The following is a 72089-nucleotide window of genomic DNA, read 5'->3' as shown; positions in this document are numbered from 1 at the left end:
ACAATCCTAGTGTAATCTAAAAAAAAGGCACAAAAGGTGAATAAATAAGTTTTTAATATTGATAATTTTTGTATCACTTATCCATTTATAAGATTAGAGTTTTGAATGGATAAATCCATAATATTTGTCCCTCTTGAAATATATTTTTCTTTATCGACATCTACAATGTAATAAAAAAATGTTAACTAATAATATTGAAACACAAAATAATAAATAATTAAATTAAATTAGGTAGGTTGGTGAGCCAACTTGGCTCACCACGGGTTCAACCTAGGTGAGTCGGGTTTTAAGTGAGCTAGGTTGAAAACTAACTCGTATAAAAAATTACATTTTTTTCAAAATCAATCCGGCCCGAACTTGTGGTGGGTCGGGTTGGCCTGCGGGTTACAACTCTTTTTGAAAGCACTATATAGAATTGGAACTTTCAAAAATTTTATGAGGATATCAGAACTAGTAAGGAAATTTAAAAAGAGTAAACTTATAAACCCTGTATCTTATAAGAAAGAAAAGTGGAAAGAAACAAAAATAAGAGAAAAAAGGAGAATGAGAGAAGTGTCTATTTGGAAGAGTAAATGAGGATCTATTTATAGACCGTATGAAGACCTTAAATATTGGAAGAAGCTGCCCACGAAGGTTTCACTAACTCCGACCCATGTAGTGGAAGAAGAATTAACAAAGGAGAGAGCAACATTAAAAAAGAAACATGTTTTGCGATACTCACAGACACGGGTTTTATAACAATCCCCATATATTGCAAAAGACGAGAAATTAAAATTGAAAGAAAGAAAGAAGAAATTTTATTAGATTTTATGAGATGTAATGCCTCAGAGCTGGTATAACAAGCTATATGAATCAATCCTAGATCAAGAAACTTAACACACATTATAGTTGGTATAGCAAACTATATGAACCAAACATACTAGACGTGTGTTAGAGATTTATCAATAACAATACATCTCCACAATCCTTACTTTTATTGTTGTGTTGCACTTACTAGGCCATGCACATGTCCAATATTAATGAATGCTCTAGAGATCATTCCAAGATATCATGCAAGCGATCCCACTTGAGACTTATATAGGTGATTTCATCAAGTGCATGTTGTAAATCATGCACCACTTGTAAGGGATATGAAGATCATTAAAACCTTTCTTTAAATTAAAATTATTTCACCACTACATAGAATTTCAATTACAATGTTTAACCTCTTAATAATGCAGTCTCTAGTACTTTCACACACAATAGGAATGGACACATTTGATTTAAAATTAATTTAGTGCTATCAGAACTAACAAATGACTTGTTTTTACCCATATGAACCTTATTCATAGGATCTCCAATCACAAAGGTTGAGTTACCATCACTTGTTTGTTTGCGAGTGGCTTAAGTCTCATTCCCCTCGATGTTTCTAAGATCACATTTCTTAGTATCTGCTAGCTTTCATTCCGACTGCACAAAATCAATGGAAATAATTTCACTCTTTAGCAACTGTTTAACTAAATTCTGTCTCAATTGTATATGTTTGTTCTTTCTATAGTTATTCTTGTTTTTAGCTATAATTATTGCTGGTTGGCAATAACAGTGTATTGACACCAATGTGGTTGGTTTCATTCCTAATGGATGTTTGCTAATAAGTTTTTCAACCACTCAGTCCAATTACGAGCCATCTCAAGAGCAACAAACTCAAATTCCATTGTTGATCTTGCAATGATTGTTTGTCTGGTTGATCTCCATGTAATCACACTAGTCGTAAGTGTGAATATATAGCCACTAGTGGGTTTTGTCAAATTTGAATCTGAGATCTAGTTAGCATCATTTTACCCTTCTAATAAAGTGGGAAATCCACTATATTCAATGACATAATCCATTGAACCTTTTAAGTATCTCATAAGCCTTGCAAGTGTATCATAATGTTCCTAATTTGGACATTAAGTATATTTACTCAGTCTACCTACTACATAAGCAATATCGGGTCTAGAAAAGCTCATCAAATGCAATAAGATCTCAATTATCTAAGCATACTAAGGTTGAGATATAAATTCTCCTATATTTTTCATTAATTTAGAGTTAGCATCATATGGGGTACTCACTAATTTGAAGTCATAATACCCAAACTTCTTAAGAAGTTGCTCAATGTATTGTTCTTAGGATAATAATATGATATTTCGTTTCCTTATGACTCTAACACCTAAGATTACATTGGCTTAAACCACGTCTTTCATTTCAATGTTTGATCCTAAAAACAATTTTGTTCTAGCGACAAGCTCATTGCATGCACCAAAAACTAACATTTCATCTACATACAAGCATATAATGACACAATCACAATTTTCAGATTTAGAATACACACATTTATCGCATCATTAGGTGAAAAACCATCATATAGCAATACATTATCAAGTTTTTCATGTCATTGTTTTGTTGCTTGTTTAAACCCATACAAAGATTTTAAGAGTTTGCATACTTTATTCTCTTGACCAAGTACAACACACCCTTCAAGTTGAATCATATAAATTTTCTCCTCCAAATCACCATTCAAAAAGGTAGTTTTAATATCCTTTTGGGTTATTACTAGCTTATGGATAGCTACTAAGGCTAACAACACTCGAATGGATGAAATCCTAATCACAAGGGCAAAGGTATCAAAATAATCTATGTTATTTTGAGTGAAGCCTTTAGCTACTAACCTGGCCTTATACTTCTCTATAGATCCATCAAGGTGATTCATTTTCTTAAAGATCCACTTATAACCAATGGGTTTTGCTCCTTTAGGCAAAGCTAATGAGGTCCAAGTATTATTTTTCTGAATTGATTTAATTTTAGCCCTAATGGTTTTATCCCATTGTTTTGCATCAAAAGCACTAAAAACTTTTACATAGTTACTTAAATCATTATCAATTAAATAAGTACATAAATCATTACCAAAGAAATTTGCCTTCCTCTATGTTTTACTTTTTCTTAAATTCTCACACAAGAGATCACTATTATTATTATTATCAGTAAGGTCAGATGTCTCACTAACCTTTAAGAGAAACACATGTTAAAAAACGTAGCGTTTTTCGTCTCCACTATAAAATTACTCTCAAGTATATCACTTTTAAGACCTAGAAACCTATAGGTAGCACTATGTTCAATATAGCTTATGAACATGCAATCAGAGGTTTTAGAGCCTATTTTCCTTTTCTTAGGATAGGTAATATCATCTTAGCTAGGCACCCCCACACTTTTTGATATTTAACGTTAGGTTGATAACCTCTCCACAACTCATAAAGAGTTTTACCAGTTTTCTTATGAGGTATTCTATTTTGTAAAAAACATGCAGTAATTCTTTCTAAAGGTTATTAGGTGCAGTAGAACTAATAAGCATGACATTGATCATTTTCTTAAGAGTTCTACTCTTTTTCTTGGTTACTCCATTAGACAGAGGTGCATATGGTGGGGGTTATTTTATGGATAATACCTTCTCTAACACAAAATTCATTAAAAAATACATATTCACCACCTCTATCTCATCTAATCATCTTAATTTTCTTATTTAGTTCATTTTCTAATTTTGCTTTATAAGTTTAAAACACATCAAAAGCTTCATCTTTATGTTTGGTTAAGTATACTTTGTTGTATCTAAAATAATTATCTATAAAGGTTACCAAATAAGTTTTACCGCCTCTAGACATGGTTTGTTTTAGATCAGCTAGATTAGTATGAATTAACCTTAATAATTCAGTTTGACAATCTACAAGATAACATGTTTTCTTTGTTATTTTACATTCTACACATATATGACATTTACTACTTTGGTTATCATGCATATTAGTTAATCATATATAACGGTTGTAATTTCATAACATATGAGGAATTCAAATGTCCTAATCTAGCATGCCACATATCATACGAATCAATAATATAAGCAGAAGAATAAGATTTATTCATATTTTCATAAATGTTGAGTACAATATCCCTTGTAGTAGCACACTTTTTCTGCTGGTATCTTCAATAATCATGTGTGTGATGAGCTCTGGAAGTGACATCTTCATGTGTCTGTGTTTCAGTAGTTGTTTGTAGTCAATCCAGGATGGTGGCAATTTCTCGATCAGAAGTTCTGAAACACATTCATCTAGTAGAAGAATGTTCTCCGCTTTGATATCTTCGAGCAGCTTGTGTTACTCATTAATTTGAGACCTTATATTCTTATCTTCTTAGCTTCAATAATTTCCAATCGATAGTAGTTTCCAATGATGAACCTTTGTTTGACGACATTTTCAGCAGTGTATTTGAGAATCAATAAATCCCAAATGTCTTTTGCTTTTGTATAGGAACAATAAAAAAATCATTATAAAGTGTACTAAGTAAAGTATGTCGACATAACTGGTTTGTATGAATCAAATCTTTAACTTGTTTTGTAATTGAAGGAAGATTAGAGTTGGATTTTGAAGATGAAAGAGAAAAAACAACTTGATACATGTCTAAAAAGGTAGACACATGTTCTTGCCAACATCGAAAATTCTAACTAGAGAAAACTTCAATTTTTGACACATCCGTGAAAGGTTTTACAAAGACCATTTGAGTTCTGAAAACAATGTTTTGATTCTCCAGATTTGGTTCTTGTTGTCAGCCATAAGTCCTTAAGATTGTTGTAAAAAATGTTGACAACATATCACAAACAAAATTTCTTAAGGTGTATAAATCCACTATTCTTAAGGACTTATCTCCTGTATATTGTGCAAGGCCTCAAGAATACAACAAGAACTTCTTAGAAATTTCTAAAGATAACAAAACTAGCAAGGAACTCTAAAAAAGATAAAATAATAAATCTAGGATCTTATAAGAAAGAAAAGAGGAAAGGAAGAAAATAAGAAAATAAAGGAGAATTAGAGAAGTGTCTATTTGGAAAAGTAAATGAGAGTTTATTTATAGACCCTATGAAGGCCTTAAATTATGGAAGAAACTGTCCTTCACTAACTCCAGACCTATCTTACGAGAAAAGACTTGACTAAGAAGAAAACAATATTAAAAGTAATATCTTTTATGATACACGCAAACACAAGTTTTAAAACACCTATGTCACTAGAGCAAATTTAAAGTTATATTTTAAATTTAATTTAATCTCACAAAATTAATTTATAAAAAGAGTTTGAATTCATTTAAATATTAATGAGTTGTGTGATAATTCTAACAATGTTAAGATAGACTCAAGTTCATAACTTTAATAATAATAAATTTAAAAATAATCTTTAAATTTAATGTAATTTTACAAAACTAATGAAATTTACTTTTTAATTATATATTATAAACTTATCTTAGATTTAATTGATTTTATTTCTAGTACAAACTTTACCGTACAGCGTTTTGTCTTTTGGTGAAAGTGCTTCACATTGCTTGCATCAGCAAACACCCGTTTCGATCCGTTCACTCTCAGCCACATACTAGTCTTCTAGAATGGCTGAGACATATGGTTATGCCTTTAACCATTTACTTTTGTCATGATTGAAGTTGTACTCCAAGTAAAAACTAATTTTCATATCTTATGAAAAACTTAATTCACATCAGTTCAAAGTAAAAAACTTGTGGCAGTGGTTTATTCATTTTAGTTTCTAGACCATTTCTCATATAATTTCTTTATTTTTAGTTGAGATGATTTTTATTATTTTTCTTTTTGCTATTTTATTCACTGTAATATCACTCAGATGCTTCACAGCTAGTCATATATACTATTCACAGCTAGTCATATACACATTTCTCTTTCTAGTTTTGATTATACTAATTTCCAATATATGATATTTTACATCTTTTTTGAAAATTAGTTTAGGCCCAAATCAAATATATACCTATTGTTATTTTCATTGCTAACCCCTTCACGCTTAAATATTTTTTTTTTTTGTAGATAATGAAATCCCTTTTCAAGCTATTAATTAAGAATGAAACCAATTTGTGTCAATTACCTGTACGTTTTCTTTCTAATACTTAAAAAAAATGGCTTTTTAACATATGTAATTTATACATTATGGTTTCTTATAGCACATTTATATAAGATACACTTAAAAATAAAATTATTTAAATATGTACTAACTTTTATAATTAATTTTTATATATTTTAAATATTTATATCCCTTACCTTTAAAACATATATACTGTAATAAAGTCTACAGAATAACTTATGAATATATTAAAAAAAGACAACATGTAAAACTTTATTAAACATATAAACTTAATATGTAGATAGGACAAACTCTTATTTTATTATAATCTCATAGAGCTTATTTCCATAAACATTTTTGTAAACACTTTTAACACAAACAAAAATAAAAATAAATTTATATTTCAGTTACAATTTACTTATCACATGTTAATTAAATTTTATACAAGCTAATATGACAGAGCTTTTATAAATTAGATTATACATAAACTATTTTTAATTGATTTTTTTTCTAAAAGTATTTATGAAGAAATTAATATATAATCATATAGTTTTGTCAATAATCTTGAATTTTAAACAAGTAGTTGAGCTAAGTATTTAGAGGAAAGAAAAATTCAGTGTCTTTATTGTTAACTAGAAAGTTGTGTTCCTAGTCCAAAAGATACTAAAAAAAGTTAATAAATTGGTTTGAACATGGTTACCAAAGTAGTTATTATACATTGCTCCTACTGAATTTTCGCAATATTTTCTTTTCCTCTTTATCTTTTTTCTTTTTACCTTTTTTTTTTTGCTAAAATCCATATCTATCCTGATCAAAGAGAAAAGGCGTGGAGCACGATTAACGGCTAAAATTAGCGCCGCCTTAGGTTTAGGTCAAGTCTTCAAAGCAATATTTGTTTTCATATAAAATATTTTTATACAAATTATTTTACAAATGTAAAGTCTCAATATTTATATTAAATATTACTTTAATAAAAGAATATTCCGTTAGAGACTTATTTTCAAATCATTAATATAACTTTTTCGTTAGTCTATTTAAAGTGAAAGTTGATATAGACTTTAATATATTTTCAATCTCTCAAATATAAATAAGATTTCTTATTTACTTCCAACTTTAAAATTTTTTATGTAAAAAAAATGTTTCAATATTTTTTTTTATGTATAATGAATTATAAATTATTTATATCGCAAATATTTTGAATTTACATTTTACCGTCAAATATATCAGATCCTTTTTTTTTTTTAGTTTTTCTTTTGATGATTTTAGGCCGAAAGCTTTTGGAGGAAACAAAAGTAAAAGATACTTTTTTTTTTATCAAATTACATGAATTAAAAATATTATTTTTTTTTAAAAAAATAAGACTATACTAAATTAGAAAGAATAAAAATATCTTAAAAACATCTGTAAATTATATAAAAGATTTTTCTCATTTTCACATTTTTACATTCTCAACTGTTACTTTCATTTACAAATATGCATGTTCCTTCGCTTTTAAGAAAATGTCATTTTTTTCCCTAGTTTCTGCTTGTCTGGTATATATTTAGTTTCTCTTACTTTCCAATTTTAATTGTATCATGAACAATTCTTTATTAATTGTTTTATTTCCAGTGAACAGTAGTGTATATTTGTTCATTAAATGGGTGCCAATAATTTCAAAATTAAATATTAGAATTATTAACTGTAACGTTAAGCTTAAAATTTGACATGTCAAACAGTAATAATGTTAAGTTCAATTACAGATATTATATTCGTTACCTTTAAATACGTACTTAGTCATTAAATTGGTTCCTGAATAAGCTTTTGTTCTGACATAGAGACTGATTAATTTAATTATATATATAAAACAAAAGCAACTTAATTTATTCATGGTTTCTTTTATTGAGTGACTGGTTATACATGAAGTAGTTTGACTATTCACCAAGTGTTGTTGATTGTCTACATAGACATATATATAAATGCACTACTTGGGGAAGATTAGAACACTCATGTCTTCATATTTTTCTCTATTTTCTTCTTCAATCTGAAAGAAACTTGATTTCAGGTTGTGTAAAGATGAAGAACCTAGTGCAAGACTTAAAGCCTGTGGTGCTGATGGTATTGGTTCAAATTACATATTCTTCTGTTAATGTGCTGTATAAGCTGGCCATAAATGATGGAATGAGCATTAGGGTAGTCACTGCCTACCGTCTTATTTTTGCAGTAGTTTTCACTTTTTCTCTTGCTCTTATTTTCGAAAGGTTCGTTCTCAACCCTCATACTTCTTTTCTTCTTTTTAACCACTTCAATTACAAGAACAACATCATTCCATTTTCTTACTTTCTTTTCTCACATTTTTAAAACAGAAAGAGCAGACCAAAGTTGACATGGAGGGTGCTTTTCATGTCATTTTTCAGTGGCTTATTTGGGTATGTATGTATATATATATATGTATCTATATGTATGCATGTATGTATATGGCTCGTTTAAACTTTCTGTTCACACCCCTTTGCTTTACATTTTTTTAGACATGCATGTATATTGCTAAATTGCATAGTAATATAAAGAGAATATCCATATATTTATGTGTTTGTGATTGTGAAACAAATATACACAGTGCAAGTTTATTGCATAATCTATTCCTGGAGGCCTTGGATTTGGTGTCTGCAACATTCGCTACAGCAATTTATAATCTTGTTCCTGCAGTCACTTTTATTTTGGCAATCTCGTGCGGGTACGTAATCACCAGTTATAACCATTATATGTTTTTTTTTTCTATATTTATTTGAATGTGTTATCAGTAATAGAAGAATTTATAGACCATGTATTAAGGGAGAGAGACAGTGGATAGCATATATAGATTCTATGGCATCATTGCAAACATTGCAATCAGAATACATGATGAGTTTGGTGACTTAAATCTGGTTCACTAACTCCAAAAGTGTTTTTACGTGACTTCTAATAATTGATAAACCTTTATTTTTTAGTTCCAGTGGAGGACGCACATAACTTGTATATAAACTTCTTGAGTGTCAACTTCAAACACACCACGTGGTAGTAATTCAAAGTTTACTTATATCTTTATTTACACCTATACTAACAACCATATATATATATATATATATATGGAATAAAATCAGACCTGTGTCATACACACACCATGAACTGAATATAAAAAACTAAAAGGATCGTCAATTAACATAAACTACTTATTTCATTCTTATTGATGTCCTTTTCACTTTTAGTTCATAACTATTGGATAAAGTTAAATATAGTTTTACCCAATTTTTCCTTTACAAGAAAAAGTAAATTTATTCAGTCAAAGATAATCATAAAAAATATGTTAGTATAGGTGAAAATTACAGAAAATGTACCGATAGTAAAAGGTCCATTGATCAAATATTTGTTTATAAATTTTCCTGATGAATTTTAAAAAAAAATATTACTAACCGATTTACATATTTTATGATCAAAGCCTAAAACAAAAATTTTACCGTTCATTTTATCAGTGAAATTTATTAACAAAAATATATTTTTTCTAATTAATATTATAAATTATAAATAAATTTTAATAAAATATATATTGACAAATATATATATATATATATATATATATATATATATATATATATATAGATTTTATTAATGAATCCATTATCAATTAAATAATTTGTCAATAATTAAAATTTTAAAATCCATCTTATCAAAATATTTTAATTTATCAATGAATTTTCTTTAATTGTAAAGGTTTATGCACCGTTAAAAGGTGTATATGTTTAGAGTTCACCGTTGAGAAAATGCTCACTATGTTAATTACATTACTTATGTTTGATGGATGTGTGTGGGATTGAATTTTACAATTAATTTTTTTAGAGGAAATAAATTCAAAGTAAAGAAAATTATAAAGAGAAACTAAGTAACTTAATATAGTATGGATTTAACATTGTTGAGCTTGCTTTGTTGGATTATTTTGTTTTTTTTGAATTTTGGTAGCATGGAAAAGTTGAATATGAGAAGCACAGCAGGGAAGGCCAAGGTGGTGGGAACGATTATAGGAATTGGAGGGTCAATGTTTCTGACATTTTTCAAAGGGCAAGAAATTGATGTTAAGAGTTTCCACACTGATCTTCTGCATAAAAATAACCATGTTTTAACTCTGCATAATACTGACTCTAGCCATAGATTTCTGGGTGCTTTGTGTGGTTTTGGAAGCTGCTTCAGTTTTGCATTATGGCTCATCATTCAGGTACATATATAATCTTCCTATTTTTCCATATATATTTGAGAATTGTGCAGTTTAATTTCATATTTTGTTGGAACAGTCTAAGATAAACAAAGAATACCCCAGTCATCACTCAAGTACTGCGTTGATGTCCTTAATGGCTGCAATACAAGCCACAGCCTTTGCCCTTTATGTTGAAAAGGACTGGAACCAGTGGAAGTTGTCTTCTAGAATTAGGATTCTAACCGTGGTTTATACGGTAACATCTTATGCTATATGGCACTAGATTTTCGGACAACGAACTAGATAAGAACAATGATTACTATTTTTGAATGAAAATGTTTTGTAGGGAATCGTGGCCTCTGGATTAGTGGTAATCGCCATTGCATGGTGTGTAAAAATGAGAGGTCCGATGTTTGTATCTGTTTTCAACCCTCTGATGCTCGTGCTTGTGGCTGTGGCTGATTGCTTGATGTTAGGTCAAAACTTATATGTAGGAAGGTATAAGTCAAGCTCTTGTTCAATTAAATACTAAATATATCAAACTTTAATATTGAAACATGAATTAATTTTAATTTTATATTTAAATTTATAGATTAAAAACATATTTAATCTAAAAAATATAATTTAGTAATTGGTTAACAAATAATATAAATCAATTAATTAAAAGTAATAAACTTCTTTTTCTTAAAAACAATCTCTCCTTCTTATGAAAAGTGTTGTTTATCCCTTCATTCTTTTGACTGATTCACATTATCCTTTGTTTCTTTCATAGTTTATCCATGGTTGCATTAAAAAGTTTTTCCTTTAAAAGTTCATGTAAGACTAATGAATGACATGAACTTTTTTTGTGCATAATGTTAGTGTGATTGGAGGCGTGCTGATTGTATGTGGCTTGTACATGTTTCTATGGGGTAAAAGCAAAGAAGTGAAAAAGTTGAATAAGACAGTCTCGTCAGAAATCACCCAGAAACATGAAGCAACCGAAGTAGTTGTCATGTCCACCACAACAAATAATGAGAATAGTGACTGCATTACCAGTACCAAACCCAATTGCAAAAGTAACATAGTTGTCAATGTTTCTTGATTATTCATGGAAAATGGACACAATCACACGACATTGAAAATTACCAAACAGAGTTCCAACTTAAAGCTCTTCCTTTACTCGTCATGTATGCTGACAATAATATATGTGTGTATTTCTAAGTGATTGTTCACTTTGAATATTAATTATCACAACTCATACATAAAGTCAATTGCTAAAGTTTTCCACAAATTTAATGTTTAAAAGCACCTTGACATTAGAGTTTCAATTAACTCACTAATTAATTTTGTAGTTTATATCCGTCTCAATAAATCTTTCAAATTTTCTTATATGATCCTTCTTTTAAAATATATATATATATATATATATATATATATATATAGAGAGAGAGAGAGAGATAGATTACACGTATGTATATGTATGTATCTTTCTCATATTTTTCATCCATACTCATTTCTTTCATCTATGTCTTGACCAAACACATAAAAGACAAACACAATCACTTTCATAAAAAGAATGTACTTAGAATCAAAGACTTAAAGTTGTTAAAAAGAGCATTAGTAGGAAAATGGAAGTTATATATCGTGAAGAAAAAAACAAATTCATATAGTCATGGAAAATCTTAAAGAGAGAGAATGAGTTGATCAATGGTGCTGGAGGACACTAGGAAAACAACTAGAGAAAGACAAAGGAGAAGTTGGTTTAATGAAAGGATAAAGCTTAATTAATTATTTGATATCTATATTAAGTCTATCATTAATTTTTGTTTCTATATTATTTTATACAATTGAGTCTTTTTTACTTTTAAATAGAGTCAATTTTTTTATATAATATCGAATAATAGCATAGCAAAACCAGTCAAACAGGTGAATATTTGTTTGCTGAGGTGGAAATTTGTTTCTTTCCTAGAGGGTTTGGGTTGTGGATTCAGTGACCCAAATTCATACTCAGTGCTTGCACAGGAATTTTCCGAGGGTTATTTCCTCCACCACCAAGCGCCATGCTTCCTACATCTCCTCATTTCTTTTTTATCCTTTAATAATATTTAATTTTTGTTTTTATTGTTTTATCCAACACCCAATACTTTCATTAATGGTCCTACCACTATGCCAATGCACCTCCCCAATAGTCCACTACTTTAATTTTTGTTTGTTGAAAAGTGGTGTAATGTGAGGTTACTGTGGTGTGTTTGGTTGGAGATAACATTGGTTCGTTGTGGTGCAAGAAGGTGGTCCAGTGAGTGATTAGAGGAAGTGGTGATGGAAGAAGAAGAAGATGCAGTGGTAAGAGAGCTTCGTCTAGTGGTGGTGCACTAGTAAAAATTATGCTTTTTAACTCGTCCAATAGACTTCGGTTTAACGAAAACCGAAGTCTATGAGAGAGCGGTGGCAATTTTGTAGTTTTGATGAATTTATATGCCTCGGTTTAGTAAGGACCGAAGCATATAAACTGTGTTTTGGGATATTAACTCGGTTAAAGGTAGAACCAAGATTGTATTTTGGCGTATTGACTCGGTTGAAGGTAGAACCGAGGCCTATTACCTCGGTCAAATCAGTCACACCACACCTGACCTACTCTCATCTTCGCTTTTTCATTTTACACGAAACGGTTCTTTCCTCTGGCACTCTCATCTCCCCTCTCGTTCTTTCCTCTAACACTCTCATCTCCCCTCTCGTTCTTTCCTCTGGCACTCTCATCTCCCCTTTTTCATTTTCATCTGGCAGAAACAGAGAGGGCGCGATCTCTCTTCTCCTCTCCCACTTGACAACCACGGTGCGAGGACGAGACGCGATGGTGGCCGGCGTCGAAAGCGGAGGGGAGGCGCGATGGTGGACACGAGTACCGCAGCGGCGGTGATGGGAGGCTTGCCGATCTAAGGCGTTTGGCGAGGTCAGGCGAGGTCGCGGCGAGGGCGTCCTACAGCAGTGGCGTTGGCGAGCAACGAAGAGGTGGCGGCGAGGCGTCCTGCAGCGGTGGCGAGCAACCTCCGGCGAGCAACCTCCCTTCTTCCCCAAATCTTTTCTTCTTCCCTAAATGCTCATTGTATCAAAATCCATACTTTTTTTTCTCTGTTGTTTTGGAAGCAATTTTGTTAAGGTTGGTGTAGTTGATTTTTTTGTGTTATTCTGATATTTGGTTCTATGTTCTGAGATTTGGTTCTGTGAAAGGGAAAAAAATTCAATAACCCTTTGCTATTCTGATACTTGGTTCTGTATATTTTCTGAGATTTGGTTCTGTGAAAAGGGAAAAAAATTCAATAACCCTTTGCTTGTTTGGACTGTGCAACGAAGAGGTAGAAGTAGATTGTTTTGAAAAAAAAAACACGCAATTGCCTCGGTTATCTAAGAACCGAGCATCATCCTGTCTCTTTTTAACCCGGTTGGTTCAGAAACCGAGGCATAAAGCCACCCTCTTTTACATTGTCCGAATATGACTCGGTTGTAGAACCGAATCCTATAAACAAAACTAACCGATGCCATTTCCTTATCCTGTACTAGTGGTGGTTGAAGGTGGTCCGCCAACTTCACAGGTTTTTATTAAATGGATGTGGGTATGCGCTGGAGTATTAAACGGATGTCAAAACTAGCTCATATGAATCTTGATGGTCTGGCTAGTTTTTAGTGGTTAAGGAAGAATGATTATTTTTCAAATAAGTAAAAGACAAAAGCAAGAACAACATAATAATGATTAGAAAATGGGAGGGAAACTCACGGGTGGGCGTTTAGGAGGTGGCGGTGGGCGTGTTGGTCGTGGTCGTTGCGACGGTGGAACGCTGGATTCATCTGGGTCTTCGGGATAACCAGCCATTTTCTTGGATCCTAAGTGTTAAAAAAGTAATAGATAACACACTTTCTTGTTGCATAATTTATCCAAATTCATTCAGTTTACAAGAACACCCTTTCAGTGATCACACACACAAACAAAATTAAAAGAACAGTGAACTAATGAATAAAGGCAAAAAAGGTTGATGAATATCGAAAATAGATAACTATGAAAAGAAGCAAATGGTGCGCAACGAAATCAAAGATAGTAAGAAAGAAGAAGCTTAGACGTAGACGAGAGGAGTTGAATTGTATTTAAAGATGAACAAACAAATCAAGAATGAAAGTGCTTCGGTTAAGCTCTTGGACGCACCACCGCAGTAGGAACACAACCAAGACACGAAATGGAGAAGAAAAAAAATTAAAAAGTGAAACCGGATGTGAAGAATAGGTTGGGAAAAACGAATATGGAGAGAAAGAGAGAAAGTCAGAGTTTGGGGGGTGTGAGGCTGCGTAGCCATGAGATTGAAAATGAGAGGTAGAAATTAGGGTTTTCATTAGAAAAAGTAAAAAAGTAAAAGGTTAAAATAAAAGGGTAGTTTTGTAATTAAATTTTTTTGGAGAGGTGCAGGGAGCACTCGGGGTGGTGGAGGGAGTAACTTTCGAATTTTTCACTTGTAATTGGGCCTCCAGGTCCATGTTGCCACTCTCAAAACAACCCATTTCGATTCCAACTTACGCCAATGTGCTTAAACATTTTAACTAAACACGAGGCAGTGACGTTGCATCGTGGAAGTAACAAACGAGTCTGAAATTAAGCCACTTGTTCTTGATTTGTAAGGTTGTGTGGTATATGTATGACAAGTGGTTAGGGGTGTACACCGCACATCACAATGTACATATCAAAGAAGCATTTTCCAACAATTTAGGGTATCAGATTGGAACAACAAGAAGATAAATGAATATGCATGTTAACGGTAGTTGTATATGGTATATATGGAAACAAAGGAGTTATAACATACATAAAAGATGTGTTTACATTAGTTTAGGTAAAAGTATGAGTTTGGATAACAAAAAAATTCCCAAGAGTCATATTCCCATTTGTGCTTTGAATAATATTAGTATTCTGACCTAAGCACGAGTTTACACTAGTGTGACGTCTAGCATTCAACACCAGTACTGAAAAAAAGCCAATATTAAATTGACTAATGATATTGCTGTAAATAATTCTACAATTTAGACGTTAGAAATGATAAAGATTTTAACAGATCTTTTCTTTTGTTGTAACAATTTTATTTTTTTCCCTTTATATATATATATATATATATATATATATATATATATATATATATATATATATATATATATATATATATATATATATATATATATATTCCTTGCTTCCGTTGCAACTCAATATACTTTGCTTGAATTCATTCACAATAATACTTTTCTCTAGAGCCCTTTTTCTCTTTCTCAAACACTTACATGGTATCAACAGAAAGAAAGTAATTAGGGTTCTTCGTTTGCCCCTTTCTTCATCTCGTTATCTCTTCTTCTCTAATGGCCACCCCGATTTCAACCTCCGATTATCTTTCTAATCCAACCGATCCTCTGTTTCTTCATCCCGGTTAGAACCCAACCCTCATTCTTGTTAATCCTCCTCTCTCTAATACCAATTTTCAACAATGGAGGCATGATATGCTTGTCGCTCTTGAAACCAAGAACAAAGACAAATTTTTTCTCGGTACCCTTTCTTGCCCTCCCCCTGATGATGCTCTTCATGAAGCCTGAAAGAGATGCAACAAGATGGTGATCTCATGGCTAATGTGTTCCATGACTCTTCCTATCAAACAATCTATAATGTGGATGGATTTTGCGCATGATATTGGGGCCGATCTTCTCCAACGTTTTTCTCATGATGATAAGTTTCGCATTGTTGATCTCCAAGAAGAACTTCAATCTTGTAAACAAGGTGATTCTACTGTCTCTCAATATTATACTCGTCTTCAAATAATTTGGAAAGAACTTTCTTTGTATAAGACCATTCTTCTCTACACCTGCAATTCTCCTTGCAATTGTGGTTTATTGACCAAGATTCAACAAGAGCGTAACGATGATTCTGTCATAAAGTTTCTTCGCGAGTTAAACGATGAATTTTCCCAAGCTCGTTATCAGATTATGCTAATGGAACCTATGCTGCTCTCCCTAAAACTTTTTCTTTGGTCCTTCAACAAAAATGAGAATTTCATAATTCTTCCTCTCAAATTCCACAAGATTCCATGGCCAATCTCAATTTCCAGGACCCTTAGAACAAGACTTCTAATACTTCCTGTGGTGAGTCATTTGGTGGTCGTGGATGAGGACGCACCAGTAAATTTGGTGGTCGTGCCAAATATTGTGATCACTGTTAAAGAACAAATCACACCTCTGACAATTGTTGGATCAAATATGGCCTTCCCCAAGGTTATAAACCCACCATCTAACAAAATTATGCTCCCTCCAATCCCTCTACCAACCTAACTGATGTTGTTTCACACACCTCCAATGACTCCTCTAATGATAAAACCCAAGTTCAGTGCAGTTTTTCTCAGGAACATTATGAAGCTATTCTTGGCTTGTTGAAACAATCTCAACCCTTTACTCCTATCATGGCTAGCTTTAATCAATGCACTCCACAATCATCAGGTTCTTATTCTACACCCAATTTTTCTTCTTGCATTGTAGATAGTGAAGCTACTGATCATATATGTTCTTCCAAATTTCTTTTTAATTCTTTACAGCCTATCACTCCTATTTCCATACGTTTACCAAATCAAAGTTTTGTTACCGCTAAATTCTCAGGGACTGTCACTTTAGGAAATTTGGTTTTGCACAATACTCTATTTTGTTCCCAATTTTTCTGTTCATCTTATTTCTATTTCTAAACTGTTACATTCCAATAATTGTTTTATTATTTTTCATCAAAATAGTTGTCTCTTTGTGCAGATGGATACTTAAGAGATGATTGAAGTAGCTAAAATTCCTTTCCTTATGTTTATAATAATAGCTCAACTGATTCTTGTAATTTGTGGCACATGAAACTTGGTCATCCTTCAAATAAAATTTACGAGACATTAGCTTCTCAATATTCTGACATTTCTTTTCAATCTATATATGCTTGTGCTTTTGCTAAACAAAAACATCTTCAATTTTTTGGTAGCAAAACTAAATCTCCATGTTTCTTTCATCTCATTCATGTTGATATTTGGGGCCCTATTTCTACTATTTCCATTGATGAATATAAATATTTTTTGACCATGGTTGATGATTATAGTCGTTTCACATGAATTCTTCTTTTGAAACACAAATTTGACGTCAAATCTTTACTTCAAAACTTCATTCTTTTAACTGAAAATCATTTCTCTTGTAAACTTAAAATAATAAGATCTAAAAATGGAAAAGAATTTCTTCTTAATGATTTCTAGACTACCAAAGGAATCTTTCATGAAACTACTTGTGTTGCTACTCCCCAACAAAATGACATTGTTGAAAGGAAGCATCAACACATTCTTAATGTTTGTCGATCTCTTATTTTCCAATCCAAAGTTCCAAACATTTTTTGGTCTTATGCTATAAAGCTTGTTATTCATATTATTAATAGATTGCCAACACTTTTTCTTCAAGATAAATCTCCTTATGAAATAGTTTATTCCATCAAACTAGATTTTTCAAATCTGAAAGTTTTTGAATGCTTATCATACTCCAACTCTGTCACTACAGGTCACACAGCTTGATTCCAGAAGTAACAAATGCCTTTTCCTTAGATACAAATCTGGAACCAAAGGTTTTGTGTTGTATGACTTGCATTCACATTCTACTATTGTTTCACGAAATGTCATTTTTCATGAACATATTTTTCCCTATCAAACTTCTTTAACTCCACCTTCGTGTCCTACACATGATGACACTACAAGAAAAAAGTGAATTACATACAGCAAAAATCCGTATATAAGACCTAAAATCCGTATATAATACTTGGTTATATACGGATTACATACGGGCAAAAATCCGTATATAATACCATCGTAGCTAGGTTTATATACGGATAAATCCGTATATAAATTATATACGGAAATTATATACGGATTTATCCGTATATAATTTATATACGGATTTATCCGTATATAAGTTATATACGGATTTATCCATATATAAGTTATATACGGATTTATCCGTATATAAATTACATACGGAAATTATATACGGATTTATCCGTCTATAAGTTATATACGGATAAATCCGTATATAATTTTCGTATATAATTTTTGTATATAATTTCTGTATATAATTTCCGTCTATAATTTCCGTATATAACTTATATATCCGTATATAATGGTTTAAGCAGACACTACTACAGAATTGATCATAGATAGCGCTCAATAGATAGCGCTTTTTTAAATAAGCGCTATCTATTAATGCACGGAACAATAGATAGCGCTTATTTAAAAAAACGCTATCTAAACCTATGACCATAGATAGCGCTTTTAAAAAAAAAACACTCTCTATAAATAATTAATATTATCTTTTTTATTCATAATTTAAAATAAGCTAAAAGATAGCGTTTGTTTTAAAAAACGCGGTCTATTTCAACACAATAGATAGCGTTATTTGAAACAGCTGCGTGCTCTTTTACATTTCTCTTTGGGAGCTTCTTTCAAATTTTCCCTCGTTTTCTAAATTTTCAGTTTCGCTTCGTTTAGATTCATCAAACCCATTCCCTCAAATTTGACTTCGTATTTGCCCCCAAATTTCAGTTCGTATTTGCCCCCAAATTTTAAAAAACCTATCACAATATCTCCTAAATCACATTTTCGCGTTCCCTCTACAACCACATTTTCCCTCTTCACAATTCTAATTTCTCTTCCCTGCATCGCAATCTCGAATCTCTCCAGAAGCTTCTTCTCACCAAAGCCATCTTCATCGACGAAGACACGTTCTCCAAAGCCTTCCTTACCGCTGACCAAGCCCGCTCCATCAAACTGCTCTAGCAACGAGTTGAGACATTGGAGAGAGAGGTTGACTCTGCCATCACCGCTGCCGCTCGTCCTCGCTCTGAGAAACGACAAGCTGAGGCCGCTCAGAAAGTCGCCGACTTGCACGCATTGGAGAGCTGGAAAGCGTTAAAAAATGAAAGCGCAATGGTGAGACCCACTCACATGGCTTTGGCATTTTCATATTATAAAGCACTCGCTCACTCCATATACAGACATCATCACAGTGACCTTAAACGACACTGTTTCGATCCAAGATGTCAGTCACGTCACGCCAAGATCTTCTCTTGTTCCACCATGCCAAACCCTAGGCTCCACCAAGCAATGCGGGATTTATCGGGAGAGGGTTAGCGTAAAGGTGCCAAACGAAGAAAATGCTTATTTTCGTTTTCGTCGTTGTTGTCACCTTCATCTCCCTCTAGGAGTTTTGCTAGTGCCACGACCACGTTTACACGTTCACCACGACCACCTCTAGGAGTTTTTATTTAAATTGATTAATAATTTCTTTATAATAATTTAGTTATCAGTTTAATGAAGTGACAATGACTTAAGGTTTGAATTTTGAATGAGATTGGCCATGTTTAGAAAGAAGAAATTACTATTTAGATGTGAATAATGTTTGAGTTTGATCATTCTTTGTTAATGATTTCGGTGATGTTACGAATTTTTGTCAGTAATGTGTTTTGGAGATTGGTTTCTGGTTTTCTTTAACCTTTTCTTTTTCTTCTGGAGATTCATACGACAATTGAAATAGGACATCGGGAGTGAAGTTCATGGTGGCGCTTGATACCGGAAGTGACCTGTTCTGGGTACCCTGTGATTGCACAAGATGTGTTGCTACTGATAGCCCAACCTTTGCTTCGGTACGTTTTATTTTCCTTTTTTTTGTGACCGAAATGAAGTTGTTCCTATAGTATATTGTAGTTGATTATAGGGTTTTTCTCTAATTGTCTTTTTAAGGGCATGTTGCAACCAGGACACTTCTTTAAACATTGCATTGAATAAATGATTTTATTATTAGAAGAAATGTATCTAGTTAGATGTGTGTGTGGTGTAGTGGGGTTTTGGTTGATCTATTTTTCATATCGAGTGTTTTGTTGCTTTATTTGTTTTATTTGATAAAGATTTTATTTGAGTGCCTTGTGTTTACGGTGGGTTGAAATGTTGATTGAAAACTAGAATGTCATTACACATTGGGTGATTGTATGTTTTATTGAAATGTAGTGTAAATGTGAGTGGTTTGAGTCGCACTTGATGAATTATGTAATTTATGTTAAATTCCATCAAGTTTGGTGTTGATGAAATGGTAAGTAGTTTGTGTTTGGGTTCTAGAAATTTTCATTATATGCTCTGTTTGGCCTGTTCATAAACTGATTTGGGAAAAAGGTATAGTGACGTTGAATCTATCAAGTGAAAGAGAGAGAGTGGGGGAAGTGGTTCTGTGATCTTGTTGGAAGTTTAGACGTCTTAGAACTTACTAGAATTTAAGTGCAATGCTTATTAATGGGTTTGAGTCTTTTTTTTCTTATTTCCTAGATGTTTCACGTGACTATATCTTTGGTTGTTTAAGTGCAGCCAGCATATGATGCCTTTATGTTTTCCTTCGGAGGAGTTATCTGTTTGGACTAAAGTATGGTTGAAAACTAGTAATAGGTTGGCGGAAAGTGGTTACAAGTCTAATTCATAGTATGTTGATTTAAAATGAATAATCTTATTATCCGATACATGCTTAATTGAACTAGATTAGGTTGTCTTAATTTATTAAATCTAAGAATAACAGTAATCATCTTATCTTCAATCTGTTTAATAACCATAACCTCAATGTGTTTTGATATGTGTTAACTGATTTAGATTTCATAAGTTAAGTAATGGGTTAATGAATTAGGTGCATTATTTTAAAAAGTTCAGACTGTATCTCCTGGTGCATGGGGAATACAATATTTTAGTACAAAATTGGTCACAATATCTCTGCATCTTTACTATGACCGTGCATATAGGCCATGCTTCGTAGTACTGCAGATCCTTTATGTTTTTCCCTTGAATCTTTATACCAAATCATACAACTAGCCTCGAGGTGCATCATTGTTCCACTTCAACTTTTCGCTTTTTCTTTTCTTTAAAACAAAAATTCGATGGCAGAAGTGGGACAATCCTCTTCTCTTTGTTTACAATCATCTTCTCTTTGTTTATTCATTACAAGACTTTATTCTGACCAAGGCTTGGTCTTAGTCTAGTTACGGTAATAACTTTGTCCTAGTTCTAGCACCATTTCAATCAATTAAATATCTTCATTTAGTTACGGTAATAACTTTGTCCTTTAACATTTTTATATTTGTAACATACTGAATAATTACTACTGTTATACTAATAAAAGAACAATATAAAATTATTTGTTTTGATGGAGTTAAATACATTAATTAAATTTATTGAATAACTATACAAATTGGAAATTATATGAAAAATTCAATTATTTATAAATATCAATGTTAATTGTGCTTACTTGTATAATTATCCTCGAGTGAAACATTTTTAAGTGCTAGCTTTCTAATATGTGGAAGGTCAAAAACATTCTTACATTCTAGATATGCAAGTTTTGTGTCTTGTCCCCTGCTTTGTTTCTCAATTAAAAACGTTGTATTTGCAAGGATATATGTATAATTGTTACAGTTATTAGTTAATGGAGTTGGACTGAAAATTCACGTGCGGGTATGGTCTTTAATTTAAAAAAAAAATTGAATGTGTAATGATGTTAAATGCTTGATGGATGGATGTGGGGTGCTGTTGTTTAGTTAATTTTAAAGATTTTGGCATACTTTATATGTTATGTTCAAGTATTCCAGTTGTTCATATAGTTGTTGTGCATTCATTTCTAATATGTTCAAAAAACCATTGATTATGTTTAAGTGGTTTAAGGCTTTTTGAGTATTGGTTGTTGATACATACATATATCCATTACCATGGGTAATGTGCTTAACTTTATATTAAACGCTGTTGTATATTGGAATAGAGCTATTTGGATTTTCATGTGTGGGTTAAACTGATTTGGTGTATTGAGTCCAAATACTTATACATTTAATTTAGCAATTGAATGTCACGGTCTTGAATTTGATGCTGATATTTTTCAAAGGTTCTACTTTTGTTGACAGCATTTGTAATGTGATGCTTTCTGATGGGATGCCTTTACACATTGTTACATTTTTTGTCAGGATCAAAATCAATGACAATGATTGTGGATATTACGTGTGTCGATGTATAAAAGAAATTATCACATACTGTGAAGGAGGAACAATTCCAACTGATGTAAGTTATCTTCATTATCATAATTAATTTGTAGTAAAAATTTAATTGACTAATTTTATATTATCTTTTTTGTTGCAGTATTTTCATAATTGCATATATCAACCATATCGTGACAACATATTATTGAAGTTAGGGAAGAATGATGTTTACATGTAATTAGTACATGCTTATAGGTTGTTATGGTGATGTAAATGCTTATAGGTACAAGGATATATATGTTATGGTTGTATATATTGTCTTTTAAAGCAATGTCATGTCATGACACGTAGTTGACACTCAGATTATATTTTGAAATATTATTATATCAATAGTTTTTATTTATATATTGAAGTATTGTATATTCTTTTTGAAACCTTTGTTTTCATCATATTTGTTTTAATACTTTATAGTTTTTTTTGAATAATAGAACTAATAAATAACACAAGTTTGTATATAATAAAACAAATATTTTATATTTTCTTTTAAAAGATAATTTCATATTTTTTAAAATATTTTATTAAAAATTATTTTTTTTTTATAAAATTTAGACCAATAGATAGCGCTTATTTAAAACAGCGCTATCTATTGGTATCAGACAATAGATAGCGTTTATTTAAATAAGCGCTATCTATTGTCTGATACCAATAGATAACGCTTTTTTAAATAAGCGCTATCTATTGTCGGACACCAATAGATAGCGTTTTTTTTAGAAGCGCTATCTATTAATAGATAGCGCTCTCATAGATAGCGCTTTTTAAGCGTTATCTATGATAAAAAAAAGCGCTATCTATGCACTTTTTTGTAGTAGTGAGAGCTAAATATATACTCTGTATATGACAGTTTCCCATACACAATATACAAACAGACCTGGACATTATAGTGAACATTCACAATTGATATAAGCAATCCTAGACATTATACATTGCACATTGACATATAAATCCATAAAGCTTTTCAGATACACTTAATCCATAAAGGAAACATTGTATATGAATACATAAATAATGTTGACATCATTATAAGTGCAAGAATAAACATCAGGTAAGTTCATAAACGGATTGTGATTGTGGTTCTAAATAAGTTCAACAATAATGGAAATAAGTTCTATAAAATGCCTAATAATGCATATAATCATTTCCATCTTCTGGTTGTTCATCTATTGGTTGTTGGTGTGGTGGTTGCTGTTCTGGAGGTTGCTGTTCTGGTTGGACATCATTGGGTACTTCATTTTGAACTTGAGGATTTTGAAGGTTTAAAAAGTCTTGTGCAGCTGCGGCTGCTGAAGGCGGAAGGAATGGCAGGAGGACGCCAATAAAGCCTTCAAACTTTTGAAGCTGCTGACCATATTGTTGTAACTGCGATTTCAGATTAACAATTTCTTCTAAATTTTGTTGTTGAGCAGAAGAAGATGCATGTGTCTGATGGATGTAACTATCGACACAGTCATCTTGGGAAGTGACATTTCCAATGCCATATACGCGTCCCTTGTATTTTCCACCAGCAGCCTCTAACCAACGTCGGTTTCTCAATCTTTCCTCCTCCGCAAGGTCTAGAGGAGAAGATGTTGAGACACCAACAGATGCAGTCTCAGATCTTATTTGAGAAAATTTTGCAACAAATTGTTCCTGTTAAATGAATAAATATTAATATTAAACATGAGGTTTAAAAACCGAAATTTTATAATGTGATACAGTTAGTACAAACTTACATGGGTCCGCCTAGACCTTTCGTCCACAAATTCCCCTGTTGATTGACGAATATGTGTCTACTGAAATATTTCATCAACATGCACAGACCGACCAAGCTCCTGTGAATACAAAAGACTCTTTCAAAGCACCTCTTCCTCTATGACACCTATCGTACAACCATGCACGATTTGGTGGAGAACGATTCATGTTCTGTACATAAATCGATTACAAAACAATTAGCCAATGCTTAATATACGTCTCTATATTATGACACGTACCCTAACAAATGGCTTCCTAAAGAATAACCTAAATTAGCCAATGTTTGATGTGTTTAATTGTTTAGCTAAATAATTTTAATTAAAAAATCAACATTTAGAGAAGTAAATAACCCTCCTAATATGTTACATACAATTGCATAAGCATACATTTGCAAAAGGACAATTATTTGAAGGTTTAGGTCTTACTAGGAGCTTTGGTTGATTGTCAAAATAAGCTTGTTCTATACTGGATTGCAGGTACCGAGTGCAACTACAAAAGAAAGAACATCACATATCAATTTATAATAAAGTAATAGAGGAGCAGTCAACTACAAAATTCTTAAGTCTAGGTAGGCTAAAATGTGCTTAATGAGTCAAAACATGTAAAATGCATGGAATTGGGTAATTCGGGGTTCATACATCATTAAAGAAAGATAATAAAATGGTCAAAACAGTACTGGAATAAGAGAAATGTAAAATCAGTGGTGATACCAAATTTGAGAGCAAACTAGTCAAAACTAGTGTTAACATCAAATGGGTTTTCTCCTAAGTTTAATTCTGATATATTGAAGGTTATATTTGGATGATTTTATGATTATTACATGCTTAATATGATGCTAATTACATGCTAAAATGCAGAATTGGATAGAATGTGTAATGAATAAGAAAGGCCTAATTATATAGACGTATGTGAACCTAGAAAACAACTTAATCGGTCAAATTCTGTAAAATGACTTAAAATTGTTTAAACATGATACCAACATGAATCTAACATTAAACAAAAATGTTTGAATAATAAAATCCCTACTGGAATTAACAAAACAGAAAAAGTCATTGGAAAGTGGATGAACAAGTTTTAAAGTAAGAACACCAAGGTAGTTATGCATATGTTTGCAATTTGGGTCTGAATGTTTAGTAATGCCTAAATGCATGATCTTAATAGCTAACATGTTTAGTATGATCTTTCTAAAATAAAGAATATATCACAAAAATAAAGCAGAATAAAATTTCTAAATTGGCACGTCAAATTAATTAAAATGTAAAAGGTTTTACAGACATCCCTTCCCCTTTCCTGCTTTTTATTTTCTATTATATTTTATAATTCTAATGTGTCCAAAATGAGAGTTAAATTGCTCCAATAAACCAATGAAGTTGCTTCCTAGCTACTTTGCTGCACCATCACTACGGGAGAGAATTATGCATTGTCCAATCAATGCATTAAAAAAATCATCTATACTGTCTTTTCAATGCCAAAAGTATATATATATATATATATATATATATATATATATATATATATATATATACTAACTAATCATTCATCTGATTAACATCATCACAACCAATTCAAGAATCACTCTCTGATATCTTTTTTCTCATACCAATTCTTCCTATGTTACTTTTCCTACATTCTCAACAAGGGATCCACACCTTTCATTCCACTAAAATACTAAGCATATGCTAAAAGCTCCTCGACGTATTTCTCTTTCTTCTTTTCTTTTACTTAACACCTAAAATAATATTATAAAAACACGTAACACTTAATATAATATAATAAATATAATATACTTATATATATACGTATGTTTGATAGCTTTTGTTACGTAATTCTAAGCAACCCTCCCTTTTATTTTAAATTTTCTTTTCTTTCATTTTACAAAAGCCAAAACCCACCTCCCTTATATTTTCTTCTTTCGCTGATGCATACCAAAACCTAATATAACATATTATATTAATATTAAGTTACGTAACTCCCTTTCTCTTATACATATATATCCATACTATAACATATTATAACTCTTAGACATTATTGTTGAGTTGTTATATTATATAGAGGTTGCAGACACAACAATTTTCTTAGTCCTCACATTTTGCAAGAATTCTCATTGTATTCAAATTGAGAAAAAGGTATCTTTTATATAAAACTTTGTATAACTGAATAGCTGTTACAAAACCAACAGAAAAAAAAACAAAAAAAATAAACTATAACTGCTTACGTCAACTATTAGAAAAACAGAAACTAAAAGGGAAATATCTAGTAATAATCCCCGTCAAGTTGGGCAGTGAAGTTCACAAATTCCCAACTTGGTAACAAAAATGTCAAAAGAGGTGTGATGAATAGGTTTAGTGAAAGCGTCAGCAAGCTAGGCTTAGGTAAAAATAAGAAGTAGGTAAATTAAGCCTTGTTGAATTTTGTCGAGAATAACATGGCCAAAGCTCTATATTCAATTGCAGAGGAAGAACAGGAAACAGTAGTCTGCTTCTTTGATTTCCAAGAGATCAATGAAGAGTCAACAAAAACTGAAAAGCCAATGATAGACCTTCTGGTATCCAAATAGCAAGCTCATCTGAATTGGCAAAGGCCGAGAGTCTAAGGTCTGATGAAGCAAAGAAGAATAAGCCATGAGCAGGGGATCCATTGAGGTAATGAAAGATTCTTTGAGCAGCATTGTAATAAGTATCAAGAGGTTTGCATAGAAATTGGCTGAGTTTGTTGTACACATAATCAATATCTTGCTTGATGATGGTGAGATGCAAAAGTTTGCCAACTAACTGCCAGTAACCAGCAGCATTAGATAAAAGTTGTCCATGATTTGCTTGAAGTTTAATAGAAGAATCAGAAGGAGTGTTAGTAGGTTTAGAACCAACCAAACCACTGTCATTGAGAAGTTCAAGACTATATTTTCTCTGATTCATGTGAATTCCAGATTTGGACCTTGCAATTTCAAGACCGAGAAAGTACCTTAAAGATCCTAGGTCTTTGATTTTAAATTTGGTATCTAAGATGTGCTTAAGATGATTAATTTCTGCCATATCATTGCTAATTAAAACAATATCATCCACCTAAACAAATAATGCAGTAAAAGAAGTAGAAGCAGATTTGACAAACAAAGCTTGATCTACAGAACATTATTCGTAAATAAGAGAAAGAAGAGTAGCAGATAAGGTACTATGCCATTGTCAACAAAGGGGAAGTAAACTAGGAGGAGGGACAATGTAAACCTCCTCATGAAGCTCTCCATGAAGGAAAACATTGTTGACATCCAGTTTCTCCCAAAACCATCCTTTAATAGCTGCCATAGCAAGGGAAAATATGTAGTAATAAGTTTATTGATACTGTCTAAGAAGCAATGATTCTTACTCTTTATCTTTTCTAGTATGCCAACTTTCAACAAAGTAGATTTTGGAATGAGTAAACTCTTGAATAGAGAAAAGAGGCTATGTAGTCTCAACACAAACCTTTTAACATTACTCCATATAACCACGGGAAGAAAAATTAAGGGCAGGGAATATATTCTTGATATCGTAAAGTAAACAAAAAAATTCAAGATTACAGAATAGATTAAATAAAAACACAAAAGGATTGAAACTATGTTCTCTGTAATTTGGTGTAGCTTTTTATGATTGCAGTGCCACAAGAGGAAGACTATATCTGCCACAAGATGAATTGGCAACAGCTAGGCTTTTAGATGATGACATTTTCCTGGGTAAAGTTATAGATAAACCTAGTAAATTCATGAAGGGACAGATAAAGAGGACAAGGATGTTTTTTGATGAGGCAGAGAAAGGAGTTGCAGAGCTAAACCCTGCTAGCAGGTGGCTAGTGTGGGCATCCACAAATTCCTAAACAAAAACAAATTCAATAATTTGCCATTTTAGAGTTTAACGGAATATTATCTTTCCGTCTTGTCAATGAAGTAATTCCTTGATAGTACAAATTAACAAAGATGAGGAAGAGCTTGAGCTTCCTTTCTTTGATCAAGCTACAATTACCCAAAGCAACTTATGGCTTCTCAATTAACAATGTATATGGTAATCACATCAAAACCATTAAACTATATACAATAGCTATTTACTCATTAAACAAAACATAATAACTACTTACCCTTTTGTGGTGCTTTCCTTTTTCAATCCCAAAAGCTTCCTCCACTTATCTTACCCTTCAAATACTTTGCAGTCCTATATCACACAAATCCAACCAGAGAAAACCATATCAAACATATATATAATTAATAATATAAATTATATGTTATAGTCCTTAAAGATTGCGTAAACATACCTTAACACGCCTCTGAATGTTCACTCAATGTCCTAAAAATGCACCAAAGTATGGATTCAGGTTTCATACCTCACCGAGAATAAAGAAAGAGATTGGTTTCAAGTTTTCATTTCAAGATTGGTGCTATATTTTTACAAAATGGGTACGTAATAAGTGAATGATGCTGTGGGAACATTAGCTGAAACATGGGTTTGTTAAATTTAGTTAGTTGAAAACCTCCATTACAAAGAAAAATGAAAAATATTCATCAACGACCACAAGACATTTCCCAGGTATAGGTGAAAATCCATTCATCATGTACTTAATCTAATGGCATTAAGAAATTATCTCAATATAAGAATCCAATAATAACTGAATGGTTCACCTGAGCAAAAGATGGAATAAATGATTATGGGCATGGTCAAAGATGATCTCTATGACCACGGTAGTGTTTGAGATATTGGGTTTGGACCTACTTGGGACATCCTTTTACGAGGGAAAGGAACTCACTCACCTTTGGTTCCTTCACTAAGGGCCTTCGCAACTTCAAATGGTATGTCTCAGTCCTGCATACCACTGACAATCTTCTTAAACCGCCAAACACTAGCCTCAATTGATGTTTCCTAACACTCCAACCACAGCTTGCGAGACCAACCACAAATGTGTCAAATAAAACAAAAAAAAATACAATATTAGGGCTTGCGATTTTCACCAGTTAACGATTTCATCGAATACTAAGCATTAGGATTAGGGTTTACTTACCAGATGGAGATACTCCTTCAACGTTCAACTACGGCACCCGACCGAACAACGAAATTGCTTGGTGAACGCCACAACACGACGGACAGCTCAATACAGAGAGAGGAGACAGAAGCAGAGCACGACAGACAGCAACAATGAAGAGGGTTGGAGAGAGGGACAGGGAGAGCGAAGACGGCTCGAGAGAGGGATGGCGAGAGCGAAGACGGCTCGAGAGAGAAAGGACTCGAGGGTTTGAGAGAGAGACAAAGATGGCTCGAGGGTTCGACACAGACAGCAAAGCTCCACGGTTCGAGAGAATGATATTTTTCAGCTTCTAATTAATCCAAAATATTTTTTTTAAAAAAAATATTGTTGAAATCCGTATATAACATAATGCATTCTACTTACATACGGTTCATGGAAATTACATAGGGATATATCCTTAGGTATTTTTCCCACCACCACGCGCCAACTTTATGTACAGAAATTATATACAGATTTTTCCGTATATAAAAATCCGTATATAATATCCGTATATAATACTTTTCTGATATCCGTATATAATTTTCGTATATAATACCTGATTTATATACGAATTAAAATCCGTATATAATGTTCCGTATGTAATTCCATTATTTCTTGTAGTGTGATATTTCTCATGTTACTCTTTTTGACTTTCCAAATATGGCACTTTTTTCCACTACCACAAATTACCCAACTAGTAATACTTTTAACCATACTTCTGATAGCATCATTCTTCCTACTATTGGACAAAGAGTTTCTCTTAAGAACAAAAGTAGACCTAAGTATTTAGATCATTACTACTATGGTACTACTTCTAGCATTCCCTCATCCCATACTACCTTGTATCCTATGCATTTGTTCCTTATGATAATTTCTCTTCTAACCATGCTTCTTTTTGTCATAATATTTCTGCACAAGTTGAACCATCCTCCTTTAAAGAGGCCAGCAAGTTTGAATGTTGGCAGCAAGCTATGAATTCTGAACTTTGTGCACTTGAAAGAAACCAAACCTGGACTTTGGTGAATCTCCCTGCTGGTAAGAAACCCATCAGTTGTCGTTGGGTCTATCGTATCAAGCATAAAGCAGATGACCCTATTGACAGATATAAAGCTCATTTAGTGGCAAGATGTTTCACTCAAACTGAAGGCTTGGATTACTATGAAACTTTCTCCCCTGTTGTTAAAATCACCACTGTTCATCTTGTGTTTGCTCTTGCTGAACCAATGGTTTCTTCATCAGTTAGATGTTGACAATGCCTTTCTCCATGGTGATTTAACTGAAGATATATACATGAAGCCTCCCCCTAGTCTTTGTCCTTCTACTCCCAATCTTGTTTGCAAGCTTCAAAAGTCTCTTTATGGTATCAAGCAGGCAAACCGAAATTGGAATCACAAACTAACATCATAATTACTCTCTATCGGGTATACACAAAGTTCTGCTGACCATTCTTTATTTATCAAACATTCTCCTTCTACTATCACCATTATTCTGGTATATGTTGATGATATTCTTTTATCTGGAAATAACTTGTCTGAAATCACTACTATTAAAGATCACCTCCACAAAAAGTTTCACATTAAAAATCTTGGAGATCTCAAATATTTTATGGGATTTGAAATTGCTAGATCTCGAGCTGGGTTGTGTATAAATCAGAGAAAAAATTGTCTTGAATTGATTTCTGAAGCTGGTATGTTAGGATGTAAACTTGCTCCTACACCGGCTGATCCTTTTGTTAAACTTCATGCTGATGAAGGTATCCTTCTCACAGATCCTTCTTCTTATTGTCGTCTTATTGGAATGTTAATCTATCTCACCAATATGCGGCCCGACATTGCTTATGTCGTCCAACAACTTAGCTAGTTTGTTTCTACTCCTCCCCAACCTCATATGCAACAAGCCATGATGATTATTAAATATTTAAAGAAAGCTCCTAGTTCTGGTCTGTTATATGCTGCTGATAATTCCTTCTGCATTCATGCATACTCTGATTTTGATTGGGCCACTTTTGCTACCACTAGAAGATCCATCTTTGGTTTTTGTGTCTTTCTTGGAACTACTCTTATTTCTTGGAAGTTAAAGAAACAAACTACCGTTTCCAAATACTCTACTGAAGTCGAATACAGGTCCTTAGCTTCTCTAACTTGTGAACTGCAATGGGTGCAATATCTTTTAAAAGATCTACATATATCATGCCAGACTCCTTACTCAGCCTATTGTGACAACAATTCTACTATCCACATTGCCAAGAATCCCACCTTTCATGAAAGAACCAAACATATAGACATAGATTGCCACATTACTAGACAAAAGCTTCAAGATGGTCTTATCAAGCTTCTTCATGTGTCTTTTGCCAATCAAGTTGCTAATGTTTTCACCAAGTCTCTTTATCCTTCTCCTTTTAACACTATTATTTCCAAGCTAAACATGCATAATATCCATGTTCATCTTGAGGGAGGGTGATAGAGATCTTAATAGATTTATTCTTCTGTTGTAACAATTTTCTTTTTTCCCCTTTGTATATATTCTTTGCTTCCGTTGTAACTTAATATACTTTGCTTGAATTCATTCACAATAATACTTTTCTCTGGATCCCTTTTTCTCTTTCTCAAACACTTATAAGAAATTTAAAATTTTTGACATCATATGCTTAATTGACATCAGAAATGTTAGATTCTGATGTCCATTAATGTTGGAGTTTTACTCTCTGGGAGTTGTATGGTTGCATGAATCATGACAATCTGCATAGAAATGTCCTTTGGGATGTTCAGTAAGCAATCGAATGTCGGAAGATGTGAATTTCAATGTCCATTAATGTTGAAATTCACTTTCTGGATGTTATATGTCTTTTGAATTTTATGAAAACATCAAAACGTTTGGCAGACAGGTGGAAAAATTACTACCATAAAATGTTAGGAGCATTAGATTCCAACGTCAAAGACCAAAAAGACATCGGAATTACTTCGTTTCCAATGTCATATGACTTGTAAAAATTTGTAAGAACATAACTAACTCATAATTGTTTAGTTTAAAAGCAAGGAATGGATGAACCGATAAAAGTTTCACATAATTGTTAGAGTTTTTGAAGGAAATGCTTTAAGAAAATAACACGTTACCTATTTGTAATTATGAGACGAAGAAAATTCTATGTCCAATGCGTTTGGAATACCTAAAGATACATGCATGCCCTAATTATTCTGTATTGTATACAAATGAGTATGTTGTGTTGAAGGTGTGCCTAACATGTGGTTTATCACGGTTAAAGAAGAAAACTGATGTAAATAATGGTGATAAATAAAATGATGATCCACCTACTAAGGTGATGTAGTACTTATCTATAATACCTAAGTTGAAACGATTGTTTTCCATTAAAGAAGATGCAAATAACCTTAAATGGCACGTTGATGGAAGAAAATGTGATAATCTTCTTCGATACCCATCTGATTCCCCACAATGGCAGACGATTGATGAAACTTAAGACTTGCACTTATTACCGATAGTATGAATCCTTATAGGAACTTAAGTAGAAAACATAGTTCATGGCCAATGTTGTTGATGATTTACAATCTATCTTCTTTGTTGTGCATGATGAGAAAATATATGATGTTGTCTATGATGATATTGGATCCTAGACAACTTGGAAATGACATTGATTTTTATCTGAAACCATTAATTGATTATTTGAAAATGTTGTGAGAAAAGGGCATTGAGGTTTTCTATTCATATTCTGAAGAAAACTTTCATTTGTATGCAATGTTGTTTTGCACCATAAATGATTTCCCAACATACGGAAATTTGAGTGGTTACAATGTTAAAGGTCGTTTTGCATGTCCTATCTGTGAAGAAAACAATAGTTATTCTCAATTAAAGCATGACCAAAAAACTATATATACAAGACATCGTAGAACCCTTCCTCAAATTCATCCTTACCGTAGATTGAAAAAAAATGTTTAAATGAAGTCCTGAAGATGATGTTGTGTCGAGACTTCACAATGAGGAAAATGTATACAGCCAAGTGAAGAACATTGATGTTGCATTCGAAAAACATCAAAAGAAGACCATTGAGAAAAACATTTTGAAGAAATGATCAATATTATTTAATCTTCCATATTAGTGTAAACTTGATGTACGACATTGCATAAACATGATTCATGTTGAAAAAAATGTATGTGATAGTGTCGTCAAAACTTTTACTAAACGTAGAAGGAAAGACAAGAGATGGAGTAAAAGCACAACAAGATTTGGTTGACATGGGCATCCATTCTAAGTTAAATCCACAATCAATTGGAAGACGCACCTACCTTCTCTAGTCACACTGTTTCTAAAAAAGAAAAACAAATTTTTTGTTGGTGTTTAAGGAGTTTGAAGGTTCCACATGGTTACTCATCAAATATTAGTAGCCTTGTTTCTATGCTAGATTTAAAGTTAATTGGTTTAAAGTCTCACGATTTTCATGTCTTAATGCAAAGACTTTTACTAGTAGCTATTCGAGTCATATTACATGGTTCTATTAGAGGTGTTCTTACACGTTTGAGTTTGTTTTTAACATTATTTGTAAGAAAGTTATTGATCCTCGACTGTTAAATAATTTTCAAAATGAGGCCATTAGACTATTGTGTCAATTAGAAATGTATTTCCCACACTCATTTTTTGATATCATGGTTCATTGATAATTAATCTAATGAGAGATACATGAATGTATTTCCCACACTCATTTATGATGTTTAGATTCAATATTGATTGGAATCTTCAATTATGGAGTGCGACATTGTAGAAGAAGCCATTGAGTTCGACTCAAGTTATATGCTAAGTTGTGAACCAGTAGGGCTTCCAAAGAATAGACATGAAGGTAAATGTGATGTTAAGGGTGTTTGAGGAGTGAAGATTGAAAGTGTTAGTAGAAAAGAAGTTAATCAAGCTCATTTGTACATCTTTAACAACACAAATGATTTTATTCCTTACATTTCGTAACACATTGATGAAATAAAGTCTGCACACCCATAGATGAGTGAAAAATGGTCACTTCATAAACATAATAAAACTTTCTTAACTTGGTTTAAGAAAATGATTTACATGAATCCAAATGTTTGAGAGTCTATATAGGTTAGCTCGTGGACCTAACACCAATGTGGTCACATACGACGAATACTAAATAAACAATTATTGTTTTTATTCAAAGCTGGAAGATGACAAAAATAGGATGTACACTTTGCTAGTTCTAAGGATAAAAATCCAATTACAACATTCATGAGTTATTTCGAATTAATAAAAGAAATATGAGAAGTTAACTATGTCAGTTTTAGAGTTAGAGTTTTCGAGTGTAAATGGGTTGACAAGAATTCTAGTGTGGTGACAGATGACCTCAAGGTCACTTTGGTGGACCTTAACAAGATGAGTTACATCGATAAACCATTTATTACGTCTATTCAAGTAAGATAAATATTTTGTCACTGATCCAGCGAATTATAAATGGTTAGTGGTATTGGAAGGTAGAATCATGCACGTAAATGATGATGAAGACTCTTGAGATATACTTGAGACAATGTCTTTCTCATTAAGAACCATTGAAAATAAGGTTGATGACGTAGCCGATAAAATCCATGCAATTTGAAGTGATTATAACGAAGTCATATGAGGAAAAACAATTCCCTAATAGGTGTTTTTTTATTATTTTTGCCACATTTACAATTTCTTTATTTTGTTTGTTCTAAATGTATAGAAATAATTTGTTTTTTTCATCATGTATAATTTACTAACATTGTGTTTTTAGGTATGACAAGCTCCAAATCAAGAAAGAGTGGATATGGTAGATCCGTGACTTGGTTACCTGATTTCACATCCTATCGGATTGCCATGAAGATGTTGGTTGATGAAGATTGCTTTAAGGAGGCTCCTTCAACATAAGATGATCTCGATGATGAGTTGATGAAGCTTCTTCAAAGAGGTGGACTCCATGATGATCAATGAAAGTATTGGAAGAAAATAAAGATGAAGAGATGAAGATCTTGGTGTTGTATGGTCTTGGTAGATGTTCCTCTACGAGGTTAGGCCAACCATGAAGGAGGAGGAATGAAGAAGTCTAGAAGAAATATCCATGAAACCTATAAATAGAAGATCTCTCAAGAAGAAAATCAAGAGGATAGCTTAAAAGAATAGAAAAGAAAAGCTTACAACGATATATTCATCCTAAAAAGAAGAGAAAGAGCTCAAGAAAAAAAATACATTTGAGCTGTAGAAAAGAAAAGAGAAGAGAAAAAGAAAGAGATACTCTCAAGCTTCATTTTCATATTGCTTACCATTGTAAGAGAGAAGAGAGAAACTACTGTGGGTGTGTAGACTGTTTTGTATTGTACTCAAATCCTCTGTGTGAGAGAAATAGTCTGAAGTACTTGTAAGCAATTGTTGATTCGAATTCTGTAGAGAATTAAAACAGTTATAACTAAACTCTATTTGAGTTGAAGAATCTTGGCAAGGTTGCTAAGTACTTCCAAGCTTTATATTTATGAACTTACAAGCTAAATGATTATAACTAAACTCTATTTGAGTTGAAGAATTTATGTAAACCTTCAATCCCTAGGTGTGTCTTTTCATCTGCTCGGCAAAATGCAGTTATGGACGTCCATACCTCCTCATTCAACTTAAGATTAACTCCTTTAACTCTAGAACATAAGATGTCATCAACAATCTTAAGATTTGCATATAATACATTGACTAAATATGGATACCAAACACCATCGAATTCTAATAAAGTCTTGAAACCTTGGTGCTTCAGCCAATCTTGAAAGCTAAAGCCTCCTCAAAATTATTATTCCAAAGTCATATATTAGAGTAATTTGACTTGTATCATAGCAGAATTTGATTAATATAGTAATGATAATGTCATGGTACTAAATGCTAAGTATGTCAAGTGATCTTTGCAATGTTTAAACCAAGTATGATTTACAAATCTAAACATTGAAAATACCATGTATTATGTAGCAGAAAACATGATAGATGTACTAACAACGTTGCAGCAGAGTAATAAGTGCATAAATATAGTCAAAATGATGCATATTACACTTTATACCATGGTATTCAATGTGAATTTGTGCTATATGCAACAAATAACATGAATTTTACTCAAAACATGAATTTAATACAATCTTAGACTTGTGCAGCAGACCAGAAATGCAGTTAGATGCACATTAAAACAGAGTTTGTCACATAACCGATTACATTATTGATTTAACATATTAAATTCTACAATAATGGTCATTTAATATATTTTAATTTGTTAAAAAGTGCAGTAATGGTCTGAACAAAACATAATGATGTCTGAGTTTATTTCACTCAAGTTTTGATATGAAAAAACATCTTTCACTATACTGAATCATGTTAGTAGCTTAAGAACAAGTATGTAAAGTAGTTTTTGCTACTATGCATGAATATTGCATAACAATGAGTATTGAGTCATATTACCAAGTGCTAAAGAACAAACTTACCATACTATAAGAGGACAAACTTGATAGTCCAATATATTTAAGCAAGAATAAATCAGTTCACTCAATCATACATGATAGTTAGTATCAATTTGAGTTGGCACAACTTTCAAACACAATTCTTTCTGTTTTAATCGATTATCAAACTTATGTAATCAATATATTGACACTTAATCATATTAGTCATCCATTTGCCATCCTTAACAGATTATGTTACTTATATAACATATTATGATTTTCTCTCTGTTTTAATAAGTTATGTAACTTATATAATCGATTATAACAGAGTGATTTGCTCCTGTTTAGCTTTCTAAGTGTTCAGGCTAAATCTAACCGATTATTATACTTATGTAATCGATTATTTATACTAGATTTTTGATTTGTTTTAGTCTTGATTCACTTATCATTAATGAATTCAAACATCTAGCACTAACATAGTAAAAATATAAGCAATTGTTATGCCATTTTGTTGTGCAAGAAACTATTTAAGCAATTTAGCTATTCATCATCATTTACAAAAAAAAAAAAAAAATGTCAAATAAATATAAATATAAAGACTTATGTGTCTAAATATATATATTTTAACAACAATTCTACATAACACAATTCCCAACACCTTTGTCCTCTTTAAGGCAGTTCGCAAGCTTAACTTTTCCGAGCTATATAATAGACAAATGAAATAGTTCATGCATACAATAGATTTGCAGGAAAAAAAATTACTCACTGCTTCTGGATAAAAAGAACTTCAAAATAGTTGTTTTTTTTATAAAATTAAATATCTTTTAGGATATTTGATAAAGAAATCCATGCATTAAAAATAAATAAAACTGGAGTGATAAAAGTAACCAGGAACGACATTAAAAAGGGAAGTAGCAAATGTTGCTGATACCCACGCCAGGAAGAGGTGAGAAGTAGAAAATAGAAGTCAAATTTTCTTTCTTGAAAAATGTCAAATACAACTTAAGAATCTCCAAGTGATGAAATTTTTCAAACTTAAAATCAGTCTTTTAGGACGAGTATGTGTAAATATTAATGTTTTAGGACATTTTTAATATATATTAGATAATTGGACTTAAAGTTGTATTTTTCTTTTAATTATTAGTTGTTAGGTTAGTTGAGTGAATTTATAGAAACAGAAATAGGATGTATTAGATTTTCATAGTCTAGCTTATTTTAGTATAGACTTAACCTAATTTTCGTCTTACCAAGGGTAATCTAGTTAGCTCGTTAATAAGAGGATAGTATATTAGTTTCTTTTTGTTGATTTTAGTTTAGGACTTTATCAAGTTTTTACTTTTTTTTATTCGTTCAAAAAGACCATATCCTTTCTAATAGCAAGTTACTTACACTAGTGCAGAAAGCGGAAACAGCACCGGTTCTTTTGGGCCATAGACAGCAGTTTCTGAACCGAGACATATCTAGGCGAGGTAAAAAGTGATAGCCTATTTGCCTTGGTTCTTGGACTGAGGCATAAAAAGACAGAATTTTGACTCGGTTGAAAGTTAACCGAGGCCGTAGGTTCTTTTTTTTTTTATTCCAACGGTCTCATTCACGTGCACCAGCATCCACTCTACTCTTCTCATACTCTAGTGCTGCACATTTCCTTTTTGTCATTTTCCATGTGCCCTTGCTGCTGTTGTCCATCACGTACACACATTTCTGCTGGACATTCTACTCATTTCTTTTTGGACACCATTCTTTGCTGGCCAGAGCTGGAGCTGGAGCGTGAAGTGTAGTGTGCTTGACTTCCACCATGCCGCCACACTCCTTCTTCTTCTCCACGGGACACTCTTCTTCTCCAAAGTTGGCGGCTGCTCTCCCTTCTTCAATCACCATTCAAAAACATCATCAACCAGCCACTCCATCTTCTTCCAGCCGCTCCATCTTCTTTTGTAATTGATCAGGAGCAATCCAGAACAGAGAACAGATAACTGATTTCAAAATTAACATACCCAATTGAACATCAGAAAGATCAATTTTAACATACCCAATTCAATTCAAGATCATAAGGAGCAATGCAGAACAGATAACTGATTTGAACATACCCAATTCAAAATTAACATACCCAATTAAAAAGATAACTGATTTTAACATACCCAATTCAAGAGCATCCACTCTCCGAGCTCTCTTCGCACTCGTGTAAGCCGCACACCTTCTCTGCATCTTCTCTGCATACCCAATTCAAGCATCTTCTCTGCACTCTCTCATTCCGATCATCGCCACTACACGAACCTTCAAAGTGTCCGGAACCTTCACATGTGCCACCTCCATAAACCCCTCTCTGCTTCCACACCTGGACAAATTGCTCTTCCACATGCAACCACCCGACCCGTCTTGAAGAAACCACTCCCTCTCGGACCTCGGTTCGAACCCCGGCAAACAGTCGCACCGCCTGAAGGTTGATGCCTCCCCTTCTCGCAGAAACGCCACCGCTGTAGGACGTCCTCGCCGCGACCTCGCCGCCACCTCGTCACGACCTCGTCGCGCTTGCCGCCAACATTGAGTCTGTCGTGGTGAAGAAAGAGAGAAGAAAGAAGATGGAATTTAAACCCTTTTAGCAACCCCACCGCTGCAGAAACGCCATCGGTCCAGGATCCCCTCGCCGCGACCTCGCCGCCACCACGTCGCCACCTCGCCGCCACCACGTCGCCACCTCGCCGCGGCCTCACTACGGTCTCGCTATGACCACGCCGCGATCTCGCCGCCACCTTGCTGCGACCTCGCCGCCACCTCGCCGCCACCTCGCCATGCCTCGCCGCACTCGCCGTACTCGCCACAGTCGCCGTACTTGCCACACTCGCCGCACTCGTCTGTCGCGGTGAAGAAGCTTTATGCTGCTTCTGGGTTTCGTAGAGGATGCTGCTTCTGGGTTTCGTAAAGTTGAGAAAAGAATGGACCCAAGTCGAAATTAGGGTAAATTACCCTTTTGATTTTGGAATATGCCTCGGTTGGTGAGAGGACCGAGGTAGTTGGACAATTTCAAAAAATTATAGGAATAAATTACAAGAATATGCCTCGGTTTTGCTTTTAACCGAGTTAATTTTGTATTTATGCTTCGGTTCTTTTGTAACCGAGGCGTATAAATTCGTCAAAATTTCAAAAATGCCACCGCCTCTACATATGCCTCGGTTTTCTTAAAACCGAGATGTATAACCCGTTTTCATATCTCTGATTGCACTAGTGTTAGTTCTTTAGAAATTCATTTTAAACATTTCTCTAATAATCTTCTCTCATGAAAATTCTTCCAACTTTTAATAAGCTTCGATGCAACAAAAGCTATAAATGAGCAACCAGTTTTGGAAGTGGCCAGTGCAACTAAAGCTATAAATGGTTCAACCATTAAAAGGTTGAACCAAGCTGTGGTGACCTAATGTTTCAAGTTAAGGACTCCAATGAACAATTTGAAGAGCTGGAGCAACCTATCACAACCAGTAAATGAAGACAGATTCACTTGCTAGACTTGCTACTTGCTGGACCAGATAAACCAAATGCACTGGACAGAGGAATTTACATTGAAGTCTACCTACTGTAGGAAGTCCTTTTAACCTGTACTTGTAGGTTAAACCATGTTTATAGGTAACTAGCTATAAGTAGTGAAATCTGTAACAGTGTGGAGTTCGGGAGATTTGTCTACGAAGCTTGGGCAAAGAAGGAAAGATTCAAAGTTGCTGAACAAGGAGAGCTAGAGACATACCTTTTAACAGCATTTAGTAGGATCATTTATTTATTTTGTCATAATTTAAGAAAAAAAAAAACGCTGTATAATTGTATATAGCTTACTAAGTATTTAATATAATGCATGCAAAGATTGTTCCATATATTTCAATAAGCTATACCTATTCACAAAATGGTTTTGTGCAAGGTAGAGAAACATGAGAGGCTGCATCAAACTACATCTCACCTATTCCCAAAGATTCATTTAAGAGCCTTTGTTTACAGTGTTGCTATTACTATTCACCTGGTTATTGCTAACATGATCACTCTTATCGTTGGCAGAGACTACAACAACCTCAGTCGTACTTAATTCTGTCTCTGATAACACCAAATCAGTTTGTGGTTTAATTTCTTTGCTTTTACTCCACAGCACCATGTACAAGCCACACACAATTAGCGATGCGCCAAGTACACTGAACATATTAAAAAATAAATAAAAATCAGTCATACACACACTAGAGAAATTAACACGATATAATCTTGTATGCGACTTTTTTTTTTCCTTCTCAGCAATAACACACAATATAGAAGAAGAGTAAAATAGCATAAAGTGCATAATTATGATGCTACCTTTTAATTAACTACCAATTCATAAATATATATCGTTTTTTATCTTCTCTATTTAAGGTTTACCACAAGTTACCAACAATTTTACCAAATAAGGTCTAAATGTTTATTAAGTCAAAATATGGTGCAAAAGAAATAGTGTATACCTTCCAAGGTATAGTTTCTCTTGTAATAAGAGGGGAGCAGTGGCAGCCACGAGCACAAGCTCAAGGGGATTGAATACAGATACATATAATGGACCTTTCTTCCGTACACACCATGCAGTGATAATATTCACAAATGCAGTGACTGCAATTCCCTGCCACAGAATTTTAGTTTCCAAATATGAAATATAAGTAAATGGCAAATTTCCATTTCATTTTGGAGTTAGCTAAAGTATGAGAAAAACAAGCGGAAAGAGAGCGCAATTGGTAAAATGTGATGAAAATTGAAAATATGAAGAAAATAAAATAAAAATGATATAGAAATTGAATAATTGTTATTAGCGTACCGAATAGAGTGTCGCCAAAATCCTAATAGCTGAAGGCAACTTCCATTGATTCCAATCTTTTTCAACACAAAGGGCAAAGAGTGTGGCTTGTACTGCCGCCATTGAATTCATTAACGATGTACTTGAGTGGTGGCTTGGATATTCCTTACTCAGCTTATCCTATATTATTGTACATTCACAGCTTCAACAAATATGTATCCAAAACCACACCAAACACATGCCTACTTGTATTAATTAAAGAAAAAAGGGCACATCATATATATAACATGTCTAAGTACTCATCTTACTAGAATGAGAAAAAAACGAGTCAAGAAAAGTAAACTTATGGGTATAAAAGTTTTCTAATTTTTTATGCTCAAACAATGCTACCTTCTTGAAGGAATACCAAACAAAATTACAGAGTGTGTTAGAGGTTATATATATATATAGTAGTGTCTTCATGTTTTTTGGTTTAAATTTAACACGGGTGAAAGGAAGTGTTGGTTTTTAAAGTATAAGAGACAAAAGAATGAAAGGAAAACTGATATATTTTAGAGTGTGTTAGAGGTTATATTGTAATTTCTTCATGTTTCTTGGATTAAATTTAACACGAGTGAAAGGAAGTGTTGGGTTTCAAAGTATAAGAGGCAAAAAAATTAAAGGGAAACTGATATATTTTATTGAGCTTAAGTAATAAATATTTATATTACAGAATTTGTAACTGATTTGAGAAATATCTACTAAACCTAATTAATTAAGTAATCCATAAAATCCTCCTAAGAAATAGGATAGGAATATATTTTTATTTAACTTATTTGACTTCTTCAACCAAATATTGTTTGAGTCACAAAATTCCAACAATCTCTTCCTTGACTCAAAGTCAGCATACACTAAGTTTTTTCATCCTTGACCGTATCATCTAAAGTTCCTTCACTTTTGGAAGTCCCGATTACAATTTCTTGCTTAGTCTTCATGTCCTTACAATCTTCCGCAAATATCTCATTTACTTGTAGTTGTTCTTTTGCCTTTTTTGCATTTTCAGCTTCTGCTTTAGGAAGAGTTGTCGTATGATGTTTTTCTTCCTCTAAATTTTCTAGTTTAATTTGACTTTCACCAACTATAATACCCACTAACACTACTTTCTTGTCATTCAGAGGTGGGGTTCTTTTACGTCTTCTGACATCCATATGTATTAACTGCAACTTGTTTGTTGCTCTCCAAGATTTGTCTTTTGGAAAAGGCAACCTTGTTTGTTTTCCATATTGCAAAGTTGCGCATACGGGTGATTTCTCTTCTAGTTTGGGAAGCCCTTGTACCTGCATATTGTCTTCAACCTTGTGCACAACAAATTGCTCTTCATCAATCAAATTCAAAGCAAAGTTCTTGCCTTTCATTTGAACTCTAAATAATTCTTTATTATCTGAATCTTTAATCATGCAGGTTTTATCTTCAAATAGAAGTTTATAGCCTTTCTCTAGAAGTTTGCCAACACTCAACAAGTTTTGGTCAATTTCAGGAACGTATAGAACATCGGTAATTAATTTCAAACATGTGCAACCTTTGATCGCAATGGTTCCTTTGCCTTTCACTGCTATTTTTGCTCCGTTTCCAATTCTGACATTTGTATTGTAGGTTGCATCAAAATCTTTGAATAATTCTTTATCGTAAGTCATGTGGTTTATGCAACCACTATCAATTAGCCAACTTTCTTTTGATCTTGCAGTAGCAAAGCAAGAAACAACAAAAAGTTCTTCTTCTTTACCCTCTTCAACAACAACTTGTACATTCTCTTGTGTTTTTTATGACTTGCAGATTTTCTCCACATGCCCTAATTGTCCACATTTATGGCATTTCACATCTGGCCTCCACCAACACTTTGTATGTGGATGATTGTTTTTCTTACAAAAAGGGCATGATGGAAAAACATGAGAGGATTTACTATCATTTTTGTGGTTGAAAGACTTACCCTCTTTTTTCAGAAATTTAGTTGCCAAAGTCCCTTCAATATGACATTCTCCTCTCATGAGTCTTCTTTACTCTGGAGCCTCAAGTGCGGTCAAAAGTTCTACCAATGTCATTATCAACAGATCATAACTCTCGGTAATTACTGACGGCTTATAGTTGTCGGTAATTATCGACGGCTAGTCTATTAGTAAATGTTTTTCAACAAGTATTTATTGACGAAATTTTGTACGTTGATAATTCGTCTAAAAGTTGACATCAATGATGAATTTTGATAGTTACCGACGAATATATTATGTTAGTAAATCAAGTTTTTTTTGTAGTGTTTCGCATACCAATCTGAGTACAAAAACAATCTTTTAAGTCTTTGAATTTAAGTTTGTTTAAAGGAAACAAGCTTAAAAAATACATTGTGGCCATTTTACAAATAAAAGACAATTATTTAAGTCCGTTAGTCTCGTAAGAAACTTAAATAATCAGTTTTTAAGTTTGTCGTTGAGTAACAGACTTAAATAGTCCCTTTCTAAGTTTGATCAAAGACCAAAAAACTTAAATAAGCGCATTTTGACATTCGTTGATCGCCCAATAGACTTTAATTGATGTTTTCAAGTCTATTGATTCTACAATGAACTGAGGTTGATGTTTTGACTATCTCAAAATTTTATTTGCAACCTTCCACACACAGATTTACACAACACATAATCAACTCCCTCCTATTCACAACACATTTTCAATTATGCAAAATAGATTTGTTAGCTCCATCTCCTACAACAACAACAACATCCACTTCCAACAACAATGACACAGTGAAAAGCGGACCAAGGGTGACTAGTTTGGTGTTGACCTAAATCGTGGAACTGAAAGGAGAAGAAGAAATACAATGACAAACCATCATATCTCGCTGATAACTAGCTCCGTTTTAGCTGGTGTTGGTGTTTCAGATGTGTAATGCAGCAATGTCGATGCAGGATGAGGTTAAGCAAAGGAGCCACAATGATTGTGAAGAGAAGCCTTACATAAAGAAGAGGCGCCACTCATGCTTCTAGTAACTCCGGTGATGGTAGAAATTTGATTCCAACAAGTCAACAATGATAATGAATCTAGGAGGGTATAACTCGGTAGTTGAATCTCGTGGAATGGCAAAGAAGAATCTCATTTATTTTGAGGAAGAAAGAGAAGACTTAGGCATGAAAAGAAAATAACCCATATATAGCATCTGTTTTATTTTGAAGACTTGGTCAACAACTGACTTAAAATTTAAGTTTGTTAGTCAATAATAGACTTAAAATCTAAGTTTGTCGAATCTAAGTCTATTTTAAAAAATAGACTTGAAAAACACAAAATAACAAACTAGGAAAGTTTGTTTTGGGGTAGCTATACCCAGTTAATGCGAGGATTCCTCATCAAAATAGAGAAAAAGTTTGAACAATATCCATGAAAACATGTTTATTTGTCATTCCTAGTGACATCTCTTGTGATAGATGTAATTCCCAAGCAATCCATTTATCCATCTTGTCTACAAGACGTGCTTAAAATTCTTTCATTTTACTTCTTCTCTTTATTCTTCAGGTTTAATGCAATAAATCCCACCTTATTATCGTGTGCCTTAGTTGTTTGAAGCATTTGAAGTTCTTTAGTTCTTGTTGAGTTCTAAACTTCCTCCAAGGTAGTAGTTTGTTCCTTTTTGAACAACAAATAATCCTTGAAATGCTCAAACTTCTTATACAAAAATATTGAGGAACAATAAAACCTTGTCTTCTTTTCCATTTCCTCATTCTTCTTCTTCTAGCTTCATTTGGATATTTTCAAGATCATCTAGAACCTTATTAAAATATGTTAGGTGTTGGACCGTCCTTTTTTATTTTTTCATCATGAGAGAGTATAATTATTGTTTTCAAGACAATCTATGCACTATGATTTCATCATATATAATTATTTGAGCTTCATCTATATTGTTTTAAAAAATCTTTCCTTCATGACTTTATTATGGTGTTGATTTCTTTTTATTGATCATACTAGTCATTTCTTTTTGGTACAGAGAAGATGAAATGTTCACCTTGTCCTTTAGTACAACCTTGTTTTATCAATTCTTAATCGTGACTTTTTCTTCTTTTTTATTTCCATAGATGATACCAGTTGTTGGATTATTTGGAGAGAAAAACATTAATATTTAGATGTAACATGTGTATATATATAAAAGCAAAAGGAAACATATACCTGAATGATGAGCCACACTGAAAAACTGAAGCAACATCCAATACCACTTAGAACACCTATCCATTCTTTTCCATCAGATGCTCTTATCTCATTATTGTCTTTTTTATGCATGAGATTAATGTGAATATTTTTCCAAATATTTATTTCTACCCCTTTGAAGAATGACAACATCATAGAACCGCTAACTCCAATTATCGTTCCCATCACCTTAGCTTTCCCTGCGGTGGTTTGCAAATTTAACTTTTCATAGCTACAAAAAAATCAGAAATCACTACAATACTTTTGAATTCTCTTCCCGCAAAAAGTAAAATAGCACATGAGTGTAAAAATTGGTGAGTGGTGACTACCTACCCGCACAGGAAGGAGAGGATAAAAGTGATCACAGGAACCATGTTGAAAATAGCGTTAGCATATGTTGCTGATACCAACGCTATGGCGGTGAAAAAAAGATTTTGGAATAAACTCCCTCTGTTCATTTATATCATCAACAAACATTATTTGAATTCAAGTTATTTTATAAATTAATTTAATAATAAGAACAAAGAGGTGAATGCTGAATAGTTTGCATCAATTATACCCAAATAATCCGCAAAGAAATGTCATCAAGAGCACCCTCCATGTCAACTTTGGCCTGTTCTTTCTACTTTGATTATAAAAAAGAAGTAAAAAACATTGATTATCCAAAGATGCATAAATTATGATGTCAATATTATGAAATAAAACAACTTATGGTGTGTTAATTCACCTCTCAAAAATAAGAGCAAGAATAATAGTGATAGCTGCTCCGAAAATTTGACGGTAAGCAGTGAATACTTTAATGCTCATTCCATCAGTTATGGCGAGGCTAGTACTTACAGTATTTCCAGTATATGCAACCTGCACCAGCATCATCAGTAAGAGAGGCTTCAACTCTTGCACCACTTTCAATATACGGTTCATTGTATTGCCTTTTGTATGTTGGTTTGTTGAATGAAAGAAACAAAGAAAATGGAAAAAATAGGGAAATGTGTGTGGAGGTTCTATATCAACAAACAAAGGTTATATTTGTTCACAGGGATTACTAGTTACTACTCAAACTATCATTCCTTCCATGCTCTTCAATGTATTAATTACACGGCTTATCCTAATCTGTATATGAACATAAAAATGTGTTAATTATGTATTATTAAACATTGACGGATTTGTGATATTACTGTTAGTATTAAAAGGGTTGTCTTTTTAATACAAATTATTGTTCTTATCAACGAATCCGTATATGTCAATCGCATCACACTCTTAAAGACCATGTTAACTAGAAGATGTAATTTTCTAAAATAATTTAAATAAGAAAGAATAAATATTTAAATAATAAATTATACTCTCTTTTTTAACTTTAACTAAAAGTTTAGATATTCAAACTATACGTCGACATACAAGACGCTCCATTATTCTTGTTATACTTAATAAATTAAATGATGAAAGATAAATAAAAATATATGAATTATGGTTTAGAAGATGTCACTCTTTCCTAATTCAGCTAATGAGACAAAATGAATAATGATTTTTGCCTAAAATCCCTTGAATAAGGAAGAAAGAATCATTTTTCTCTTTATCTCTTTAATGAATACCAAACTAGACATTAATATATATATATATATATATATATATATATATATATATATATATATATATATATATATATATATTTATACGATATAGGTTTTTTTAGTATGAATTTCATCCAACATAAATTTAATTAATTTTAAATTTATCAGTCTTTATTTTAATTTGGAGATATGAATATCATTGATAATATGTACCTATAGGGTCCACACAAGTTGTCTGAAAGCTTATCACAACAAAATATATACAATTTATTCAGAACAGATAATCCTATAAAAAGCAACGAATTGTAAATATCCTCTACAGATTTTATTTTAGTCAGATATTATCAAATTAATTATTTTGTAATGTTATAAATATTAAAAAATGATTATTTACAGTAAAGGAAAATTAAGTTTATGAACTGGCTGAATGTCAACGTATTCCTAATTAGGAGTTAATGTAATAAGAGAAGAATAAATATGAGAGAAAAATGAATGTTAAATATGAGTGGAAAGTGAGGTTAAATTAGGTACAACAGCAACTCTTAAGATAACGATTACCACAATAATTTACAAAAACAAAAATAAAAAGGCAGTATACTCCTGGAGTTTATTAAAATTTGTATAAACGAGAAGCCTATGGTAACTAACTAGTCAAAACACTAACGTGGAGGATTATTGTAGCTAGCCCCTTCCAAACCCAAAATAAACCATTTTGGAGTTAATTATGTTATTAAGGTGATGATGCACTACTCTTAAGGACACCAAACCTTTTAAACAAAGCTAAACAATGTTCTTCGCTAAATACAAAGTCTAAAATGAAACTATATTACATATTTACAAGGCTTAAAAGAAAAAAAAAAACAAGAATAAACTTGAAACCACCATCTTTCACAAGATTGAAAGTCCTTAAAGTCTTTATACTGCTTCCATTTTCCAAACACAAACCTAAGGTGTTGCTCCTTGGATAGATCTCCATTAAACTCTTAGGATGGTTTCCATCAATATCTCATCAAGAATTACGGTTTCAAGTATTTGGGTGCAAAGTGTTTGTCTTGTTTTTGAGCATGTAGGAAAAATAAGCACCTTCATCAGGAAGATCAATATACAGTAGAGAAATGCCCCTTCATATAGTAATGTACTTGCTACCTCTTTTGGATACAATGTTCCTCAACAAGTTCATATAACACTAACGTGACAATGTGGAAACGACCATGATCGTATCATGGGTGATCATGGAAGAACCAGTTTAGTACGTTACTAGAGCAAGGATTGTCCATCCTGAAGTTCACCTAGATGCATCATTAACATTTGATATCACTAGGCATCTGCTTGCAACCAAAGGAAGGACGAATATTGAAGTTGGAGTGTTGAAATTGTAATTTAGTCACTACAGTTCTTCTTCTTATAAAACACTGACAAAAGATAATATAAAAAAGAAAGAAAAAAGATTTCTTGAGGCGTGTAGATCCATTGTCCTTTAAGACTTATCATGCAAGCTCCTTAGGTTACTACAAGAACTTCCTAAGGGATAAGTCAGATGATTTTCTAAATTTCGTTCTGACTTCACATAATCAATGGAAGTAGTTCCCCTCTTTAGCAACTATTTAACCAAACTGTGTCTCAATTGTATATGTATATTATTTCCACTATAATTCTTATTTTTAGCTATAGCTATAACCGATTGACAATCATAGTGCATTGACATTGATGGGTTTGGTTTCATTTCAAGTGAAATGTTTGCAAAGAAGTTTTCCAACCACTAAGCCTCACTACCAGTCATTTCAAGAGCAACAAACTCAGATTCCATTGTTGATCTTGCAATATTTGTTTGTCTGACTGATCTTTAAGTAATTGCCAAGTTTGAATAAATAACCACTAGTGGATTTTGTCTCATCTGAATCAAAATATTTGTTAGCATCATGGTACCCTTCTAGTACAATAGGAAATTCACTATATTTAATGACATAATTTATTGAACCTCTTAAGTATCTTATAAGCCTTGTAAGTGCATTCCAATATTCCTGATTTGGACATTAGTGTACCTACTCGATCTACCTATTGTATATGCAATATTAGGTCTAAAAACGTTTATCAAATACAATAAGCTCTCCATTGTCTGGGTATACTAAGGTTAAGATATATATTCTTCTTCATTTTTCATTAATTTAGAATTAGCATCATAAGGGGTACTCACGGGTTTGAAGTCATAATACCTAAACTTTTTAACAAGTTTCCCAATGTATTGTTCTTGGGATAGTATTATACTATCTTCATTTCTTATGATTCTAACATCTAAAATTACATTGGCTTTATCCATGTCTTTCATTTCAAAGTTCGATCCTAGAAACAATTTAGTTCTAGAGACAATGTCATTGCATGTGCCAAAAATTAACATGCCATCCACATATAAGCATATAATGACACAATCACCATTTTAAGAATTTATCAACATAAATAGGTGAAAACCATCACATAACAATATATTATCAAGTTTTTCATGTCATTTTTTAGGTGTTTGTTTCAACCCATACAAATATTTTAAAAGTTTACATACATTATTCTCTTGACTAACTACAACACACCCTACAAGTTGAGTCATATAACTTTGCTCCTCCAAATCCCCATTCAAAAAGACTGCTAGGGCTAACAATGCTCAACTGGAGGAAATTCTAGTCATAGGGGCAAAGGTGTCAAAGTAATCTATGTTAGGTTTTTTAATAAAACATTTTTCTACTAATTCTGCCTTATACTTCTCTGTAGATCCATTAGGGTGATACTGTTCTTAAAGATTCACTTACAACCAATGATTTTTGCTCCTTTAGGCAAGACTACTAAGGTCCAAGTATTATTTTTTTTGAATTGATTCAATTTTAGTTCTAATAGCCCCATAGTTTTGTATCAGAAGCATTAGTAGCCTATACAAACCTAGTTGAATCATTATTATCAAGATAAGCATAAAAATAATTACTAACGGAAGTATCCTTCCTTTGTGTTTTACTTCTTCTTAAATCCTCACACAAGGCATTACTATTATTGTTATCAACGGGTTCATACGTCTCACTAACCTTTAAGAGAAACACATGTTTAAAAAACTCAACATTTTTCATCTCCACTATAGAATTACTCTCAAGCATATCACTTTTAAGAACTAGAAAACCTATAGGCAACATTATGTTCAACATAGCCTAAGAACATGAAATTAGAGGTTTTACAGCCTATTTTCCTTTTCTTAGGATTGAGTAACATCACATTAGCTAGGCACCACCCATACTCTTAGATATTTAAGGTAAGGTTGATAACCTTTCCATAGCTTATAAGGAGATTTACCAGTTTTCTTATCAGGTATTCTAGTTTGTAAAAAGCACATAGTAAGCAAGGCTTCTCCGCAAAGGTTATTAGGTGCACTAGAACAAATAAGCATGGCATTTATCATTTCCTTAAGAGTTTTATTCTTTCTCTTGGCTGCTCCATTAAACTCAAGTAATTATGGTGGGGTTACTTCATGGATAATACCTTTTCTAACACAACATTCATTAAATAGTACCTATTCACCACCTTTATCCGATCTAATCCTCTTAATTTTCTTATTCAATTGATTTTCTACTTTTTCTTTGTAGGTTAAAAGCACATCAAATGTTTCATCTTTATTTTTGATTAAGTACACTTTTGTGCATCTAGAATAATCATCTATAAAGGTTACAAAATAATTTTTACTACCTCTAGACATGGTTTGTTTTAAATCAACTGGATCTATGTGAATTAATCCTAACAATTTAGTTTGAAGATCTACAAAATAACATGTTTTCTTTGTTATTTTATAATCTACACATATGTCATATTTACTACTCTATTTATCATGCTATTAATTAATCCTAGTTGCTGTAATTTCATAACATATAAGGAATTCACATTGCTTAATCTAGCATGTCACATGTCATATGAATCAACAATATAAGAAAAAGAACAAGATTCATAGATATTTTTCAGATATGTTGAGTACAAAGAGACCTTGATCACAATATCTCTTCCCCACAAAAACATTATTTTTTCATTACAATATTGTCAAACTCGAGTGGCTCTTTAACACTCACTTTTTGCAATAGAGATTAAATTAACTCTGAATGCTGGAAAGTATAGCACATCACTCAAGTGCATAGTCTTTCTAGATGTGAGTTTAAGAAGAACTTTCCTTTTTCCTAGAACAGAAGTTATCCTGGAATCACGAAGGTAAACATGTTCTTCACCATCTCCTACACTAGTGTAAGAGGTAAAGACACTTCTATTTGCATAGATATGTTTGGTATCACCAAAGTCTATCACCCATTTGCTCACATTCGTCATCAAATTTACTTGTGAAATGAGCACAACAATAATATCATCTTCTTTCTATCCAACTATATTTGCCTTAGGAGGCTTGTCGTTTCAACTTCTTTGCATGAATCTAATCTTCAACTTGTTTTGAATTTGAAGGGAGATTGGAGACGAGTTTTGGAGATGAAAGAGCAAAAACAACTTCTTACATGTCTAGAAGGATATACACACGTTCTTGCTAGCGTACAAATTTTTGACCAGAAAAGAACTCGATTTTTGATACATCCTGAAAAGATTTCGCGAAGACCGTCTGAGTTTTTGAAATAATATTATGAAGGTTTGAGTTGTTTTTGTTTGTCATAAGTCCTTAAGCATATTGTTAAATGTTCAAAAAAGATAATAAAAAAACCACGAAACAAGATTTTCCGAAGAGTGTAGATCTTGTTCTAAAATCTTAATGTTGATTGCAAAAGAATAACCTTAGATTGCAACATTCAAAACTTTAATCAATGTTGAAATTTCAAGCAACGTTAAAATTCTTTAAGTGTTGCAACCTTAAATAATTTATTATTTTTTATTTTCTTTTAATAATTTTATTCTCTCCTACCTCTATAAATAGAGAGTTCTTCCTTCATTCCAAAATCAATCTCTCTCATTCTCCTTTGTTCTTAGTTTCATTCTTTAGCTCTTTTTCTCTTCTAAAAATATTCTGGGTTATTTTTATACTCTTTTTAGAGATCCTTGTTAGTTTTGATATCATTAGAAATATTTTCGGAAGTTCCTGGGTTATCCTAGGGGACTTACGCAATACATTACAGATAAGTCCTTAAAGCAGTGAAACTACACGCCTCAAGATACTGTTTTGTCAGCTTTACTTCAACAATCTTAACGACTTATGGCTTAATTCAACAACATGCCTTCGGAGAGCCAAACCATTTTTTCCAAAACTCAGACAGTCTTCGCGAAATCACTTCCCGACATGTCAAAAGTCGAGCTTTTCTTTGGACAAAACTTCTGGTGCTGGAAAGAACGTGTGTCCATTTTAACGACTTATGTCATTTGAATCTAACAAGATCATTATGACGAAAGATAGTGTTTTCGTGGGAAAGGGATATTGTGATCAAGGACTCTTCATACTGAATGTTTCTAAAAATATTTTGCTTATATTGTTGACTCATATGTGGTATATGAAATTCTAGATTAGGACATGTGAATTCCTTGTATGTTTTGAATTTACAGTGACTAGGATTAATTAATATGCATGATAAACATAGTAATAAGTGTGATATATGTTTATAGTCTAAAATAACAAAGAAACATGTTTTTTTATTGAATGTCGAACTGAATTGTTAGGGTTAATTCATACTGATCCAGTTGATTTGAAACAAACCATGTCTAGAAGAGGTAAAAATTATTTTGTGACCTTTATAGATGATTATTCTAGATACACCAAAGTTTACTTAATCAAACTTAAAGATGAAGCCTTTAATGTGTTTTTAACCTATAAAGTAGAAGTAGAAAATCAATTGAATAAGAAAAGTAAAAGGATTAGATGAGATAGAGGTGGTGAGTATATATGTACTGTTAATGAATTTTGTGTTAAAGAAGGTATTATTCATGAAGTGACCCTACCATATTCACCTAAGTATAATTGAGTAGTTGAGAGAAAAAAAAGAACCATTAAGGAAATGATGAATGCTATGCTTGTTAGATTTGGTACACTTGGTAACCTTTGGGGAGAAGCCTTGCTTACTCCATGTTTTTTACAAAATAGAATACCCCATAAGAAAACTGGCAACACTTCTTATGAGCTTTGGAAAGGTTACCAACCTAACCTTAAATATCTAAGAGTGTGGGGGTGTCTAGCTAAGGTAAACTTACTCGATCCTAAGAAAAGGAAAATAGGCTCCAAAACCTCTAATTATATGTTCTTAGGCTATGTTGACCATAATGCTACCTATAGGTTTCTAGTTGTTAAAAGTAACACACTTGAGAGAAATTCTATAATGGAGACAAAAAATATTGAGTTTTTTGAACATGTGTTTCCCTTAAAGGTTAGTAAGATGTCTCAACTTCTTGATGATAACAATAATAGTGATACCATGAATAAGGATTTGAGAAGAAGTAAAAGATAGAGAAAGGAAACTTTCTTTGGAGATGACTTTTATACTTATCTTGTTGATAGTGATCCAACGAGCTTTATAGAGGCTACTAGTGCTCCTGATGCAAAATAGTGGGATAAGGCCATTAATACTGAAATTGAATCAATTCAGAGAATAGTACTTGAACTTTAATAGATTAGCCTAAAGGAGAAATACCATTGGTTGTAAGTGGATCTCTAAGAAAAAGTATCACCCCGATGGATCTAAAGAGAAATATAAGGCAAGATTAATAACAAAAGGTTTTACTCAAAAACCCAACATAGATTACTTTGATACTTTTGCTCCCGTGAATAGGATTTCCTCCATTCGAGTATTGTTAGCTCTAGCAGTTATCCATAAACTTGTGATACATTAAATGGATGTTAAAATAACTTTTTTGAATGGTCATTTAGATGAGGAAACTTATATGATTCAACCTGAAGGGTATGTTGTACCTAGTCAAGAGAATAAAGTATGCAAACTTTTAAAATCCTTGTATGGGTTGAAACAAGCACCAAAACAATGGCATGAAAAACTTGTGTTTGATTTGTGATGGTTTTTCACCTAATGATGTTGATAAATGTGTGTACTCTAAATCTGAAAATGGTAATTGTGTAATTATATACTTGTATGTGGATGACATGTTAATCTTTGGTACATGCAATGAGATTTTCGCTAGAACTAAATTGTTTCTAGGATCAATTTTCGAAATGAGTTTAGGTACTAGAATGATAAGGAAGGCAGACAATATATTATTATCTCAAGAATAATACATTGAGAAACTTCTTAAGAAGTTTGGATTTTATGACCTAAAACTAGTGAGTACTCCCTATGATGCTAATTGTAAATTAATGAATAATAAAGGAGAATCTATATCTCAGCCTCAGTATGACCAGATAATTGGGAGCTTAGTGGACTTTATGAGCTTTTCTAGACCTGATATTTCTTATGCAGTAGGTAGACTGAGTAGGTACACTCAATGTCCAAATCGGGAACATTGGGATGCACTTACTAGGCTTATGAGATACTTAAGAGGTTCAATGGATTATACCATTGAATATAGTGGATTTCCCACTGTACTACAAGGGTACAATAATGTTAATTGAATCTTTGATTCATATGAGAAAATCCACTAGTGGTTATGTATTCACACTTGGAGGTGGTAATGAGGCTAAATGGTTGAAAAACTTCTTAGTGAACAATCTAGAAGGAATGAAACCAACCTCATCAGTGTTAATACATTGTGATTGCCAATCGACAATAGTTATAGCTAAAAACAAGAGTTATAATGGAAAGAATAGACATATACAATTGAGACACAATTTTGTAAAGTAGTTGCTAAAGAGTAACTTCATTAATCATGTGAAGTCATAACGGAATCTTGCTGATCCACTGACAAAATCCCTAGGAAGACATATGATATTAAAAACATCGAGGGGAATGAGACTTAATCCACTTGCAAACAAACAAGTGATGGTAACCCAACCTTTCTGATTGGAGATCCCATGAATAACGTTTATATGGGTAAAAACAAGTAACATTTTAGTTGTAATAGCACTAAATTGATTTTAATCAATTATGTCCCTTCCTATGGTGTGTGTGTTTGTGAAAGTGCTAAAGACTACATTATTAAGAGGTTAAACTTTGTCATTAAATTCTATATGGTGAAAGAATTTTAGCTTAAACAATGTTTTTAATGATTTTCATATCCCTAATGAGTGGTGTATGATTTGAAGCATACACTTGATGAAATCACTTATATGAGTGTCGAGTGGGACCGCTTGCATGAGATATTGGCATGATCTCTAGTGCACTCATGAATATCGGGCACACGCATGGCCTAGTAAGCACAACACAGCGATAACAACAAGGATTTTGGGGGTGTATTAAACCTCTAACACACGTCAAGTGTCTTTGATTCATATAGCTTTCTATACCAACTACACTGTGTTAAGTTTCTAAATCTAAGACTGGTTCATATAACTTGCTATACCAATTACATCCTATGAGACCCAAGATAAAAGTTTCGTATCTTTTCCTTCAACTCTCTTTTGCAATAAGTGGAGGATTGTTATAAAATATTAATGTTGATTGTAAAAGAATAACATTGGATTGCAACATTCAAAACTTTAATTGTCAATGTTGAAATTTTAAGCAAAGTTGAAATTCTTTAACCTTAAATAATTTATTGTTTTTAATTTTTTTATTGATTTTATTCTACCCTAGTTCTATAAATAGAGAATTCTTCCTTCATTCCAAAACACACCAAAATCAGTCTTTCTCGTTCTCCTTTCTTCTTATTAGTTTCATTCTTTAGCTCGTTTTCTCTTCTAAAAATATTCTGGATTATTTTTATACTCTTTTTAGATATCATTGCTAGTTTTGAGATTCTTATAGATATTTTGAGAAATTCTTCTTATATCCTGGAAAACTTGAGCAATAAGCACTTATAAGTCCTTAAGATTAATTAAACTACACCTGAGGAAATACTAAAAAATATTGTTGCCAATTTTTCTATAACAGATCTACGGTTCTTGAGAACTTATTCGTAATATATCGCACACTGTAATATAATAGAAAGTTTCCAAAAATTTTGAAAGATATTGTAAGTAACAAAAAGAACTCTAAAAAGAATAAAAAATAAATCCAAAATATTATTAAAAGAAAGAAGAGAAGGAAGAAAATCCACGAAGAAACCACACTTTACGATTTCAACAAAATCTATGTTTTAGAATCCCACTTGCAAGTCTTGCGGAAGGGGATTTGACCAACAGAAAAGTAGCCCTCACCAAGCAACGTGCCCGTTGCTTTGGGCTGAGAAGATTTGCAATACAGTTATAACACTTTTTCATGCTGAAATATTATAGCTTTTTAATTTTTGAAGTTATTTGACTGTTTCAATAAATTTAGGAGTACTTCCATATTTTTAGGAAGGTATAAAACATGGAATGTCTGTAGTTCCTATTTTCTGGCTTTCCGATTGAGTTAAGATCTATTTAAAGTCTTTTTCAATTCAATAAAAAAATAGACTTAATATAACAATTTCTTTGTTTTACTTTCTACTAACCCATTCCTTCAATTCTTTTAAAACTCCAACAAATAATGGAATAGTAGCAAATGTTGCTGATAGCCAAGCCAGGAGGTGAGAAGTGGAAAATAGAACTCAAATTTTATTTCTTGAAAAATGCCAAATACAATTGACGAATATCCAAGTGGTGAAATTTTGCAAACTTAAAATCACTCAAGAATGTGTAAATATCTTTCTGTTGATTTTAGTTTTAGGACTTTATCAAGTTTTAACTTTTTTTATTTTTATTCGTTCATATAGACCATAATCCTTTCTAATAAACTTCGATGCAACAAAAGCTAAAGATGAGCAACTTGTTTTGGAAGTGGCCAGTGCAACTAAAGGTGGAATTAAAAGGTTGAACCAAGCTGTAGTGACCTATTGTTTCAAGTTAAGGACTCCAATGAACAATTTGAAGACCTGGAGCAACCTATCACAACCATTAAATGCACTTGCTAGATTTGTTACCTGCTGAACCAGATCAACCAAATGCACTGGACAGAGGAATTTACATTGAAGTGTACTACTGTAGGAAATCTTTTTAACCTGTAATTGTAGGTTAAACCAGTTTATAGGTAGCTAGCTATAAGCAGTGAAATCTGTAATAGTGTTGACTTCGGGAGATTTGTCAATGAATCTTGGGCAAAGAAGGAAAGACTCAAAGTTGCCGAACATGGAAAGCTAAAGACATACCTTTTAACAGCATTTCTTGAATTTCTTCCATTGTAGTACATTTTCTCTTGAAGATACATAGAATCCTGGACTACATAGTTAGCTAGGAGTATTTGAACTTCAGGTTTTGAGTTTTTTTTTTAGAAATAGTTTGCTGTTTTTATAATTTAAGAACTACAAAGTTTGGCTTAGATCATGAATTCAGTTCATTTTATGTGAAATTCGTGATTTCTTCAATCTCTACATTATTATTATTCTTGGTTTCCACCAATTGTTTACTCAAATCGTATTGTTCAACATATTGTAAGGTGACGTTTGCAATTATATACATTTTGATACGAGACTTTCAGTACATTTAGTGTAGTATATATATTTCGAGCATGAGACTAAATATTAATATATGATCTAATAACGATAACATGTAAAATAATATGTACAACAAACAACAAATCTCTCTAGAATATAATCTAGCAATGACTCATAACTCTAATATAATGTTAATAAAAGAAAAAGTACATATAAAATTAATTTTTCATATGTTGAATATACAAATAAAATGTTATATTTATAATAAAAGAAATATAGACTAAATTCAAAATAAAAACAAAAATCAATAACAAACTAACTAAAATAAAAAATTAAAATAAAATATCTAATATTTTAATATATGTAGCAGATAAAAAATTTTGTATAATGCGGCGTTACGGCTAATGCATAGTCATTGTTGTAACAAAGTGATCACATAGATGTCTCTCTCCCCCCTCTCTCTCTATCTCTCTCCTCTCTTTCCCTCCCTCTCTCGTGTGCGAGCGTGTTTGTGTGTTTGCGCGCATGTGTGCATTCGTGCGTGTGTGCGTGCCTGTGTGTGTCTGTGTGTGCGTGTGTTCGCGTGCGTTTGTGTGTGCGTGGGGACAGGGACAACTAAGTAGTGTGTGATATGATTTGTTATGATAAATTTTTTTCTTAAACATGGTTTCCCATTTGTGCAGTGCTGTTATTGAATTTAATTTGAATCTGTCCAATGATATTCTTAGTTGCTTTCTTTGTTGTGCACATGACTGCCAAATCATAAGTTGGAATATGAGGGAAGAAGATGGAAAAGGGAATATGACTGAAGTTAACAAGGCCATCTGGTTCAATATATAGTACAACATAATATGCAGTGGAAACTCTTAAAATACTTTATAAGAACACACGCGCACACAGATTCCCAAATATTCATTTAAGAGCCTTTGTTTACAGTTTGCTCTTACTATTCACCTGTTTTTGCTAACTCATTCTTATTGGTGGTGGACACTACAACAACCTCAGTCGTACTACTTAATTCTGTCTCTGATGACACCAAATCAGTTTGTTGTTTCATTTCTTTGCTTTTACTCCACAGCACCATGTACAAGCCACACACAATTAGCGCTGCGCCAAGTACACTGAACATATTAAAAAAATAAATAAATATCAGTCACACGAGAGAAATTAGCATGACAATTTTTTATTCAAGGTTTTTTCTTCTTCTTAGCAACAAGACACAATATAGAAGAAGAGTAAAAGAGTACATAGTACATAATTATGATGTCACCTTTTAAGTAACTCCCAATTCATAAATATATATTGTTTTATCTTCTGTATTTAAGGTTTACCACAAGTTACCAATAATTTTACCGAACAAGGTCTAAATGTTTATTAAGTGAAAAAATGGTGCAAAAGAAATAGTTTATACCTTCCAAGGTATAGTTTCTCTTGTAATAAGAGTGGAGCGGTGATAGCCACGAGCACAAGGGTAAGGGGATTGAATACAGATGCATATAATGGACCTTTCTTCCGTACACACCACGAAGTGACAATATTAACGAATGTAGTGACTGCAATTCCCTGCCACAGAATTTTAGTTTCAAAATATGAATTATAAGTAAATGGCAAACTTCCATTTCATTTTGGAGTTAAAGTATGAGAAAAAGGGTCGGAAAGATAGCGCAAAAGGTAAAATGTGATGAAAATTTGAAATATGAAGAAAATAAAATAAAAATGATATAGAAATTGAATAATTGTTCTTAGCGTACCGAATAGAGTGTCGCCAAAATCCTAATAGCTGAAGGCAACTTCCATTGATTCCAATCTTTTTCAACACAAAGGGCAAAGAGTGTGGCTTGTACTGCCGCCATTGAATTCATTAACGATGTACTTGAGTGGTGGCTTGGATATTCCTTACTCAGCTTAGCCTATATTATTGTACATTCACAGCTTCAACAAATATGTATCCAAAACCACACCAAACACGTGCCTACTCGTATTAATTAAAGCAAAAAAACATACATCATATATGTAACATGTCTATGTACTTATCTTACTAGAATGAGAAGAAAATGAGCCAAGAAAAGAAAACTGATGGGTATAAAAGTTTTCTAATTTTTCTTCTTAAAAAATGCTACCTTCTTGAGGATTACCAAACGAAATTACAGTGGTAGGGGTTATATGGTAGTTTCCTCACGTATTTTGAGTTAAATTTAACACGGATGGAACGAAGTGCAGATTTATTAGTTTGTGAAGGTATTTTAAAGAGAAGTAGAAGAAATATATTAGGATTTTATTAGGAGTTTCTCTACATTTGTGGGAATTCAAAATGCTTTTTTTTTTTTTCGAGTTAAGTGTTGGATTTAGAAGTTTCTAGCTACAATGTGATTTAACTTTGGCTTGTCAAGCTTTATCTGATGAAAAGATACTTCCATGGTCTGTTAGAGGTTATTGCATAAAATGTGTAAAGTTTTGTAATGATATTGATTTTAAAGTGTAACATTTTTCGAGGAGGAAATTGTTGTATGGTGAGTTTAGGCCTTTTATAGGGAATGTTTCGGTGGTATACAATTATACCAAGACTTTTATCATATAATTGGTTATGGTTTTGGTTCTGAGTTTTGTTTGATTCTTGTTTATTTTAATAATATTTTATATGATGATATATTATAGATGTAATTTAAGATATTGTTAATGTTAAGGAGTATATTGATGTTTATCATGGATTTTACAAGTTAAAAAAATATAGTGAAATTACAAAGTGACAAATATTACCTCACGCAACAAAAAGGATTGCATAATAGAACATAATTCTTCACAGTATTGTTAAGTGTATAATAAGTTATGTGCTCATTCTCCTTCCAAAGATGCAAAGTAAGTTGAGAATTTCTAGCTTGAAAACTAAGAGTTTAAAATCTTCACATTCAATCCATAATTATTCAAATCTAAAGTAGTTTAAATTTATTTTGATGTTTTTAAGCTCAAATTCAAATTTATATTCATAAACTCTAGATTTGGTCCATTCAATTGTATATGAATTAAATATAGATTGAAAAACCTTTCTTATAAGTTTGAATAAGTTTATTTAATGAAACATTAGGGTGGGTCTCTATGTATGACAAGACCAAGTGAGCTTACCTCATGTAAGGTCGATTTGGTGACAAATCCCTAATTAAAAGTCCAATTGTAAGAAGTATGATTAAGCAAATATAAGAAGAGTTATCAGTAGAAGGTGAAGTAAAGCTCTCTTTCTCTTTTAGACCATCATGGGTGGAATAATTTTGGACTTTGTATTATGAATCTAGTAATTGTAGGACTTATTTTTTGATCTTGTATTTGGACCAAGTAAAATAAAGTTTTTGGCCACTTAAGTCAACAAAGGGACAAGGTCCAAAGTTGATCCAAGTGGATGTCAAAGAGCTAGTTTAATCAAGGGGTCAAAGTTTTCAACCTAATTTGGTGAGCAAGTGTATGAGGCATCCCACCTATGTGTGTGTAGTCATGTGTGATGCTCACATTAGAGATGATTTCCCATAGATGGTGGTCACATCCTCCTCTTAATGGAGAGGAATTTTTACACATTTCCTCCTCCTAATGGAGAGGATTTTTCATCTTGTTCTCCAAGCTAGCCAAGCTTGGGTTTTTAGGTCTAGCTTCTACAATTTGGAGACACCCTTAGCCTATAAATAAAGATGTCTCTCACTCCTGTAATCAACTTTGAATTTAAATTATGCTGTCATTGTTGAGCCATAATACTCATCTTATGTCACCCAAGGTCAGCATCCCAAGTGGTCTTCTCTAGTCACCTTCCTCAAGAGTTGGCCTAACCTCTCTTTGAGCATCATCAAACATCTCTCCCTTCCATCTTAAATCACATAGGTCGAGATTCTTAGCCCTTTCCCCACCAAATTCCGCTCCATATATCCCTTTTATCTTGTTGAGTTTCATATTCTACTTTTTTTATTCTATATGCTTCCTTCTTGAGCTTTCAATTTCAAAATATCAACTCTGTTTTTGTGTGTGGTGGTCTTGTTTTTCACTTAAAAAGAGTGGAAAAAGAAGTGATAAAAGATTCAAAGAAAAGGTTACAAATAGTTCCCAAAGAACCTAGAAAAGGTACTTCAAATTGTGTGCATTTGATCACTACCACTATCTTGTTTGATAAATATACTTTACTGCACTTGTGCTCTCTATTTTGTGAGTTTTGGGCTCTATCCAGCAGATCAAACTCTTGGAAATTGATTTTAAAGGAGTGGTCTTAGTGTCCTATTTCCTCAAAGCTTGCCAAAGACAAGAAGCACTAATTTCTATTTTAGTAATTTTTGTTTTTGTGCTTTTATTCTAGTGCCTTTCTTTAGGTAACCTTTTTTGTGTGCTTAACCTTCTTTTCCTACCCTTTAATTTATTGCTTGTCTCCTTTGGTTTTCTTCTTTTGTCATACATAAACTCCTTTTGGTAACCTTGATTCTTTTTTAGACATTTTCTTGCTTTTGGTTGGCCTACTTCTCGATTTTGGTGATTTCCTCGTGGTGTAGGTTATCTATGAGGTGATCCAACATTTGGAGGTAGCATCCTAGGTGATGGAGACCTAGTGGGAGCTTCAAAGTCTTGTGTGGTAGCCAAGAAGGAAGTGAAAGAAACACTTAAGAAGAAGATTAAAGTTTGTGTGTATTTCTTTGAGTTATAATCTTGCTTTGTTTTCCTTGTAAGTTTCAGCCTTGTTAGGTTGCTTAGGAGAGTCTTTGGTGCTCAATCTCATTTCCTAAGAAGAACCTCTAAAAGATATTAAATTTCTTACTTTTAGTTGGTAAGTTGGTGGTCCAAATTTCTTTCTCACTTTACCATTAAATAAGATAGTTTAGGTCAATTGCTTTCCTTAATTGTTTGTAGCTTAGTACGTATCTACATTTATTTTAAGTCTAGTTCCCTTTGATATATTTGGTGCAAGAAAACTTGAGATAAACTTTGGCTAAGAAAGACTTGGTTCTTAAGCAATCTATTGTGATTCACCTCCCTTTCCTAGAAGTGAACTTAAGTAGCTTTTGCCTCCTTAAGTCTCTTAAACTCCTTTTGAAATACTAAGCAGTTTGTTTGTGCATAGCATATTTTTGAAAACATTAAGAATGTCTAAGGCACCTTCTTACCAAATTTGTAATGATTCTAGTGAAGAAATCCAACCAAGTTTAACACATGTGGCCAAGGAACTAAAATCACTAAATTTTTTGCTAAAAGTAGAAACCCTCTTTTAAAAAAAACGAAAAAGTTGAAAAGAAAAAATATCTTGCTTCCTTAGAACAAAAGCTTAGGATTCTTAATGAAAAACAAAAGAGAGTCCAAGAGGAAACAATAAGAGTTCAAAAAGGAGTTGAAAAAAAAGTAAAAGTAGGAGTCTCTCTTAAAAAGGATTAAAAAACTCCAACATAAATCACACACACTTTGAAGAGGAAATGTTTACCTTGTCCTTTAGTACAACCTTGTTTTATCAATTCTTAATCATAACTTTTTCTTCTTTTTCATTTCCATAGATGATAGTAGTTGTTAGATTATTTGGAGAGAAAAACATTAATATTTAGATCTAACATGTGTACATATAAAAGCAACAGGAAACATATACCTGAATGATGAGCCATATTGAAAAACTGAAGCAACATCCAATACCACTTAGAACACCTATCCATTGTTTTCCATCTGATGCTCCTTTCTGACCGATATCCTTTTTAGGCATAAGATTAATGTGAATATTCTTCCAAATATTTATTTCTACTCCTTTAAAGAATGACAACATCATTGTCCCATTAACTCCAATTATCGTTCCCATCACCTTAGTTTTTCCTGTTACAGTTCGCAAGTTTAACTTTTCGTAGCTACAAAAAAGATAAAAAAAATCAGTGCATTTTTTTCTTAATTCTCTTTCCCACAAAAAGGAAATAGCACATGACTGTGAAAACTGGTGAGTCATGACTACATACCCATACAAAAAGGAGAAGATGAAAGTGACCACAGGAACCATGTTGAAAACAGCGTTAGCATATGTTGCTGATACCAACGCTATGGCGTTGAAAAAAAGATTTTGGAATAAACTCCCCCTATTCATTCATATCATCAATAAACATTATTTGAATTCAAGTTATTGTACAAATTAATTTAATAATAAGGACAAAAAGGTGAAGGTTGAATAGTTTGCATCAACCATACCCAAATAATCCACAAAGAAATGTCATCACGAGCACTCTCCATGTCAACTTTGGTCTGTTTTTTCTGTTTTGATTGTCAAAAAGAAAAGTAAAAAATTATCCAATGATGCATAAACTATGATGTGAAGATTACAAAATACAATAAGCTATGATGTGTGAATTCACCTTTCGAAAATAAAAGCAAGAATAAAAGTGATAGCAGCTCCAAAAATGTGCCGGTAGGCACTGAATACTCTAATGCTCATTCCATCAGTTATGGCGAGGCTAGCAATCACAGTATTTCCCGTGTATGCAACCTGCACTAGCATCATCAGTAAGGGAGGCTTCAACTCTTGCATCACTTTCACTGTATGGTTCATTGTATTGGCTTTTGTATATGTTCGTTTGCTTGATGAAGGAAACAAAGAAAACAGAAAAAATAGAGAAATATGTGTGAAGGTTCTATATCAACAAAGACTTATATTTGTTCATAGGGATTATTAGTTACTACTCAAACTTTCGTTCCTTCCATGCATTGCACGTGTTAGTTACATATCCTAATCTGTATATGAACATAAAAATTTATTAATTATGTATTATTAAACATTGACGGATTTGAGATGTTACTGTTACTATTATTATTATTATAGTTTCTTTAATCTAAATTATTGTTCTTATCAAAGAATCCGTATATGTCCATCGCATCACACTCTTAAAGACTATGTAAACTAGATGTATTCTTTATAAAAAATTTGTAAAAAAAGCAGGAATAAATATTTAAATAATAAATTATACTTTTTGTTTTTTTTTTAACTTTTACTAAATGTTTAGATATTCAAACTAATACGTCGACATAAAAGACGCTCCATTATTCTTGTTATACTTAATAAATTAAATAATTAAAATGATGAAAGATAAATAAAAAAATGAGTTATGGTTTAGAAATGTCAGTCTTTCCTAATTCAGCTAATGGGGTCGAAAATGAATAATGATTTTTGCCTAAAATATCCCTTCTATAGCAAAAAGTTGAAAGAAAAGGGAGGAGGAAGAAATAATTACTTTTCTTTTTATCTCTCTAACGAATACCAAACTAGAAATTAATATATATACGTATGCACATACGTCATACGAAATAAATTTTTTATTAAAAATAAAATATAACTTCTTATGTTATATTTTATAATATGAAAATATAACTTCTTATGTTATATTTTAGTGATATTTTATAAATGTTATATATATATATATATATATATATATATATATATATATATATATATATATATATGATATAGTTTTTTTAGTATGAATTTCATCCAACATAAATTTAATAAATTTTAAATTTATCAGTTTTTGTTTAAATTTGGAAATATGAATATAATTGATAATATGTAACTAGGCACCACACAAGTTGCCTGAAAGCTTGTCGCAAAAAAATTTATACAATTTATTCAGAACAGATAACCCTAAAAAGCAACAAATTGTAAATATCCTCTACAGATTTTCTTTTAGTCAGATATGTTTATCAAACTAATTATTTTGTAATGTTATACATATTAACAAATGATTATTTACAATAAAGGAAAATTAAGTTTATGAACTGGCTGATTGTCAACGTATTCCTAATTAGAAGTTAATGTAATAAGAGAAGAATGAATACAGAGAAAATTGAATGTTAAATGTGAGTGGAAAGTGAGGTTAAATTAGGTACAAAAGCAACTCTAACGATTACAACATTTACAAAAACAAAAATAAAAAGGTAGTATACTACTAGAATTTATTAAAATTTGTATAATTTATACTATAAGTTTTTTCTATATAAAAAGTCGTAAAAAATTATTTTCTTACAAATTTTCACATGAATTTTGAAAATTCCATGAACTATTTACAGAAATATTTCATGAAATATAATTTATGTGAAGTTGTGGTCTTTAATAATTGATCTAATAATGAATGCAATAATAGTCTGTACTTCAAATCACCAAAGTGTTATCCCTATAAGATGGCAGTTTAGTAGCCAATGGCTAAACTTATTAAAGTTCTTGAAGTTGAAAATCGTTTGTTTATTAAAAAAAGATAGGATTTTCTAATCTAATTAAGCAACTTAATTCTCCTCAAACTCCCCCATCATTCTCTTAAACAAACTTTGACAGTAATATTGTTCTTTTAGGAATTTTTCACTTTCTTGAATTATATTTTCTCATCTGTACACTACAAGAACACTGATAACTCACTTCTAAATCTGTCAAAACGGGTCACCCGGCCCGACCCGATCCGGTTCACTCTGGGTTCAACTCGTATGAGTCGAGTCTAAATAAGTCGAATCTAATCCGACTCAAATTCATGATGAGCCAGATTAATCCAGGGATTGTGACCTATTTTGAGAGCTGAATTCACTTCTACGATACTGTGTAGGTGTTGTTGAGATGGACAGTAGAAGCGTCGGTCTTGGAGATGTTTCATGTGCTTGAGTTGGTCCAATAATAACAAAAACTAATTTTTATTTTTAAAACGCTAGCATTAATTAGCTGGTCCATGCTAAAAAATAAAAAACAAAAATTAATTTTATTTATAAAAAAACTAGCATTGGCCAGCTCACAATATATAATAAAAAAATTAAGTTTTATTTATAAAGTGCTAATATCGGTCTAACTTATGCTAAAGAAAAAAATAATTTTTATTTATAAAATAATAGTATCGATCAAGCTACCACTAAATAATAAAAATATAATTTTTATTTATAAAATAATATTACTAAATAATGATAAAAAAATCAACATTTTAATAAGTAATAAAAAGATTAACTTTTATTTATAAAGAGATTCGTCAGTTGAGTCTATGCTGAAAAATGAAAAGATAATTTTAATTTATAAAGGAGTAATGTTGCTCATCCTCAAGTTAAATAATAATAAAAAATTAAAATTTTATTTATATAGGAATAATATTGAACAAGTCAATAAGAATATGGATTTTATTTATAAAAGGGTCGCATCGACTAAGTCGACACATAAAAATAAAAAATAATTTTATTTTATAAAGGATTTGAGTTGAACAAACCTACCTAAACGCTCAACTGAACATAATCGCTAGTAAATAAATAACTTTTTAACTCGTACATTATATTTTAGTTTGTTTAAAATCGAAACGTATAAAATTGTAATGGCAATTTTGTAATTTTAGCAACATTATATGTTTCGATTCAGTATGAACTGATGTCATTACAAAAATATACAATTTTAGTAGGAGTTATTTTAACGTTAGCGGAGTTTTAACCTCCAGAAAATACAATTCCTGGGGATACCAAAACCCCTAGAAAAAGCTGCGTCAGAATTGGCAAGACTTTTGCTAAAACGGTCGGGATTAGCAGGGGTTTTTCAAAAACCGCTAGGATTAGCAAGGGTTTCTACAAAACCGTCGAAACTATCCTATTTTCACCATTCTTGTTCATCTTTATCATCTTTGTTCACGAAATCATCTCTATTTCCAAAAATATAACTTATATACCATTGGTTGGAAATGATATTTTATATTCATTTTCATAAAACAAGACTAAATAGTTTATAATAATATAAAAAGTAAACACAATTTTTAATAATAATTTGTAACGCATAATAAATAAAAAATGAAAAGGTAAACAAATAATTTTACCCGTAAAAAAAGTGATTTTTTTACTATTTGATTCTCTTCCCATTTAAACCTACTACCTCGGTTCTCTGACTAACTGAGGCAAAAAGTCCTGACAGCTTTCTTGAAATAGGCCTACTGCCTCGGTTCTCTGAGTAACCGAGGCAAAAAACTCTGACAGCTTTTTTGAAATAGGCCTACTGTCTCGTTTCTCTGACCAACCGAGGCAAAAATCCCTGATAACTTTTTTGAAATAGGCCTATTGCCTCAGTTCTCTGACCAACCGAGGCAATATGTCCTGCCAAAAACTGACAATCTCTGATTCTGAACGTTTCAAATCTATTTCTCAACATCTACTACCTCGGTTCCATTTTAACCGATGTCATAGACCCTTTATGCCTCAGTTTAACTACGAACTGAAGCCTATAGTTAGTATATTTTTTCAAATTTTCGATTTATACTTTTATTTTGAATTTTTTCTGGAAGGTTTACGCATCGGTTGTATTTATAACTAAGGTAATAGCCTCTTCGATAGTTAAATTCAAGAAGCGTAAAAGAGTAAGCACATTTCACTCTTTCTTCTTCTTCTTTCGCCAGAGAGCCGCTTCTCATCTTGTGCAAACAACTTCTTCGTGTCGCTTCGCCGCCGGTGCCTCTACCACTAGCCGCTGCCTCCATCACTGGTCGTCGATTCTTCCTCCACCACTGACCGCCGCCATTGCCTCCATCATTGGTCGTCACTTCATTTGTCGTGTGAACGTTGATGCCTCTACTTATCCTTGCCACTGGTCGTCACTTCCTTGTTGCCACTGTTGTTCGTCGTCGTCACCGGCCGTTCCTTGCTACCTTCGACCATTTTGTCGCTGCTTTTTGCTTCGTTTGCCGCCTCTGTTGTCCCATTGAAATAAAAAGAGAAAAAAATTGAATAGGCAAAAGACCCAATTTCTCAGAAAAAAAAACATCTACCGCCTCAGTTTCAAACCAACCGAGACAAAAGATCCCCATATACTGCCTTGGTTTAGAACCAAGGCAAAAAGGCCTTTTTGCCTCGTCTGTATATACCTCGGTTCATGAACCGTTGTTTATATACGAAAATAATCGGTGTCGTTTCCCTTTACTGCACTAGTGAATATTTGTCATTCAAAATTCACCTAATTTTGCTGATGTTGTTCCTGAAATTGTCGTGATAAACAACAATCTTCTCTTCACTCGATCATTGTCGAAGAAGACGCAAAGATCAATACTTCTCATTGAAAAAGCTTTTAATGAAGATATCAATACATCTTTGATCAACCAAAAGACTGTGGCTGAACTTCAAACTTGTACCCCTACCCCGCACCCACAAAACCCTCCTAAACCTTCTAATCATACACCTTCCTCATCCACCCAACTTGCTCTCACTACAAAACAAAATGTAGTTACATATAGTGAAAATCTGTATGTAGCTCTCCAAATTCGTATGCAATGTCTTATATATGGATTACTGACGAACCAAAATTCCTATGTAATATATTCGTAGGTAATGTTACATACGGATAAATCTATATATGTAACTGAGTTGGCAGATTGGAAGATCAAACTTGTTACAAAGACTACACATACATGTATAACCAATTCAATGATACAATGTAGACAATTCAATGTTACAAAGACACACAATACTGAATAATAGTTTCATATATTGATTTAATAATAATCTTTATACATAATAATTTATAAATTCCAAACATGTTTAAAATGTCTAAGTGTTAATAATATAGGATAACTAACAAGTTACTAATATCAAATGTTTGAAAGTCCTAATACTAAAAGGATTTTCTAGATCTTGTTGTTGGTCTTCATTCATGTCTTGGGGCTGATTTTGTTGGTTTGGCATTGGAAAGAATCTTTGTGTAGTCGTTGTTGCCGAAGGTGGAAGATATCATGTTAATGCACCAATAAAACTTTGTAATGTGTGTATCTGTGTTATTCTTCAGCCCTCAAAGCATTTGTTTCACACTTCTTAGGACTGCATTTTTATTTTGTTGTGTTTTATTTTTTATTTGTAGTTGCTGATTTGTTTTTGTATGCTTTGCCTGAAGTCAATGATGGTTTTGTCTTTAAGTTATAAGTTTTCTAGTATTAGTTTTCTGTATCTTCACACTTGAGAGTAAATTTTGAGATTTGAGCATCTATTATATATGAGTATTAGGAACTATTTGTTTGCATTGTGTCTGCTTTGTTTGGCTTAGTTGCTGCTATCTTGGAGACTGATTGATATGGGATGTCAAAACTGTGAGTTGTCAATATTTACATCATATTGTTTTGTTATATGGTTTGGTATTGTGACATGGTCTTCTTTTAACTCATATCCACCATTTTGGCATTGCAAGGGTTAATGGGTAGACAAGAAACTTAATGGGTAGACAATAGACTTAATGCCTCTGAAGCAAATTACCTAAAGAAGTCATGGATAACTTGTAATTGAAATGACTACACCTCTTGTACTCAGAAAAAATATATATATGAAAATCAATCAGTGTTAATGAGTTTCCTTGACTATTGTGAATGAACTAGCACTAGTAAAAAATTGGGTTTTTACAGCGCACATTATGCCACGGTTCAATAGAAACCGCAGCATAATGGTGCGCGGTGGCAGTTTTGTAAATAAATCGAAGGAATATGCCGCGGTTCAGAGGGGAACCGCGGCATATACGCCAGTCAACCATCCCCTTTGACGCCACGTCTGAAAAAAAAATTAAATAACAGCGTATATGCCGCGGTTCTCTCGAAAACCGCGGCATATACCCTTGCCAATTTATTGCAGGGGCTGACTGAGTCAGAGAATTTCAGAAGTTACAGGGGTATATGCGGCGGTTCTCAAAGTAACCGCAACCTATTCTCCTACCTGAAATAAATTTAAAATGAATTTCAAATATTTAGAGGAATATACCGCGGTTGCCCGCCGAACCGCGGCATATAGTTTAAAAATAATTTCAAAAATGCCATCTTATACCGCGGTTAAGTAGTGAACCGCGGTAGATTCCCCAGTCAGAGTTAAAAAATAAAACTTTGGAACCGTATCGTCTTGTTCGCGCAGACGCTCGCTGGACTTCGAGTTTTCTTCTCCCGCCGACCACCCATCTCAGTTCCCTCGTTTCTTCACCGTTTAAACTAAAAATTGTTCGGTCATTTCCCATTTTTGACGATAAGAAACAGTTTTAGCCGATCAAAATCGTTTGAAACACTTGTCATTCCTCTCCGCTGCCATTCCCCTTTGTTGCACCAAGCTTTTTCGCCGCCCCTGTTCCAGGTATTTATGCCCTTTTGCATTCTTAACATGATTTCTTCATTAGTTTTTGCATAATAACAATTGCTATAGTTTTGGTAATGTATGAAATTACTATAGTTTTGGTAATGTATGAAATTACTATAGTTTTGGTAACTTTAACAAATTTTGATTTTTTTCCCAAATGTTGAATTCATATACACTAATTAATATGAATTCTCTTTTGCAGGTCTGTTTTTGTGTACATGTTTTTATATGCAGGTCTGTTTTTGTGGTAGTGGATATCACAAAAACAGACCTGCAATTTTAAAAAACTGCAGGGGAATATAGTGGACAAATTTTTTTTTTTAAAAAAAAGGATTTAGGCAGCGGTTCCTTGGACAACCGCGGCATATTCCGCAACCTATATACTGCGGTCATAACCGCGGCCTAAAGTCTCTGACTTACTACCGCGGCTGAATATGCCGCGGTTCGTAAACCGCGACGTATAGTCAAAAATAACCGCGGTAAAAGCCCCTCGCTGCACTAGTGTAGTTATTGTTAAGGAAAAGAAATAAAAATACTTATATTTATTGAATCCCCTTAATTGGTCTGTATCTACATTAGACATTCCATAAGTTAACAAAAAACGTTAATTTAAACGCATACATACTAAATTTCAGAGAAGACAAGATATACATACAACAAAACGTAAAAAGTCATTCAAATATCACATTGTATAGATACTTATCATTATAACTAAACATAATTACCAGGTTTTAGATTGTGGTGAATAATGTCATTTGCACGCAGATACTCCATGGCTTGAGAAATATCCAAAGCAAAACTTATGTGGATTGCTCTAAACTAAGAGCATTTGGATAAATGCTCCCTAGGTATTTATGTAGCGAACCTTCCAAAAGTTCTGTAATTATCATCATTGTTGGCTCCACAGAGGCGCCTATAAACTACAAAATGAGTTTAAATTACTAATACTTGTAGCTAAATTACTTCTCTCTAATCAATCATCCAGTTAACTAAAAAAGTCTTTAAAATTCGATCATTCTAATATCCTTTATGACTAACCACAGTAAATCTTAAGAAGCAAATTGTTATGAAGGTCTGCAGTATAATGGAACAATATATATGTGTGAGGAATTTAAATGTATAGTTAGAACTCTCATATAGAATAAAAATAGTGAATGAACAATATATAAAAGAAAAACTATAAATCGATTACAGGTTTTATAACCATTAGAAGAATAATAACAAAGAGTGCAGAGAAGAAGACAAATTATGAAGCACTTAAGTAAGAAAAGAAATTAAGAAGTACCCTTATTATATTTTTATGTTTAATTTTGGATATCAAGTTAAACTCCCGCTGAAATTTTGCTTTACAAGAAGAAGGAACATTTGATGTTTGCATTGGAAGCATAACCTTTATAGATATTAACTAAAGATGTTGTGCATTTTAGTTAATAATTATATACATTTTTTGGATTTGTCACAGATATTGTAATAATTACATTACAACAAAGTTTGGACAGTGAATCAAAGAGCTTTACTTTGACTATTCAAGTGAAAAATTATTAGCT

The 72089-nt window shown here is 32.5% G+C and overlaps 3 protein-coding genes and 2 long non-coding RNA genes across 6 annotated transcripts; 2 read left to right on the top strand and 3 right to left on the bottom strand.

The window, feature by feature from the left end:
* The first annotated feature begins 7916 nt into the window (after positions 1-7916).
* On the top strand, positions 7917-11454 carry LOC148205860 (WAT1-related protein At1g25270-like). The gene is made up of 7 exons (XM_088103892.1): positions 7917-8152; positions 8258-8320; positions 8509-8625; positions 9885-10137; positions 10214-10372; positions 10463-10614; positions 10978-11454. Exons 1-7 carry the CDS (start codon positions 7968-7970, stop codon positions 11198-11200), a joined length of 1152 nt encoding a protein of 383 aa, XP_087960018.1. The 5' UTR covers positions 7917-7967; the 3' UTR covers positions 11201-11454.
* A 7553-nt stretch (positions 11455-19007) lies between these two features.
* Positions 19008-22555, top strand: LOC148205859 (uncharacterized). The gene is made up of 2 exons (XR_015783385.1): positions 19008-19816; positions 22160-22555. It is a non-coding gene; the product is annotated as an uncharacterized LOC148205859 (long non-coding RNA).
* Positions 22556-23167: 612 nt separating this feature from the next.
* On the bottom strand, positions 23168-29247 carry LOC148205858 (uncharacterized). 2 transcript variants are annotated; one of them, XR_015785809.1, is made up of 7 exons: positions 28979-29247; positions 28731-28857; positions 28238-28269; positions 28064-28137; positions 24385-24448; positions 23941-24130; positions 23168-23857 (listed from the first exon to the last, which is right to left on the bottom strand). It is a non-coding gene; the product is annotated as an uncharacterized LOC148205858 (long non-coding RNA). The 2 variants fall into 2 exon arrangements; XR_015785807.1 differs by having other exon boundaries at positions 28731-29247.
* Positions 29248-40375: 11128 nt separating this feature from the next.
* On the bottom strand, positions 40376-46324 carry LOC124820047 (WAT1-related protein At1g25270-like). Its single transcript, XM_047291675.2, has 7 exons — positions 46131-46324; positions 45963-46025; positions 45737-45853; positions 45386-45635; positions 41228-41386; positions 40884-41035; positions 40376-40583 (listed from the first exon to the last, which is right to left on the bottom strand). Exons 1-7 carry the CDS (start codon positions 46322-46324, stop codon positions 40376-40378), a joined length of 1143 nt encoding a protein of 380 aa, XP_047147631.2.
* A 12009-nt stretch (positions 46325-58333) lies between these two features.
* On the bottom strand, positions 58334-64021 carry LOC148205857 (WAT1-related protein At1g25270-like). Its single transcript, XM_088112263.1, has 7 exons — positions 63810-64021; positions 63646-63708; positions 63420-63536; positions 63065-63314; positions 59220-59378; positions 58880-59031; positions 58334-58589 (listed from the first exon to the last, which is right to left on the bottom strand). Exons 1-7 carry the CDS (start codon positions 64001-64003, stop codon positions 58415-58417), a joined length of 1110 nt encoding a protein of 369 aa, XP_087968389.1. The 5' UTR covers positions 64004-64021; the 3' UTR covers positions 58334-58414.
* Positions 64022-72089: the final 8068 nt, after the last annotated feature.

Source organism: Vigna umbellata, chromosome 1 (assembly GCF_029865625.1).
Source record: "Vigna umbellata cultivar VRB3 chromosome 1, Vumbellata_1.0, whole genome shotgun sequence".
NCBI lineage: Eukaryota > Viridiplantae > Streptophyta > Magnoliopsida > Fabales > Fabaceae > Vigna > Vigna umbellata.
This window is presented reverse-complemented; position numbering and strand designations above follow the sequence as displayed.

Coding starts and splice junctions, on each gene's coding strand:
- LOC148205860 (XM_088103892.1), top strand. CDS start 7,968: ATGAAGAACCTAGTGCAAGACTTAAAGCCTGTGGTGCTGATGGTATTG. Junction 8,153..8,257: donor CTTGCTCTTATTTTCGAAAG/GTTCGTTCTCAA, acceptor TTTTTAAAACAG/AAAGAGCAGACCAAAGTTGA. Junction 10,138..10,213: donor CATTATGGCTCATCATTCAG/GTACATATATAA, acceptor TTGTTGGAACAG/TCTAAGATAAACAAAGAATA.
- LOC124820047 (XM_047291675.2), bottom strand. CDS start 46,324: ATGAACCGTATATTGAAAGTGGTGCAAGAGTTGAAGCCTCTCTTACTG. Junction 45,854..45,962: donor TTTCTTTGCGGATTATTTGG/GTATAATTGATG, acceptor ATAAATGAACAG/AGGGAGTTTATTCCAAAATC. Junction 41,387..45,385: donor CAGTGTGGCTCATCATTCAG/GTATATGTTTCC, acceptor ACAATAATATAG/GATAAGCTGAGTAAGGAATA.
- LOC148205857 (XM_088112263.1), bottom strand. CDS start 64,003: ATGAACCATACAGTGAAAGTGATGCAAGAGTTGAAGCCTCCCTTACTG. Junction 63,709..63,809: donor CTTGCTTTTATTTTCGAAAG/GTGAATTCACAC, acceptor CAATCAAAACAG/AAAAAACAGACCAAAGTTGA. Junction 63,315..63,419: donor ATCTTCTCCTTTTTGTATGG/GTATGTAGTCAT, acceptor TCTTTTTTGTAG/CTACGAAAAGTTAAACTTGC.